The following is a 72,089-nucleotide window of genomic DNA, read 5'->3' as shown; positions in this document are numbered from 1 at the left end:
AATGTCACACGATTTCATGTCGCGTTTGCAGACGTCTTTATAACGGAGACATGGACGGCCGGTGGGTCTGATACCAGTGGCGAGCTCGCTGTACAATGTGTCTTTGGGGATCCTGCCATCTTCCATGCGGCTCACATGGCCAAGCCATCTCAAGCGCCGCTGACTCAGTAGTGTGTATAAGCTGGGGGTGTTGGCCGCTTCAAGGACCTCTGTGTTGGAGATATAGTCCTGCCACCTGATGCCAAGTATTCTCCGAAGGCAGCGAAGATGGAATGAATTGAGACGTCGCTCTTGGCTGGCATACGTTGTCCAGGCCTCGCTGCCGTAGAGCAAGGTACTGAGGACACAGGCCTGATACACTCGGACTTTTGTGTTCCGTGTCAGTGCGCCATTTTCCCACACTCTCTTGGCCAGTCTGGACATAGCAGTGGAAGCCTTACCCATGCGCTTGTTGATTTCTGCATCTAGAGACAGGTTACTGGTGATAGTTGAGCCTAGGTAGGTGAACTCTTGAACCACTTCCAGAGCGTGGTCGCCAATATTGATGGATGGAGCATTTCTGACATCCTGCCCCATGATGTTCGTTTTCTTGAGGCTGATGGTTAGGCCAAATTCATTGCAGGCAGACGCAAACCTGTCGATGAGACTCTGCAGGCACTCTTCAGTGTGAGATGTTAGAGCAGCATCGTCAGCAAAGAGGAGTTCTCTGATGAGGACTTTCCGTACTTTGGACTTCGCTCTTAGACGGGCAAGGTTGAACAACCTGCCCCCTGATCTTGTGTGGAGGAAAATTCCTTCTTCAGAGGATTTGAACGCATGTGAAAGCAGCAGGGAGAAGAAAATCCCAAAAAGTGTGGGTGCGAGAACACAGCCCTGTTTCACACCACTCAGGATAGGAAAGGGCTCTGATGAGGAGCCACCATGTTGAATTGTGCCTTTCATATTGTCATGGAATGAGGTGATGATACTTAGTAGCTTTGGTGGACATCCGATCTTTTCTAGTAGTCTGAAGAGACCACGTCTGCTGACGAGGTCAAAGGCTTTGGTGAGATCAATGAAAGCAATGTAGAGGGGCATCTGTTGTTCACGGCATTTCTCCTGTATCTGACGAAGGGAGAACAGCATGTCAATAGTCGATCTCTCTGCACGAAAGCCACACTGTGCCTCAGGGTAGACGCGCTCGGCCAGCTTCTGGAGCCTGTTCAGAGCGACTCGAGCAAAGACTTTCCCCACTATGCTGAGCAGGGAGATTCCACGGTAGTTGTTGCAGTCACCGCGGTCACCTTTGTTTTTATAGAGGGTGATGATATTGGCATCGCGCATGTCCTGGGGTACTGCTCCCTCGTCCCAGCACAGGCACAGCAGTTCATGTAGTGCTGAGAGTATAGCAGGCTTGGCACTCTTGATTATTTCAAGGGTAATGCTGTCCTTCCCAGGGGCTTTTCCGCTGGCTAGAGAATCAATGGCATCACTGAGTTCCGATTTGGTTGGCTGTATGTCCAGCTCATCCATGACTGGTAGAGGCTGGGCTGCATTGAGGGCAGTCTCAGTGACAGCATTCTCCCTGGAGTACAGTTCTAGGTAGTGCTCAACCCAGCGGTCCATTTGTTTGCGTTGGTCAGTGATTATGTCCCCCGATTTAGATTTGAGGGGGGTGATCTTCTTGATGGTTGGCCCAAGAGCTCTCTTCATGCCATCATACATTCCTCTGATGTTTCCGGTGTCTGAGGCCAGCTGAATATGACTGCATAGGTGTTGCCAGTAGTCGTTTGCGCAACGCCTAGCTGTTCTTTGTGCAGTACTTCTGGCTGCTTTAAGTGCTGCGGATGTTAAATCGCTGGGGGCTTTCTTGTAGTTCAAAAGTGCAATGCGCTTAGCGGCTATGACAGGTTCCAGCTCTTCACTTTGAGATTGAAACCAGTCTGCATTTCTCTTCGCACTTTTGCCGTAGGTGGTCAAAGCTGACTCATAGATGGCGTCTCTGATGTGGGCCCACTTGGTCTCAGCATCCCCTGTGGGAGTGTTTTGAAGGGCTGTTACAAGTGAATTTAGAAATTTTTGTAACAGCTGTGGGTGAGAAATTCTGCTCGTGTTGATGCGCGGGTGGCCCTTCTGCTTGGAATGATGCAACTTCTTTGGTCTGAGTCTAACCTTGCTGCACACCAGGGAGTGGTCGGTATCGCAGTCCGCACTGTGGAAGCTGCGTGTGATTTGAACACTGTTTAAGGTGGCTCGCCTTGTGACAATGAGGTCTAGCTGGTGCCAACGACGTGATCTTGGGTGCCTCCATGAAACCTGGTGACAGGGTTTAGTGTGAAAGAACGAGTTGGTGATGCAGAGGTTATGATAGGTACACAACTCAAGCAGTCTCTGCCCGTTCTCATTCATCCTTCCAACGCCATAGCGCCCAAGGCAGGAGGGCCATGAGTCATGGTCGGCCCCAACCCTGGCATTAAAGTCCCCCAGCAGGAATAGGTGTTCGGTGTTGGGGATGCTGCTAATGATGTTATGGAGTTGTTCATAGAACTGGTCTTTAGCTTCAGGTGCGGAGCAGAGTGTTGGAGCATAGATGCTGAGTAGGTGTACTGGACCAGAGGTGGTGAGCAGTCGGATGGACAGTATGCGTTCCGAGCCATTTGAGGGAGGCTCTATCATGCTGAGCAAGGAGTTTCTGATGGCGAAGCCCACTCCATGCTGTCTTGGTACACACATATGGTGGTCCATGAAGACAATTGGTTGGACATTCCTGATTTAGGACATCTGCTGTCATGGAATGACAGTTGCACACTGATAATATGTACATAATTTGAATGGGAAATCTGATTTCAAACAAAATAACAGGCTATAATTCCTATGGTCCTGAAAAATGAGACAAACACCTATATTTGTTCGAAAGGAATGGACTACTAATCAAACACACAATTGAAACGTATAGTGAAAAAAATAATTGTAATGCACCTGAACTGCTGATTCTTTGTTCCTTAGCAGATAATAGTCATTTAACCAGTAAACTGGCAGAAGATTCATTGTCCAGCTGTGAAGCATGCAATTATTGTGCAGAATTTCCCAATGACAATTGAGAAAATCTTGTTTCGGTGATTAGCTATTGCAATTTTTTGGGTAGATTTTTGTCTGCACCATCTGCAATCTTGCAAAGCCCTTTAACAGAATGAAAATTGAATGGGTCCTTGAAAGGATGAGCAATCCATTCCAGCGGATTAGTGCCCAGGTGCTGAAGATGAAAATTTACTCAGCTATGGACTCCCCCTCCCCTTCGCCCCCCTCCCCCCAACCCCTTCTCCCCCAACCACCGCACAGAGACGACCCTGGAAGCTGAACCAGCCACCTGCCTTGAGTTGGCGAGTAGCCTCCAGGCCATGTGGTTTTCTGTCATCTTCCCACCCAGAACAGGCAGCAAGTTGGTCAATGTGATTTAATTGAGGCCGATTCACCTTGCTACCAACCAAAACAGCCCAGAGTTCAAATCGGAGCCTCAGATTCAAAAATATTTGACTGTCCTGCATTTGAGTGAACAAAGCACACTAGTCCATGTTTGTTTAAAGCCAGTTTGAATCAAGTAGGAGCAACATATCTATTGAATTCAGCTGGAATACAGATCTGTTTTTAAGCTCCAGCTGGACTTAAACTCCTTGGCGCTGATTTATCTCATTAGAATGCCTCATTAGCATCTGTTTCAGGGTGATCAGAGCATGAAAAAGGGGCAGGGACCAGTTATACCAGGTCAGCACTCTGTTTACACATGATGTGCATTTCCAGGATCAGGACAGATGGCAGTGGGATGTGCATGCCTGAAAAAGACACAGACACTTACATTTATTACAATGATACAGAAACTGCAGTGCCTTCCATGCTCTTTCCCTTCATTAACATTGCTCATTAGGGAGGCAAGAAAATGCTAACAAAACTCTTTGGTTGGCAGTTGCTAGGCTGCACCTGAGGTGCATAGCTTATTAGAGGAGGTAGCTATTCTTGTGTATATTATTGAAAGGTAGTCTTTATATCGGGCTGCACTGTGGGACCAGAAAATTTGAAAGGCTGTTTTTATTTTTCTCAGCTGTTACCATTTCACTTTCACAACGGGTATTTCCCTCAAAGCCCTATTTTGATGGGTGAGGAAGAACTTACGGATGCTGCAGATGTGAGGCAACATAGTAGATGGAGGGTTGGTCCCTGCCATTATTCTGGCAACAGATTAAATCAGCACCAGCACAACTGTCTGGAGCTGACTGAGAAACTCTGCATTTGGAGGCTAAGGGTGGAATTTTATGCTCTCCCCCATGGCGGGACTCCACCACCATCTCACCTCTGCTGAAATTTGGTCCAGAGCGGGAAGGCCTGTGAACGGCCTTCCTGCCCCGCCACCGATTTAGGCCCTTAACTGGGTAATTAATCCCTAATTAAGGGCATCTTCCCGCTGCAGCCACAGTTACCCATGCGGCAGGCAGCCCTGTCGTTGCACGGGAAGCAGGGCACAATAAATCGTGCGGGCTGCTTCCTGGCTCGGTGGAGGGGGGGGGAAAGGGAGCCCCTCGTTCAAAGGCACAGTGCCTGAATGAGGGACCCGGCATCGGGAAGGGGGTCCCTGCTGAAGGTCACGCCCCTGCCCTTGCTGTTGACCCCCTCTCCCAGCCTCCCACGACCCCACCCCATGAGACCCCTCCCGCCCTGACCGACCTTGAAATAAAAGCAAGAAATGCTGGATATACTCAGCAGATCTGGCAGCATCTTTGGAGAGAGAAGCAGAGATAACGTTTCAGGTCAGTGACCCTACATCAGAACCGAACTGACAGACCTTGAGCCTGGTTCCAGTGCTGCTCCTCAGTGTCTGGTGGCTGCAGCTATAGCAGCAGCCACTGCCTTCCCAGTGGCGCTGCAGCTGCCAGTCTCTGATTGGCCAACAGCTCTGCAAGGCCGTGACTTCCAGCAGTGGGGTCCTAAACAGTACAGAAGGCTCGCCGCTGTCCAGTTAAGTGCCTGATTGACCATCCGTACAAGAGCAGACTCGGGGATCTTGGTGTCGGTTTTCCCCGCCACCAGCACAAAATTCCACCCAAGAGTCAGAAGAGAAGTGGTAACAGAATTGTGCAACATTCTTTTGGAGGATCTGCAGACAGTATCATGACACTAATGGTGGCGGTGAAGGTGACGACCATCTTGAAATTCTTTTTCCTCTGACTCAGTAATAAAGGTCAGACCACAGTGTATCAGTGTACAATGCAAGAGCAAACCATGCAATCGAGAGCACCTTAACATTTTATCAAATAACGTATTCCCAAAAGTTCAGGGAGGCATTGATGGTATCGACATAGCTGTGTATGCTGTGACACAGAGGAGCACCTCTTAACTGAGTCAGCAAGTTTTATTTTTATTTTTATCCTAACTCACACCAGGTCTCATTTACTCATCACTCCTGTACATTGGCTGCATGTTTGGCAATGCCTCGATTTTAAAATTCTCATCCCTGTTTTCAAATTCGTCCATGGCCTCGACCCTCCATATCTCTGTAACTTCCTTCAGCCCTACAACCCTCTGAAATCTCTGTACTCCTCCAATTCTAGCCTCTTGCGCATCCCTGATTTTAGTTGCTCCAGCACTGGCAGCCATGCCTTCAACTACCTACGCCCTAAGCTTTGGAATTCCTTCCCTAAACCTCTCCATCTCTCTCTCTCCTCCTTTAAGACACTCCTTAAAACCTACCTCTTTGACCAGGCTTTGGTCATCTGTACTAATATTGCTGTGTGTCGCTCAGTGCCAAATGTTGACTGATGACTCTCCTGTGAAGTGCCTAGGGACCTTTTATCAAACCAAATAAATGCAAGTTGTTGTTGTTTACTGCACCTATGTTCAGCTTGTGTGTGATAGGATACTACAAGTGAATTCCTGATTTTCCAGGCAGTAGTTGTAATGCATTCATTTTACATCAGTGCCATAATTTTGTGCAATACCCAACACATGAAAGGTTCGATCCTGGGAGAGCAAACATTTGTGCTGCTGCCTTGGCACCAGCGGAGAACAAATACAACAAAGTGCATTCCACTACGAGATCCATCACTGAACGCAGCACAAGCATGCTGAAGCATGAATTCTGGTGCCTTGAAAGTTCAGGGGGCATCCTTCAGTATAAACCAGCTAAAGCAGCTGACATTTCCAGGATATTTGTAGCATACTGTATTCTCCATGACCTGGCAATTGAAAGTGGCATCTAAATGGAGCAGCTGCAGTGAAGGTCCTCTGAGGATCGGCTGAAGGATGATGCTGAGGCACCTGAGGAACCAGGTAGCAGACAGTTGCAAGTGCTATTTGGCAGACATTGATATGGTACACCTTATCCTAATGTCCCTGTGGACCCTTTGCAGTTCGAGCCCTCCTTGCAGCTTCCCCATCCCCTGCAATAATTCACAGACAGCACCTGTACTGCCATCCTATATGTCTAACAGGCAGTACACACCTTTTCACAGCGCACATCATTTCCCCAGCTACACTTTGCAACTCCTGTGCCAACGTGCTTCATTTTCCAAACTGTGATGAGTCTGCTGTCAGACATCATCTGTTTTTTGTACTTGACTACCTCGTCCATTGCTTTTTCTCAGTGCAGTCCTCATGTTTGGTATCTGAGATGACTAGTGACTGAGTATCTGTGAAAGGCTCTGGTATTGCAATGGTACTGCTTCAGGCTGCAGCGATTCCTTAGATATGGGAAAAGCCTGGCTTTGTCCACTTTCTGGCATGTGTGAAGTAATTAGGGGGTTGGCTGATTGTGGAATGACATTCAAGACAGAATGATACTAAATTCTTCTTACTGAAATTGTTGTGAGGGGAGATAACATCACATTGCTAGGTTTAGCCTATCTTTGCTATTGGCCTCCATATTACCATGCCCATCAATCTGTGGATGAGCGGAATCCATAACAGCAATGATATTGCAGATCTCCCGATCAAGTAGCACCTCTTCATGCTGCAAAGCTGATCATGTAAACTGCCGAAGCAGGCAGCCAAAGGCTTGTCTGGCAGCAGTCATAGCATTCAAGAGAGATGCAAAGAATCAAATGATGTCCTCTGATGCAATGGGCTGTGCCGGAGATGTCCTTGGAGGAGCTACTTGCTCCATAGTTGAGTGCATTGTTTCTATATTGTACGCGAACACCCAAAATATGTAGGCTGTGGAATCTTATACAATAGTCACCATGTGTTGAAAGCACCTAGGCAAGTCCTGAATGTGCAGAACAATACTTTGTGCTTGGAAAGCATTGAGCCTCAGAGAGCAGGATTCCTGCCCCATTAGCGATCAAAGATAAGAAGTGACCATTTGGCCGGGTGCTTCCTGCTGCTCCTGTGCCACCTTCACCTACTCAGTAGTTTATCAATTACACTGCCCTTAAAATAACCAGCTGAACTCCCTGGGGTTGCTAGACCTTTGCTGCTGTTTGAGAGAGTGACATTGAGTGACTGGGTACATCAAATTCAGAAGGTCCTGCCACAACCATACCTGCAGAAAGTAGAGAAGTGCCGTCAATGATAATGGCCCGGGTTTTGCAGTCAGCGGTGAAGTGACTAGCGTAGCATGAATTTCGCCCTGGCATTAATTTCATTCTGTTGCCAGATATAGGGGATTTCTGGCATCTGACAACAGTGGTGTCACCAAGCAGGCTAAGCAGCTAATCACATTGAATAATTCTCACAGACAGCAAACCAGGAAGTAATAAGCAGGTTTTATTATTCATTTTTTATCATTTTACAGAAAGCATGATTGGGACACACATGGGATTAAGGCAGAAACTGAAATAGCATAAATAAACATTTAAAAGAATTATTATTTAAAAAGTACATGGAATGTTTATCATGGAATGGAGAAACTTGACATTCCCAAATATAAAATTAGTTTTTTTAGGGCTAGAGATGCTGTTCAGCAGTAATTATGACTTTGTGTGCCATTAAATAAATAGCTAAACTAAACTAAACTAAAAACCCTGTTTTGTCTCATTCAACAAGGCATAACTTTTTCAAGGGTTTTTACAGTGAAAATAATAGTGTAAAATGTGGAATTTTACATCAATTCCGTGATTTTTATTGATTTCCATCTGCTAGGATTTCAACAGTGCACCTTGTGGAGCAATGGGGTATCACTGACAGAGTCTTCTGTATTTTCACATTTTAAATACGCAAGAGTGGATGCCAGATGTTGCTGTCAGTTTCAACTGCTGACTGTTGCCATTATCGCAACCATAAAATCTGGGCCAATGTGACTGAAAGACTGGGGAGTGAAGGCAGCTAATTGTTGGTCAATTCCTGCACTGCCTCTTGCTTCTTTGTCCATGTCTTGACCTTGTATTTCAAATGACTGCTCCTTAACAGGAGAAAGAAGACGTAGCTTGGCCAGGTCTCCTCACGTCATCATCCTCCTCCTCCATCTGGTTATATGCTACCTTCCCCTACAAAGACAGAGAAATGCATTAAGCATTGTATGTACTGTTGTGCTATTTGCAGGCAGTAGAAAGACATTAACATGTAATGTGCAGGTGCTATACATGGAAGGAATTGTCAAATATAGGAAGCTGGATGTGTGTTTGAGCCAAGACATGTTTGGGGGTTTCAGTGGCTGTGGAGGGTAACGGCAGACTGTTCTGAGCAGCCGAAAGTAAGCAGCATTGATGTCAGGTCAAATGTGAGGTTAGGGTAAGTGGGACACCAAGCGTGTGCATTGTTGTGTTAGACATTACTGAAGAGTTGGGAAAAGAGATGCAAAGGGAGATGCAAGCATGAAAATATCCAATTAAAGGGAGGCTGCTTTAATTAGCAATCAATATCTATGATAAAAGAATGAATTCAGTGCTAGCCTGCACATACAATTATCCACGCTACCCTTCTGTCAGTGTCAGGCACCCTAACTCACAAAACTTACCTCCAGGTTCAATAAGCAAACACTGAACATCTGCCTATGAGACATAAAGTGCCTTATGACCAGCTCATGTCACCCTCTTCAGTTCCTCCTGGGAATATAAGGAGCTGAGAGAGGCTCTTGCATAGATTACCTCTCTAGAAACCACAGGCTGCCTGGTTGTGAAATTGCGACAAATCTTTTCAAGTCCCACTGTTGTTTTCTTTATGCCAATTCAGAACATTTTATACTTCAGCTAAATTTGGCTTTCCTGTATAAAGCTGTTAAGTAAATCAGTGAAAATTGTAACCTTCAAACTGTAGGGGTTTAATGTCCCTTTTCTGATCTCAGCAACCTTTTTCTGATCTCAGCAACAAATATACTGATTTCAGCAAAGCTAGTAAACCATATGGTTGAAATTTCCCACATGAGCATCTTTTGCACATTATTGTTTTGAATTGATCTATTTCAGCACTGCTACAAATTTGTGAGTGAAAGTACAGTGGACAGTGTGTTCCGACCGAGGCGGGAGCAAAGCACTGTCAATTTAGTCCCATCACTCCACAGATCGCAGCATATTATTCAAGTTTTCCCACCTAACCGGAAAACAGCCAAATTAAACACTTTATTAACCCCCAGAGTAAATAAAATACACCAAACCAGGTATCTTTAGATAACAACAAATTAACCATTCATTAATAAACTAAATCTTGACACTATTAAGATAAATTTACGTCTAAAGACCTTATAACTTCTTATTTAAACTAACCCATATGCTCACATGCATACATTCAAAAGCTAACGGTTAACCGTTTTATTTTGAAATGATGTTTTGAAAAAAATTAGCTGTTTCTTAAGAATAAATAAATAACTGGGTTGTAAGTCTTTGTGGGTTACGTTCCTGGGTGAGGTATCCTGGTGTAAAAAATAATTAGATGCCACTCGAAGTCTGCACGTGAATTTGATGAACAGTCTTTACTTGATAGGCATTCAAAGCACTTCAGCTGCAGCAGGCGTCACACAGTTCTTGCAACATGGAGTACAACGACAGGTCTATATTTGGATTTTAAAATTGGTAGGCTTTCAGTCGAAACTTTACTGTGAATTCCAGAAAACACAGTCAGTCAAGAGAGAGTCAGTCTTGAAGCAAAGACCTCTTAGATTGGCAGTAAAGAAAAGGAATTTTGCTACCTCCAGCATTACAAATGTTCTGTTCAAAGGGGCTGTTTTTTCTCCTTAGGCAATTAACACAGCCTATAGCTCATTGTAGAATTTCTGCTGAGAGAAATAGACAGCTCCTTCCTCCAAATAGCATGCTTCGCTGGTGTCTAATTCAAACTGATTTTAGCTGGTTTTTACACACTGTTAAAAGTTACAGAACACCATTTGACCTCTCTCTGCTGCTGTTGCCTAGATAACAGGTGCAGCTGCTGCACAGACTGTTCTCAGTCTTAAAGCTTCTCATTCTGTCTTAAAGGTACACTGTTTTAAACAGAGGAGAAAAAAAAAGTTCTGCAACAAGTGTACCAGTAACATAAGCTAGGCTGTGCTACCTAATTTGTAGGAACTCTGCGAAAAGGTCATAGAATCATAGGTTTCAGCACAGAGGAGGCCATTTGGCCCATCATGTCTGTGCCATCTCTCTGCAAGAGCACCTCTATCAAATCTCTTACTTTTCTCTTCTCCAAGACGAACATCCCCAGCTTCTCCAACCTATCCACGGAACTGAAGTTCCTCATCCCTGGAACCATTCTCATGAATCTTTTCTGCACCCTCCCTAACGCCTTCAAATCCTTCCTAAAGTGTGGCGCTCAGAACTGGACACATTACTCCAGTTGAGGTGGAACCAGTGATTTATACAGGTTTCTCATAACTTCCTTGCTTTGATACTCTATTCCCCAATTCTCCAATTTATTAAGCCCAGGATCCCATATGCTTTAGTAACCGCTTTCTTAACCTGCCCTGCAACCTTCAGTGATTTGTGCACATATATTCCCAGATCCCTCTGCTCCTGCACCCACTTTAGAATTGTACCATTTAATTTATAATGACTCTCCTCGTTCTTCCTACCAAAATGAATCATTTCACACTTCTCTGCATTAAATTCTTTCTGCCACTGCTTCAACAATTCCACCAGCATGTCTTTGTCCTCTTGAGATTTATCACTATCCTCCTCACAGTTCACAATACTTCCAAGTTTTGTGTCATCTGCAAATTTTGAAATTGTGCCCTGTGCACCCAAGTCTAAATATATATCAAGAAAAGCAGGGGTCCTAACACCTATCCCTGGGGAACCCCAGTCCAAAAAACAAATTTTCACGGCTACGCTCTGTTTCCTGTCACTCAGCCAATTTTGTATCCATGCTGCTACTGCCCCTTTTATTCCACAAGCTCTAACTTTGCTGATAAGCCTGTTATGTGGCACTTTATCAAATGCCTTTTGGAAGTCTATTAAATGTGTTTTGGGCTTATATGAGATCTGGTACTGTGCAATGAGACAGGATTAATTAATGACCTCATAGTGAAGGCACCCCTAGGTAGCAGTGATCATAGTATGATCCAATTGCACATTCTGTTTGAGGGAGAGAAGGGTGAATCTAAGACTCGTGTTTTAAACTTTAATAAGGGCAGTTATGAGGGCATGAAGGCAGAGCTGGCTAAAGTAGTCTGGAAAGTTAGATTAAGGGATAGGCCAGTAGAGATGCAGTAGCAAACATTTAAGGAGATATTTCAGAATACTCAGAAAAGATACATTCCAGTGCGAAAGAAAGACTCTAAGGGAAGGATGCTCTATCCGTGGCTAACTAAGGAAGTTAAAGATAGTATCAAATTGAAAGAAAAAGCATATAATTCCGCAAATATGAGTGGCAGGTCAGAAGATTGGGCAGAATATAAAGGACAGCAAAGAATGACTAAAAGCTTAATAAGGAGGGAGAATTTAGAGTACGAGAGAAAGGAAAAAAGTTAGTAAAGTGAGCATTAGTCCTCTAGAGAGTGAGTCTAGGAATTGATAATGGAAAATAAGGAGATGGTGGATGAATTGAACAAATATTTTGCATCCGAATCCACTGGAGAGGATACAAATAAGATCCCAGAAATAATGGTGACTCAAGAGATGAAAGGGAGGGAGGAACTTAAAACAATTACAATCACCAGGGAAAGGGTACTAAAAAGATTATTGGAACTAAAAGCTGACAAGTCTCCAGGTCCTGATAGGGTCTTAAAAGAAGTGACTGCTGAGATAGTAGATGCATTGGTTTGAATTTTCCAAAATTCCCTAGATTCTGGAAAGGTCCCATCAGTTTGAAAAATAGCAAATTAGGGGCGGCGCAGTGGTTAGCACCACAGCCTCACAGCTCCAGGGACCCGGGTTCGATTCTGGGTACTACCTGTGCGGAGTTTGCAAGTTCTCCCTGTGTCTGCGTGGGTTTCCTCCGGGTGCTCCGGTTTCCTCCCACATGCCAAAGACTTGCAGGTTGATAGGTTAATTGGCCATTATAATTTGCCCCTAGTATAGGTAGGTGGTAGGGAAATATATAGGGACAGGTGGGGATGTGGTAGGAATATGGGATTCATGTAGGATTAGTATAAATGGGTGGTTGATGGTCGGCACAGACTCGGTGGGCCGAAGGGCCTGTTTCAGTGCTGTATCTCTAAACTAAACTAAACAAATGTGACTCCTCCATTCAATAAAGGAGGGAGACAGAAAGCAGGAAACCATAGACCAGTCAGCTTAACATCTGTCAAAGGGAAAATGCTGGAATCTATTATTAAGGAGGTTATACCAGGGCACTTAGAAAATCTCAATGTAATCAGGCAGAATCAGCATGATTTTATGAAAGGGAAATCATGTTTGACTATTGGAGTTCTTTGAGGAAGTAACAAACAACGTGGATAAAGGAGAACCTGTGGGTGTGCTATATTTAGATGTCCAGAAGGCATTTGACAAGGTGCCACATCAAAGGTTACTAAGCAAAATAAGAGCTGATGGTGTTAGCGGTACCATATTATCATGATGGAGGATTGGTTAGCTAACAGGAAACAGAGAGTAGGCATAAATGGGTCATTTTCGGGTTGGCATGATGTGATGCGTGGAGCGCCACAGGGATCAGTGCTGCAACCTTAACTATTTACAATTTATATCAATGACTTGGATGAAGGGACCAAGTGTATAGTTGCTAAATTTGCTGATGACACAAAGCTAGGTGGGAAAGTAAGTTGTTAGGAAGACATAAGGAGTCTGCAAAGGGATATAGGCAGGTTAAGTGAGTGGGCAAAAATTGGGAAAATGTGAACTTATCCACTTTGGCAGGAAGAATAATAAAGCAGCATATTATTTAAATGGAGAGAGATTGCAGAACCCTGAGGTACAGAGGGGTCTGAGTGTCCTGGTACATGAATCACAAAAGGTTGGTATGCAGATACAGCAAGTGATTAGGAAGGCAAATGGAATGTTGTCGTTTATTGCAAGGGGAATGGAATATAAAAGTAGCGATGTTTTGCTACAGTTGTATAGGGTATTGGTGAGACCACATCTGGAGTACTGTGTACAGTTTTGGTCTCCTTATTTAAGAAGGGATATAAATGCGTTAAAGGCAGTTCAGAGAAGGTTCACTCAACTGATATCTGGGATGGGGTGGGGTTATTTTATGAAGAAAGGTTGGGTTTGTATCTATTGGAGTTTAGAAGAATGAGAGGTGATCTTATTGAAACATATAAGGTCCTGAGGGGACTTGATAGGGTGGATGCTCAAAGGATGTTTCCCCTTGTGGGAGAGACTAGAACTGGGGGACACGGTTTAGATGGAGATGAGGAGAAATGTTTTCTCTCAGTGGGTTGTGAGTCTTTGAAACTCGCTTCCCCAGAGAGCGGTGGAGGCAGGGTCATCGAATATTTTTACGGCAGAGGTAGATAAATTCTTGATTAACAAGGGAGTCAAAAGGTATTGAGGGTAGGCAGGAAAGTGGAGTTGAGGCCATAATCAGGTCAGCCATGATCTTATTAAATGGTGGAGCAGGCTGGAAAGGGCCGAAGAGCCTACTCCTGCTCCTAATTCATATGATCGTATGTAAGTCCACGTACACCACATCTACCCCTTTACCTTCATCAATCCTCTCTGTTACCTCATCAAAAACTCAAGCAAGTTAGTTAAACATGATTTGCCCTTAACAAAATCCATGCTAACTTTCCTTAATTAATCCACATTTGTCCAAGTGACTGTTAATTTAGTCCCAAAATATTGTTTCTAAAAGCTTTCACACCACTTGAGGTTAAACTGACTGGCCTGCATTTGCTGGGCTTACACCATTTTTTGAACAAGGGTGTAACATTTGCAGTTCTCCAGTCCTCTGGCACCAGCCCTGTATCTCAGGAGGATTGGAAGATTATGGCCAGTGCCTCCACAATTTCCACCCTTCCTTCCCTCTGGATCCTAGGATGCATCTCATCTGGTCCTCGTGACTTAGGCTGGCTGTACTTAAAGTTGCTACCTAATACCACTCCTCTATTAATTTTTAGCCCTTCCAGTGTCTCAACAACCTCCTCTTTATGATTGGACAGCATCTTCTTCCTTGGTAAAGACAGATGCAAAGTACTCATTTAATACTTCAGCTATGCCTCCATGCGTAAATCCCCTTTTAGGGCCCCACTCCTTCTTTCACCACCTTTTTATTCTTTATATGCCCACGGAAGACTTTTGGTTTCCCTTTTATGTTAGCTACCAGTGTCTTCTCATGCTCTGTCTTTTCTTCTCTTATTTGTTTTTTCACTTCCCCTCTGAACCTTTTATATTCAGCCTGGTTCTCAATTGTATTATCCACCTAATGTGTTTATTTAACCTCTGTGTTAGTGGCTACTACACACAAGGCACTGACCACTCAAGATGGGGTCAGTAACACAATAATGTGGGTTCTTTATTTAAGGATGGTTCTGCATACAAACACACATCTTCACTGTCCAGTTACTTTCTTCAGACTGCCCTCACACCAGAAGTCATGTGGTGTGTTACATCACTGCTCTTACACTGCTGTGCATTATAACACAACCACACCTCTTAAAGGTGTACCACATGTCCTGACATCTGTCATATGTCATTTTTCTGCTTCATCTTGCTCTCTAGCTCTTCCATCATCCAGGGAGTTCTGGATTTGTTTGCCCTACCTTTCCCCCTTGTGGGAATGTACCTTGACTGTACCTGAACTATCTCCTTTTTAGAAGTAATCAGTGATCCTTTACAGCTTTGCCTGTCAATCTTTGACTCAAATTTACCTGGGACAGATCTGTTCTCATTCCATTGAAGTTGGCTCGCCCCCAATTCACTATTTTTACTCTGGATTGCTCCTTGTCCATTTTCATAGCCAAACTAGACCTTATGATGCTATGATCATTGTCCCCTAAATGTTCCCTGACTGACACTTGATCCAATTGACCCACCTGATTCCCCAGAACTAGATCCAGCAATGCCACCTTCTTCATTGGACTGGAAACATACTCATGTAGACAATTCTCCTGAACACACTTGAGAAGCTTTTGCCACTCTTTGCCCTTTACACTATTACTATCCCAGTCCATATTACAATAATTAAAGTCCCCCATTATAACTATAATTCTTCCACCTCTCTGTAATTTCATTGCAAGTTTGTTCCTTTATATCTTACCCACTAGTTGGTGGTCTATAGAATACACCCATCAATGTAATGGTACCTCTATTTTTTCTTAGCTCTAACCAAATAGATTCTGTCCTTGACTGCTCGAGGACATCCTTTCTCCCCAGCACTGTAATGTTCTCCTTAATCAATACTGTTGCCCCTCCAAAAGTCATAACGGGTCAGAAGGAGGCCATTTGGCCCATTGAGTCTGTGCCAGCTTTCTGTAGAGCAATCCAATCATTCCCATTCTCCCTGCCTATCCCTGTAGCCTTGCAAGTTTATTTCCTTTGAGTGGACATCCAATTTCCTTTTAAAATTATTCATTGTTTCTGCTTGCACCACCCTTGTAGGCAGCAAGTTCCAGGTCATTCGAACTCACTGCACAAAAAAGTTCTTCCTAACATCCCCCCTGCATCTCTTGCTCAAAACTTAAATCTGTGTCCCCTAGTCCTTGTACCATCAGCTACTGGGAACCAGCTATTCTGTGTCTACCTTATCTAAACCTGTAATAATCTTCTTCACCTCAAATCTCCGCTCAATCTCCTTTGCTCCAAGGAGAACAACCACAGTTTCTCCAACCTAACTTTGTAATTAAAATCCCTCATCTCTGGAACGATACTGGTAAATCTCCCCTATACCCTCTCAAGGACCCTCACATCCTTCCTTAAGTGTGGCAACAAGAACTGGATACAATACTCTAGTTGGGGCCTAACCACAGCTTTATAAAGGTTCAGTATACTCCTTGCTTTTGTATGAAGCCGAAGATCCCATCTGCTTTGCTTACCACACTCGCAATATGACCTGCCACCTTCAAATATCTATGCACCTGAAACCCCAGGGTCCCTGTGTCCCTGTAACTGCTTTAGAACTGTGCCATTTAGTCTGTATTGCCTTTCCCTATCCCATTTGCCAAAATGCTTCACCGCACACTTTTCTGTATTAAATTCCATTTGCCACTGGTCTGACCGTTCTGCTAGCCTAACTATGTCCTGTTGCAGGCGGTTCGTATCATCCTCACTGTTTGCAACTCCTCCAAGTTTGGTCTCGTCGGCAAAATTTCAAATTTTACTCTGTATTCCAATATCCAAATCATTTATTTGTATCAAAAAAGCAGTGGTCCTTCCACTGACCCTTGGAAAACACCACTGTCTACCATGGTCCAGTCTGAAAAACAACCATTTACTCGCTGTTTTCTGTTGTTAAGCCAATTTGTTTTCCAATCTGACAGTGATCTTCCTATTCCATGAGCTTCAATTTTGTTAACTAACGTTTATGTGGTACGTTGACAAACACTTTCTTAAAATCCATATATCCATTGCTTTCCCTTCATCAACCAACTCTGTTACTTCATCAAAAAGAATCAATTGGATTTTAGTCAAGCATAGTCTGCCTTTTACAAATCTTTGCTCGCTCACCCTAATTAACTCAAACCTCTTCAAGTGCCTGTTGATTTTCTTCCTGATTATTGTTTCTAAACCCTTACCCACCACTGGTGTTAAACTAACTGATCTTTAGTTGCTAGGAATGTCCATACACCCTTTCTTGAATAAGGGTGTCACATTGACACTGTTCAATCCTCTGACACCTCCTCCATATCTCAGGAAGATTGGAAGATTATGGCAAGCCCATCTGCTATCTCCACTCCCACTTCCTTTAGCAAACTGGGATGCAAGCCATCAGACCAGGCAACTTATGCCCCTTTTCAGTACATCCTTCCTATCAATTTTCATCTCATCCAATACCCCTATAATCTCTGTTTCTACCAATATTTTTGTCAGTATCCTCTTCCTTAGTAAACACTGATACAAAATGCTCCTTAAGTATTCTAGCCTTGCCCTGTGTTGTGTTTTCTTCTCGTGTCAGTGTGGACTATACGCAAGTATTAACCACACATAAGGGATCGGTTCACACATAACATAGGTTTTTTATTTATGATTATTTTGCACATGTACAACTCGCAGTTATCTTACATGGTCCTGGTCTGGACAACTACTGTCTACAGAATCACTCACAGAGTAGAAGTCATGTGGTATATTATATTGTTTCCTTTACACTGTTGTATATCAAAAACATAACACGCCTTCTTGAAGGTGTACCACAACATCTCCCTTTTTTCAAAAGATTATCCCCTGAATAGGTAAACCATAACTATATACAATTCAGAAAAGAGTTGCAAATGACAAATATACATCATACAAGGCTGTAAATACAAAACTCATAGACTCATAAGTGCAGTGGTGGTTTAATCGCACACCCAGACTTGGTAACTGTATATCTGCTCTCAGATTGCTGAACAGTTTCACACGGTCTCATCTCCTTGGAAGTAGTGTGTATAGACTTTGCCTGAGACATGGTTTTAGATCTCGTCCTGTTCACAATGGAATCATGCAGTGATCCAGGATCATGGACTTCTCTGATCTGACCTTTGTTTCGACCCACTGTCATACCATTGGGTGTAATAGCTTCATATGAACATGGTTCTGGACATATCTTGGAAACTTCTTCTGGACTCCATTTTCCATTTGTAGTATGTTGCATTCTTACTTGCTGTCTTACTGACAAACTGGGTAACTCTCCATCTGCATGGCTGTCATGTATGACCTTCATCCTCCCCTGTTTGTCCAAAAGTGCTTCTCGGACTTCCGAATTGGTAGAATGATGGTAGCTGTGTAGATCTGTGTGTACCTGTCTTCCAACCATCAATTCTGCTGGAGACAGACTGGTGGAACTTAGAGGAGTTGCTCTAAGCAATAGCTATATGTAGGTCTTGATTAGTCTGCCTGCACTTAAGAATGAGAGACTTTACTATAGGGATCATATGTTCTGCTAAGCAGTTAGATCTTGGGTAATGAGGTGAAGAAGTAGTGTGGTCTATGCTCCATTTCTTACACATATTGTGGAATGGCATTCTGGTATATTGATGGATGGAAACTTGGTAGTTGTCCTTGCAAGTTTTCTGGGAATATCAGCTTTCTCCGCAGTTAGACAAAACTTCCATGTTGTCAGGAAAAAAATGATTGTGGCAGTAATTGCCTGTAGTTCCACAAGTTGCCATAGCCCAGAAGAACAGTATTGTAAGGGTTGGAGTGCGTGGTGCTGTCACAAGGTTTGCACGCTTTCTGGTGGCCCTGCCCATGAAGGGTCGTTTTGGCATGAAACAGCTCAACGACCAAAAAGACAGTAATGGCATTATATTTTCTATTGCCCTTGGAGCTCACCTGATTCCCTCCACTAATCACCTATGAAAGGTATGGCTTGCTCTGTCCAGCTGTCAATCTGGTAGCCTGATATAGCTACTCAGTGTCTCTGCCCAAGAACCAGTATGTCGATACATTTCTCGACACGATGTGTAGAAGATCTGCCCTAACTTACAGATTCCTCTGTAGGTCCAGAATTACCTTGATATACTCCTATATATGAGTGGTGTCTGAGAACTCCTCTCACTGTTGGAACTGAGGCCTCTACACGGGTCTGTGATAGTCCAATTTCGCAGCTAAAGTGCAAACAACCTTACCGTACATGAATGCAGATCTGCCTACATAGGCTACCGTAGTGTTGCAAATGATGCAGTCAAAAGTCAGGTCCCCTTCTGATGTCTGTGAACTGGCACCACATTGGAGAAGGTGGAGTTTAAAAATGAAAAATCTCCACTGCTGCCACCATATTGTGTTTTCTTCTCCTTGTGGTTAGTGTGGACTATACAGAAGTACCAACTGCGCATTAAGGACTGGTTAACACATAATGTAGGTTCTTTACTTAAAACTCTTCTGCATGTGTACAACTAGCAGATATCTTACCTGGGTCTAGTCTAGACAACTACTCTCTGCAGATTCACTCACAAAGTAGAAGTCACATGGTGTATTATATAATTTGCTTTACACAGTTGTACATCGAAAACATAACCACACCTTTGTAAAGGTGTACCACAACACCCTGCACCTTTAAACATATATCACCCTCCTTGTCCCTAATAGATCCCACCCCACCTCTTCCTACCCACTTACTATTTACATGCCGGTAAAAGATTTTTTGGTTCCTTTTATGTTAACTGCTATTCTATTCTCATTTTCTCTCTTTGCCAGTGGTATTTTTCTCTTCACTTCCCCTCTCAACTTATTGCATTTGGCCTGGCACTTGCTTGAGGAAGTCACGTGACATGCTTCATACACCCTCTGTTTTTGTTTCATCATATTCTGTATCTCCCTCATCATCCAAGGATTGGTTCCCTTACTTTTCACCCTTGTTGGAAAGTACTTAGTTTGTACCTGAAACATCTCCTCCTTAAAGATCACCCATTGTTCTTTTACCATTTTTCCTGTCAGTCTTTTGTTCCATTTTACCCTGGTTAGATTCTCTCTCATCCCATTGAAGTTAGCCCTCTTCTAATTTCGAAGTTCTGCTTTAGATTGTTTATTCTTCCTGTTTGATTCCTCGTTTCTTTCCTTCCCTATCTTTCTTGAAAGCTTTGAATCCAGGCATATTTAGCACCCAGTCCTGCTTTTTTTTGAGCCAGGTCTCCATTATCACATTGACATCATATTTCCATGTGGCTATCTGCGCCTCGTGCTCACCAACCTGATATATCACACTCCGTGCATTCGTGTACGTGCACAGTCAACCTTATTTATTACAGTCACTCTTACTCTGATTCCACTTAATATCTTACTATTTCCTAATTTATCAATCTCTCTCTCCCAATTCTCTGTGCATCTTGGTTTTCCTCTCAAAAATTAGTTTAAACCCTCCCCAATAACACTAGCAAATTGCCTTGCAAGGACATTGGTCCCGGCTCTGTTCAGGTGCAAACTGTCTGGCCTCTACAGGTCCCATCTCCCCCAGAACAGGACCTAATGGCCTAGGAATCTAAAGGCCTCCCTCCTGCACCATCTCTCCAGCCATGCATTCATCTTCTTTATCCCATTTTTATACCCATTTGCATATGGTACTGGGAGTAATCCAGAGATTACTACCTTTGAGGTCCTGCTTTGTAGTTTCTTACCTCGCTCTCTAAACTCTGCCTGAAGGACTACATCCCTCTATCCCTCTTCCTACCTATGTCATTGGTACCGATGTGGGTCATGACTGCTGGTTGTTCACCCTCCCTCCTCAGGGTTCTTTGCAGCTGCTCAGTGACATCCTTGACCTTGGCATTAGGGAGGCAACACACCATCCTGGATTCTTGTCTGCGGCCGCAGAAGCACCTGTCTGTTCCCCTAACTATCAAATCCCCTATCACAATTGCTATTCCAATCTTCTTCCTGCTGCGCTTTACATCTGAGCCAGCTAATGTGCTGTGGTCTTTGCTCTAGCTACACTTCTCAGAGGAACCAACGTTCTCACCAGTATTCAGAACTGAACACTGCTTGGAGAGTGAGAAGCACTCAGGGGACACCTGCACTACCTGCCTGGTCCTTCTTGACTGCTTAATGATCACCCATTCCCTTTTTGCCTGTATATGCTAAGCTGAGGGCTGACCACATTGACAAAGGTGCTATCCATTGAAACACTCAGCCTCACGGATGAATTGCAGTGATGCCAGCTGCTGCTCATGCTTCGAAACCCAGAGCTCGAGCTGCTCCAGCTGATGACACTTCCTATACATATGGTTGTCCTGGACACGAGATGCGTCCTGGAGTTTCTACACAGAACAGGATGCGCACTCCACATGACTGAGCTGCCGTGCTATGCCTATGTTTATTCAACAATTAAAATTACTATTTAATTAAATGAAGACTCAGTAGCTACTCGCCAGTCAGCTGTTTTTCCTGTGCTGACGTCCCTTTATTTTATAGAGAATTAAATTAAATGTTTTCACTTAACTCTTATTAGCAATATTCCTCAGATTTAAATTTACTGAAAAATTCAGAAACTTTTACTGTAACTACCCCTGTTATTTAATTTTAACTTTATCCTCTAGATTTGATTAATTAATTGAACATTGTTTGTAATTATATGATAAATTATCAAATTGACTTGAATTTTTATACTAATTAATTGATCAAATCTTACTTTATAGCTGTTTAATTTAGATTAAATTAAAAGCTTACCAGTATACTTGTGTCACATGACTCCCTGACCTGTGACATCACCGTGATTTTGTTTCCCTCCCATTCGGTTCAGTCTCACAAGCTCGATCACAGATACTTAAGCTATATACTTGCTATAAAAGCCTCGGGTTCTGCTGCTGCTCCCTTTGAGCTGGATCTGATGTCACTCTGATGTCATTTTTTGATTTTTGTTTTGCCACTGCCTGGGTTTCCTATTGCCTTCAATTAGCTGCTGCTGTCTGCCGCCACTCCTTTTCAATCCCTGGTGCCTGGGGTTCCCGCACTCTTCAATTAGCTGCTGCTGTCTGCCGCCACTCCTTTTCAATCCCTGGTGCCTGGGGTTCCCGCACTCTTCAATTAGCTGCTTCTGTCTGCCGCCACTCCTTTTCAATCCCTGGTGCCTGGGGTTCCTGCACTCTTCAATTAGCTGCTTCTGTCTGCCGCCACTCCTTTTCAGTCCCTGGTGCCTGGGGTTCCCACATTCTTCAATTAGCTGCTGCTGTCTGCTGCCACTCCTTTTCAATCCCTGGTGCCTGGGGTTCCCGCACTCTTCAATTAGCTGCTTCTGTCTGCCGCCACTCCTTTTCAACGCCTGGTGCCTGGGGTTCCCGCACTCTTCAATTAGCTGCTTCTGTCTGCCGTCACTCTTTTTCAATCCCTGGTATCTGGGGCTCCTGCACTCTCCAATCAGCTGCTGCTGTCTGTCGCTGTTCCTTTACAATTCCTGGTGTCTGGATCAAATTGTTGTTGAGATGTTTGGGAAACTCTTTATGGAGGAATATTTTGTGTGTGGGGGAAGGGAATTATTTTGCGTGTGTGTGTGTTGGAGAGGATTTTCTCGCCGGGGTGCCGTAGGGCACTTTTGATAGCGATGCACTGCTGATTACACATAATACAAGCTACATTATCTGATCAGTCTTCATTGTAGGTGATCATTTGGACCATCCAGTGGTGAATCAGATGGACGTGCTCATTTATTATGTTATAGAAATGAGCTACTTAGCCTTTGCTAATTTAGCCTAGTTGTTGTTGGCAATAGATCCTGTAAAATAACAAGCAGAAATTAATTTGTCAGGGAAACCAAATTGAAGTTTAGGGCCTATCGTGCCTATGCCAGCTCTTTGAAAGAACTGTCAATTAGTCCACTTCCCTTCCCCTTCTACATAGCCTAGCAAATTTCTCCTTTCCAAGTATATATCGAGTTCCTTTTGAAAGTTACTATTAAATTTGTTTTCACCACCCTTTCAGGCAGTGCATTCCAGATCATAATAACTTATCATAAATAAGCTTCGCAGTTAACTGTCAGTCACTGGGTGGCACAGTGGCGCAGTGGTTAGCACTGCAGCTTCATAGTTCCAGCAACCCAGGTTCAGTTCTGGGTACTGCTTGTGTGGAGTTTGCAAGTTCTCCCTGTGACTGCGTGGGTTTTCTCCGGGTGCTCTGGTTTCCTCCCACAGCCAAAGACTTGCAGGTTGATAGGTAAATTGGCCATTATAAATTGCACCTAGTGTAGGTAGTGGTAGGAGAATTGTGGGGATGTGGTAGGGAATATGGGATTAATATAGGATTAGTATAAATGGGTGGCCAATGGTCGGGACAGACTCGGTGGGCCGAAGGGCCTGTTTCAGTGCTGTATCACTCTATGACCATAAACTGGTGCATTTTCCATGGCAACGCCTCTACCGATCAGAGTCCATTACCAACCAATCAGCACTCTCTTCTCAAACAGTATAAATTTGTTGCTTTCTCTTACATTGGTATTATCAACTTACATCATCCTGATGAGTGCAAGATGAAAAGCTTCGACGAAATGTCTCTGTTTTCAGCAATATTCAAGTTCTGTATTACCAAATGACAATTTAAAATAAGCGGATTAATGACTGCATTAAAATAATGGATAGAGGAATATTGTAAGATTGTGCCCTTTATTTTTGCCAGCCCGAATTTCTAGACTATGAAGAGAGGAAAACACGAATCAAATACTATGCAGGAACCTGCACAAATCCATCTTTGTAAGTCAAGCAAAGATTGATCTGGATGGAAAAAAGGGACATAACAGTAACGGACATCATGGTTTGAACTCTCAGCCAAGTCATGCCACACCCAGAACGGTCAGGACTAGGCATTGCCCAAGGTCAGGGCATTAGATGTGCCAGTGTTGCTTTGCAGAAGCCTCACATTTTGCTTTCTAGCATTTGGATCACTACTAATACGTCACCATCACAATGTGCATTGAGGCTGCATCCAACTGATCAAACTGATTGGCAAGTATATATGTTCATAACAGTAGTGCACAACTGGCAACTCTCCATGTATGATCTGTGGGAGTGTTCAGGAGCGAAGTTAAACAGAGAAGCTTTATACAAAGCAGAAGAATAGGGGCCAAATTGAGAGAATTCAAAAAAACACCAAAAAGGAAAACAAAAAAAAGACAGAGAGTATGAAAAAAAACTTGCAGATAGTACCAAGGGGAATCGCAATGGCTTCTTAATTGTATCAAAGGAAAGAGTGAGAAAGGAGCAGATGGGCTTGTTATAAATATATGCAGGAACATAGTAACAGGAGGAGGCCATTTAGCCCCTCGAACCTGTCTGCCATTTAATGAGATCGTGGCTGATCTGTGATCCAGTTCCATATACTTGCTTTTGCCACATATCCCTGAATACCTTTGGCTAACAATAATCTATCAATTTTAAAATTAAAATTAACAATTGATTTGACATTAATTACACTTTGTGGATGAGTGCCAAACTTCTATTATCCTTTGTGTGTAACTTCACTCTTGAAATATCTGGCTCTAAATTTTAGACTATGAGCTCTAGTCCTAGACTCCCCAACCAGCAGAAATAGTTTCTTTCTATGTACTCTATCAGTTCCCCTTAATATCTTGAAAACTGCAATTCAGATAATCCTATAATTTTCTAAATTCAGACAATACAACTTTAGTTTGTGTAATTTCTCCACCTAATTTAACCCTCGGAGCCCAGTTATCATTCTGGAAATTCTACACAGCACTTCCACCAAGACCATGCTACCTCAGGCGTGGTACCCAGAACTGAATGCAGTACTCCAGGTGTGGTGTAACTAGGGCTTTGTATAGCTGTAGCATGACTTTCTACCCCCATGTGTTCTAGATATAAAGGCCAGCATTCCATTCAACGTTTTGATTATTTTCTGTACCTGTCAATGACATTTTAATGATCTATATACGTGGCACCCTTAGGGCTGAATATTACGCTGCCCCAGTGGGTCGGCTGATGTCGTGGGGGAGGATGGGGGCAGCGTAAAATTGAGCGGGAGGCTCCGGGAGGCCTACCCGCCACGCTTCCGCCTCCAGTCAACTTTACGACAGTCGGGAGGGGGTGGGGGTGTGGGGAAACGGCCCGCCTGCCCAAGGCCAATCAAGGCGCTTAAGTGGCTAATTAAGGGCCCTTTCCCGCCTCCACGGGTATTTTACGCATGGCAAGTGGGCGTGCTGGGGATGTGAAAGGCCGCCCAACGATAGCGTGCCGGGGACGGTGGGGTGTTGGGGGGGGGGCCATGGCAGTCGGGCACAAAGTGCCCGATTGAGGGCTGCCCCCGCCTAACAACCCACCCCCGGGAGCCAAGACGCACCCCCTCCCCCCAAACGACCAATCTAGCCTCACCAAGGCACGACCGATCTCACTGATGAGGCATGCCCAACTTCCCTTCCCTCCTGGCTCCATGGCGTTGGCTGAGCTGCAGTCCCAGCAGTGGCCACCGCTCCCGGTGGTGCTGCTGGGACTAAGAGCAGCCGGCCCGCTGATTAGCCAGCAGCTCACATCGGCGGGACTTCCTCCCTCAAGCGGGTGGAAGTCCCGCCTTGGGACAAGTTAAGCTCAGGGACCCGTAAAATGATGGATGGATCCCTGGGCTAGGCGGAAACGGGTTCATCACCGACCTTTACGTCGGTGGCGAATTCCTGGACGCCTAAAGTAAAATCCAGCCCTTAGTCTCTTTAGACCTCCATTATTTCCAGTTTTTCACCATTTAGAAAGAATTCTTTTCTTTCCTTCTTACATTCAAAGTGGATGACCTCATTTTTGCCCACATTCAAATATATTTGACTCAAATATATTAATATCTCTTAGTAGTTTTCTGCTTCTAATTACACTGCTTACAATGCTGACTATCTTTGTGTTGTCTGCAAATTGGGATTATGATAGCAGGAAACAGCTAAAGGCACTGGATACTGCAAAGGCTATGGGTCCTGACAACATCTTGGCCGTAGTATTGAAGACTTGTGCTCCAGAACTAGCCGAACCCTTAGCCAAGCTGTTCCAATATAGCTACAACAGTGGCATATATCCGGCAATGTGGAAAATTGCCCGGGTATGTCCTGTCCACAAAAAGCAGGACCAATCTAATCTGGCCAATTACCGCCCCATCAGTTTATTCACGATCATCAGCAAAGTGATGGAAGGTGTCATCGACAGTGCTATCAAGCGCCACTTAAACAGAAACAACCTGCTCACTGATGCTCAGTTTGAGTTCCGCCAGGGCCATTCAGCTCCTGACCTTATTACAGCCTTGGTCCAAACATGGACAAAAAATTGATTAAAGAGGTGAGGTGAGAGTGATTGTCCTTAATATCAAGGCAGCTTTTGACCGAGTGTGGCATCAAGGAGCCCTAGCCAAATTGAAGTCAACAGGAATCAGGGGGGAAATTCTCCACTGGTTGGAGTCATGCCTAGCACAAAGGAAGATGGTTGTGCTTGTTGAAGGCTAATTATCTCAGCCCCAGGACATCACTGCAGGAGTTCCTCAGGGTAGTGTCCTAGGGCCAACCATCTTCAGCTGCTTCATCAATGACCTTCCCTCCATCATAGTTTCAGAAATCGCTGATGATTGAACAATGTTCAGTACCATTCGCGACTCCTCAGATACTGTAGCAGCCCCTGTCCAGATGCAGCAAGACCTGAACAATATCCAGGCTTGGGCTGATAAGTGGCAAGTAACATTCGCGCCACACAAGTGCCAGGCAATGACCATCTCCAACAAGAGAGAATCTAACCTTCTCCTCTTGACATTCGATGGCATTACCATTGCTGAATCCCCCACTATCAACATTCTGGGGGTTACCATTGACCAGAAACTGAACTGGAGCAGCCACATAAATACAGCGGCAACAAGAGCAGGTCAGAGGCTAGGAATTCTGTGGTGAGTAACTCACCTCCTGACTCCCCAAAGCCTGTCCACCATCTACAAGGCACAAGTCAGGAGTGTGATGGAATACTCTCCACTTGCCTGGATGAGTGCGGCTCCAACACTCAGGAAGCTCGACACCATCCAGGACAAAGCAGCTCGATTGATCAACACCCCGTCCACAACCTTCAACATTCACTTCCTCCACCACCATCTCACAGTGGCAGCAGTGTGTACCGTCTACAAGATGCACTGCAGCAATGTGCCAAGGCTCCTTAGACAACACCTTCCAAACCCGCGACTTCTACCACCCAGAAGGACAAGGGCAGCAACTGCATGGGAACACCACCACCTGCAAGTTCTTCTCCAAGCCACACAGCATCCTGACTTGGAAATATATTGCTGTTCCTTCACTGTCGCTGGGTCAAAATCCTGGAACGCCCTTCCTAACAGCACTGTTGGTGTACCTACACCCCAATAGGGATGGACAATAAATGCTGGCTGAGTCAGTGAACGAATTTAAAAAAAACAGTCTCAGAATAAAGAGCAGGCCATTTAAGACTGAGATGAGGAGGAATTTCTTCATTCGGAGGGTGGTGAATCTTTGGAATTCTCTACCCCAGAGGGCTGTGGAAGCTCAATCACTGAGCATGTTCAAGACAGAAATAGATAGATTTCTGGATACTAATGACATCAAGGGGATAGTGGAGGAAAATGGCATAGTCAGCCATGATCCGTTTGAATGGTGGAGCGGGTTCAACGGGCTGAATGGCCTACTCCTGCTCCTTTTAGTTTAGTTTAGAAATACAGCACTGAAACAGGCCCTTCGGCCCACCGAGTCTGTGCCGACCATCAACCACCCATTTATACTAATCCTACACTAATCCCATATTCCTACCACATCCCCACCTGTCTCTATATTTTCCCTACCACCTACCTATACTAGGGGCAATTTCTAATGGCCAATTTACCTATCAACCTGCAAGTCTTTGGCATGTGGGAGGAAACCGGAGCACCCGAAGGAAACCCACGCAGACACAGGGAGAACTTGCAAACTCCACACAGGCAGTACCTGGAATTGAACCCGGGTCACTGGAGCTGTGAGGCTGCGGTGCTAACCACTGTGCCACTGTGCCGCCTATTTCCTATGTTCTTATGTTTCTAGTACCTCATTTTCCGAGTAGCCAAATTACAACCTTCTGGACTCAGCACTGAGTTCAACAATTTTAGGTCATAATCTCTGCCTCCATTTATTTCAGACGCCAGCTGTTGGGACTGATTCTGCTATTCTCATTTACACCACCTCCAGACACATTGGGCTGAACTTTGCAGCTAAGCTGTAAGTCCTGACATCGAGACTGGAAGCGGGTGCCGCTGCTGTTAGAGCGTTGAACAGCCAGGCCGCATGCAATCCTCTGGCAGCCGGCCAGTTAAAACTGGGGAGTTGTGGGGGCTGTCCACTTACACTGCAGAGGTTGGAAGTGAGGCGGTGGAGGTGGTGCGAGCTGACGCCGCGGCAGGTGCTGCGCCATTTTTAAAGGGCTGCCAACTCTCCATTCACTGCTGCTTTCCAGCCAGGAACTACAGCCTGTATTCCAGCCAGGAACTACAGTCTGCCTTCCAGCCAGGAGCTACAGCCTGTATTCCAGCCAGGAGCTACAGCCTGTATTCCAGCCAGGAGCTACAGTCTGCCTTCCAGCCAGGAACTACAGTCTGCCTTCCAGCCAGGAACTACAGCCTGTATTCCAGCCAGGAGCTACAGTCTGCCTTCCAGCCAGGAACTACAGCCTGTATTCCAGCCAGGAGCTACAGCCTGTATTCCAGCCAGGCGTGACAGTCTGCCTTCCAGCCAGGAGTGACAGTCTGCCTTCTAGCCAGGAGCTACAGCCTGCATTCCAGCCAGGCGTGACAGTCTGCCTTCCAGCCAGGAGCTACAGCCTGCATTCCAGCCAGGAGCTACAGTCTGTATTCCAGCCAGGAGCTATAGCCTGCCTTCCAGGTGATCAGATTACTGAATGGAAGCCTGTAGCCACAATGGCAAATGGAAGATCCAGGGTCACCCCATGGTTCAGCAATGTCTCCCTGCAGGCTCTTCTCCACACTGTCAGGGCAAAGCATGAGTTACTCTTCCCCAGGGATGGGAAATCAGCCCTCCTGACCAAGCAAGCCTGGACGGAGATTGCAAAGGAGGTCAGCAGCCGTGGGGTCACTCAAAGAATCTGGATCCATTGCTGCAAATGCATCAGTGATGTCATTCAGTCTGCCTAGGTGAGCATACCATACCGCTTTTGCATTTTGTGCTTTCATGTGGCAACGTGAGAGGATGCGTTTTGGTGGAGAGGGAGTGACCGCCCGGTCAGTGGCAATGAGGGTCAGGCACTAGCATATGCTGCCAGAGGCATGGGTGCATCTCGGTGAGAGGCACCTGTCTGTCATTTGTGACCCCTACAGGGTCCCTCGAGAGCTGCTGCATGCAGGAGGCATTTGTGTGCCCCCATCATGGATTGCTGGGCTGCCACCAGCATAAGTGTTGTGTTTGTCTCCATGAGGAAACTAACAGTGTTCATCTTTGTGCTTGCAGGAGAAGACAGCACATAACATAAAGGAAAGGGCAAAGACAGGTGGAGAGAGTGCTGTATCTACACATCCTGTCCCCCGTGGAGGAGGAAGCCTTAGTACTGGCAGGGCAGCAGGGCAGCCACTCTATCGCTGATGGCGAAGTAGGAGTGTCAACCCAAGAGAGTGAGTGAACGAGTGCAGGGGCACAAAGGTGCATCTGGCACACAGAAGGCACAGTGCTCGTGTGTCCACCGCTGGACACATTGTTCTACATTAGGGATAGTTGGAAGGACGTGATGGGAAGCCTGTAACCCTTTAATATGTCTGTTCTCTCATGCAGGTCAGGGTCATGCTGAGGAGCAGAGAGCTGGAGAGACTGGGAAACAGCGGCCGCTTCTGAGGAATCGGGAGCCTCACAGGGTGCACCGTCTCCCGATTCCCCGCACCCTCCACCAGCACAGATACTCTCACGTCAGTGGGTATCCATTTGCACTTAGACTTGGGTACAGAACCTGGTGAGCGCATCACAGACATGACCAAGGAGCTGACGGAGACTGTGGCAGCCGAGACCACTGTGGGAGGCCAGGCCAATGCAGAGCCCTAGGTTGATGATATGCCTCTGGAGTTGTCAGCAAAACGGCAACTGCTGCAGATGCAGCGAGAGGTAAGGGAACATTTGGCGGAGCTTCCAGAGGCTATGCACACCCATGCACAGAAAATGGAGGAATCCATCCAGGCCATGGCTGCTGCCATGTCTCTGGCATGTGTGTGCATGGATTCCTCCATGGAGATATTGGTGACCCTCATGGAGAGCCTGACCCAGAAGACCGCACAGTGGATGCTGGGCATGCATGAGACCTGCATGCCATTGCCTTGTCCATGAGCTCTATGCAGCAGAGGTAAGGGAAAAGAGGGACGAGGTGCCTGGAGTCTGCGCCAGGTCCTCGAACTTCTCAGATCAGCAGGGAGGTACAAGTGTGCCTTGCAAGGCAGGAGGAGCAGCTGCCTTCTTCTGGGGGCTCCTGTCAGGGCACTTCTGGTATGGACAGCAGCTCCTCACTCTCTCTGCCAGTGACACCAGGGCCTCCAGTAGCCGCGATGATAGAATGGGGTTCTTCCAGGCCTCAGGCAGCCAGAGAATGGCCGCCAAGGTCACCCCAAGCCATGGAACAACAAGGTCAGCAGCCTGCCTCCACCTCAGCTGACAGTGCAGGGGAGCTCCATATAGGAGCACATGGAAGAGAGTTAAGAAGAGCACTTAACTGCACTTGAGGTTCATGGGTGAAAAGAGTATGTAGATGTTAAGCCTTGCATTTGCCGTGCGGCATAATAAGGGGTTAATGTATTGTTGCTACATCGCCTTCCAATTCTTGCTGCCCTTTGGGACTTCATTTACATCCCGGTTCCCTCAATGGGCTGGAGGTGAGGGATTACGCCCCGTGCGGTCAATGCCTCAGCCTTGCCTCTGTGTGATGTGCACCTGGGTGCTGGGCGATGGAGTCAAAATGAAGAGATGGCAGCAGGGATGCATAAAGGTACTGCTTTATTGGAATGTTTCTGAAAGGTAGTAAGGGTCATAAGAAACATCTATGTATAAGCGCATCCTAAGCCTCTCTTGTGTGAATCTCATTGTGCCTTGCCTGTGGTCCTTTATCATGCATCGCCTGGTCTGCATCCTCCTGCACATGCTCATCTTCGGAGGAGTCATGGCGCTGCACGAGATCATCATTGTTCAATGCCTTCCACCCCCTCTGCAGCACCAGGTTGTGCCGTGCACAGCAGATACTTGAGACCATTGCTGGGGCATACCGAAGGGCATCACTGGATCGATCGAGACACTTTAATTTCATCTTCAGTAGACCAATGGCCTGCTCAATGCTCGCTCAGGTTGCCCGTGGCGGGTGTTGTACCTCTCCTGTGCATCCGTGCGTGGGTTCCTCACAGGCCTAAGGTGCTATGTCCTCAGTGGGTAGCCCTCATCCATCCCTGAAGGTGTGAAGTGGGCTGGAAAAGCTGTGCACCAATCGTGGCTGCTTCCCGGAACCATACACAGACCTGAAAGATCTGTTTGGGGTGGTTGCAGACCAGTTGTATGTTGAGTGAGTGAAAGCCCTTCCTGTTGATGAAGACCATTGGCTGGTCTGTGGGAGCCTTGATGGCCACATGCACACAGTTGATGGCCCCAAACCCTTGACTCCCTGGATTGGTGCGGTAGTGCATGTAGTCACCAGCCCTCTTGAACAGGACATCGGTCACCTCCTTGATGCACTGATGCGCCGCAGATTGCGAGATCCCACACATATCTCCAGTGTATCCCTGGAAGGATCCGGAGGCGGAGAATTTCGGAGCCACAGTGATCTTCAGTACCACTGGCATTAGGTGTCCATCCACCCCCATGGGTCTCAGCTTATCCTGCAGCATGGTGCACAGATCAGTGACTGCCACCCTAGCGAGGTACAGTCTTTACTGACACTGCGGCTCTGACATCTATAGGTAGTTGAGCCTTGGACGGTAGATCCTCATGAGGGTAGCCTCCTGTGCGCACATGACTCAATTCGCATGCTTCTCTGCATCCTTCTCCTGCCTCCCCACCCCAAGGCTGGAGATCTTGTTGGCCCTGAGGTTGTTGATGTGCCCCCACCAGTGCCTGGCCTCCCTCCCTCTCTGCTGCTCCTCCTACTCAACAGGGGTCCCGAAGCATGGGTGGATGAGGCCCATGGCAGGTGGCCTCTCTCCTTGTACATGGCCTTCTATCCAGAGAACTAACCCCCCACCCACCCACCGCCACTGTCTGGCTTTGCCTCATTCCTTTCCTTGGATAAAGGTCACTGCTCCAATGGCACCTTGGCAGCACGCCCCTGTAGTGCTGGCACTTTTTCCACCTCCTGCCTTTGGTTTCTAGTGCCTGTGCTGCTGCACCTTCCCTGGCACAGCACGTTATCTCTCTCGATGACTGCCAGAGAGAGCCAGCATGGAACCGCTGTTAGCATGTCGCCTCTTCCTTTAACCAGGCGAGGCTCTGAAGCACCGAGGTTCCCGTAGTTCCATGTCAACTGCCATTGCTATATGGGGAAACAACATAAGAACATAAGAATGAGGAGCTGGAGTAGGCAATTCAGCCCCTCAAGCCTGCTCCGCCATTCAATACGATCATGGACGATCTCATCTCGGACAACTCCACTTTCCTGCCCGTTTTCTATAACCCTTCAACCCTTTGCTAATTAAAAATCTATCTCCTCCTTAAATTTACTCAATGTCCCAGCATCCACTGCACTCTGGGGTAGTGAATTCCGCAGACTCACGCCCCTTTGAGTGAAGTAATTTCTCCTCTGTTTTAAATCTGCTAACACTTATCCTAAAACTATGACCTCTCGTTCTAGATTGCCCCACCAGATAAGCATCCTCTCTACGTCTACTTTGTCAATCCCCTTAATCATCTTATGTACCTCAATTAGATCTCCTCTCAGTCTTCTAAACTCGAGAGAGTAAAGGCCTAAACTGCTCAATCTCTCTTCATAAGACAAACCCTCATCTCTGGAATCAATCTAGTGAACCTCCTCTGAACTGCCTCCAATGCAACTAGTAACTCAAGTAAAGGGACCAAAACTATATGCAGTACTCCAGGTGCAGTCTCACTAATGCCTTGTACAGTTGCAGCAACCCTTCCCTACTTTTATACTCTATACCTTGAGCAATAAATGCCAAAATTCAATTTGCCTTCCTTATTACCTGCTGCACCTACAGACCAGTTTTCTGTGATTCATGCAGGAGGACACCCAGATCCCTCTGCACCAAAGCTCTCTGAAGTTTCTCTCCATTTAGATAATAATTTGCTTTTCTGTTCTTCCAACCAAAATGGATAACCTCACACTTATCCACGTTAAACTCCATCTGCCAAATTTTGGCCCATTCACCTAACCTATCCATATCCATTTGTAAATTTCTTATTTCTTTATTGCAACTTACTATCCCACTTATTTTAGTGTCATCTGCAAATTTGGCTATAGTACCTTCTATCCCTGCATCCAAGTCATTGATATAGATTGTAAATAGTTGGGGCCCGAGGACCGAACCATGTGGCACCCCACTAATTACATCCTGCCAACCAGAAAAGGACCCATTTATCCCGGCTCTGTTTTCTGTTGGTTAGCCAATCCTCTATCTAAGCTAATAAATTGCCCCTAACCCCATGTGATCTTAGCTTGTGTATTAACCTTTTGTGCGGCACCTTATCAAATGCCTTCTGGAAGTCCAGATATACTACATCTACAGGATCCCCATTATTCACTTTTCTTGTTACATCTTTGAAGAACTCTAGCAAGTTAGTCAAACACGATTTACCCTTCATAAAATCATGCTGACTCTGATGGATTGTGTTTTGACTTTCTAAATGTCCTGTTATTACTTCCTTCATAATGGATTCTAACAATTTCCCAACGACAAATGTTAAACTACCTAGTCTATAGTTTCCTACTTTCTGCCTCCCTCCTTTTTTGAATAAGGGTGTTATATTAGCATTTTTCCAATCCACTGGAACCTTTCCCTCATCCAGGGAATTTTGGAATATTATAACCAATGGATCCACTATCTCCACTGCTACTTCCTTTAAGACCCTAGGATGTAGGCCATCAGGCCCTGGGGACTTGTCTGCCTACAACCCGAATAGTTTGCTCAGTACTTTTTCCATAGTGATGATGATTGTTCTAAGCTCCTCCCTTTCTATAACCTCTGCATTACCTGGTACTATTGGGATGGTGCTAGTGTCCTCCACCGTGAAAACTGAGGCAAAATACTGATTTAGTGTCTCCACCATTTCTGTGTTCCCTACCATTAACTCCCTAGTCTCATCCTCTAATGGACCAACATTCACTTTAGCTACTCTCTTTCCTTTTATATACTGATAGAAGCTTTTGGTATCTGTTTTTATATTTTGCGCTAGTTTTCTTTCATAATTTACCTTTGCTCTTTTTATTACTTTTTTAGTAACCCTTTGTTGATCTTTAAAAGTTTTCCAATCCTCCAGCCTGCCACTGGCCTTTGCAAAATTGTATGCCTTAGTTTTTGTCTTTATGTTATCCTTAACTTCCTTGCTTAGCCAAGGATGTTTTTTCCCCCTCTTACAATCTTTCTTCCTCTCTGGGATATATTTTAGTTGGGAGGATTTGAATATCTCCTTAAACATCTTCCACTGCTCATCAACTGTCCTACCTTTTAGTCTTCCTGCCCAGTCCACTAGGGCCAAATCTGTTCTCATACCGATGTAATTACCTTTGTTTAAGTCCAGAACACTAGTGTGGGACTCCAGTTTCTCGCCCTCAAACTGAATTTGAAATTCTAGCATGCTATGATCACTCTTCCCTAGAAGATCCTTAACTATGAGATCATTAATTAATCCCACCTCATTACACAATACGAAATCTAGAATAGCCTGCTCCCTGGTTGGTTCCACAACATATTGCTCCAAAAAACAATCTCTAATACATTCAATGAACTCTCCCTCGAGGCTCCCTTTGACAAAATGGTTAATCCAGTCTACATGCATATTAAAATCACCCATGATTATTGCCGTACCTTTCTTACAAGCCCCCATTATTTCCTGGTTTATACTGTGCCCCATTGCGGAACTACTGTTTGGGGACCTATAGATTACTCCCACCAGGGTCTTCTTTCCCTTGCTATTTCTTATTTCTACCCAGACTGATTCTATGTCTTGATCTCCAGTGCCGATACAGCACTGATCTCTTACTTTACTAACAAAGCTACATCACCTCCTTTTCCTTCCTGCCTATCCTTCCGAAATACTGAGTACCGTTGTATATTCAATTCCCAAACCTGGTTTCCCTGTAACCACGTCTTAGTAATCGCCACTAAATCATATCCATTCGTCTCTATTTGCACTGTTAACTCATTAATTTTATTCTGAATGCTTCGTGCATTCAGAAACAAAGCCTTTAAGTTTGTTCTATTATCAAACTTCCCTACTCTTCTACGATTCCTTGGTGCAATATGATGTTTCCACGTTTTGTCCCTACCGTTTATATTCTGGTAACAATCAGCCTCATCACTAACCTGCACTCCTACCTTCTCCTTTAGCTTTGACTTCATAATTTTCCATGCAACTGAACCCTCCCCCCCCACTATTTAGTTTAAAGCCCTATCTACAGTCCTAGTTATGCGATTTGGCAGGACTCTGGTCCCAGCATGATTCAGGTGGAGCACATCCCATTGGAACAGCTCCCGCCTTCCCCAGTCCTGGTGCCAATGTCCCACAAATTCAAACCCATTCCTCCCACACCAATCTTTGAGCCATGCATTTACCTCTTTAATCTTATTGATCCTGTGCCAATTAGCTCGTGGCTCAGGTAGTAATCCTGAGATTATTACCTTTTTGGTTCTGCTTTTTAATTTAGCCCCTCGCTGCTCATATTCATATCTTCAGGAGCGGAGAACAGTCAGACCTGTGTGAGAGCAGTCGGATCTATTCAAGCGTGCCAGAGTTTTGGAGAAAAAAAAAGAAAAAAAAGCCAACAGTGACATCACAGGAAAGCTGCAAGGTGATTGGTTGGTGAGTCACTGCTGTTAGGGAATAGCTCTAAATAGCTGGATAAGTAAGGTTAGAAAGGTTTACAGTTTATTTCATATATAGTAAGTAGTGTTTTATTTTGGAAGTTCTGTAGTAACAAGGACCAGGGAAGAAGGGCCCGAGAGTAACTGATATTATTTGACATTAAGATCTTCCAAAAGGTTAATTTAAAGGGTTAAGTCATGGCAAGAGAGCTCAAAGCCATGGTGTGCTCCTCGTGCTCCATGTCGGAAGCCGGAACATTTCCAGTGCCTGGGACCAGCATGTGTGCAGGAAGTGTCTCCAGCTGCAGCTCCTGGAAGTCCGGGTTTCGGAGCTGGAGCGGCAGCTGGGGACACTGTGGAGCGTCCTCGAAGCGGACAGTATCATGGATAGCATGTATCGAGAGGTGGTCACATTACAGGCTCAGACACTACAGGCAGGAAGGGAATGGGTGATCACCAGGCAGAGCAAGAGGACTAGGCAGGCAGTGCAGGAATCGCCTGTGGCTATTCCGTGCAAAACAGATACACTGCTTTGGATACTGTTGGGTGGAATGGCCTCTCAGGGAAAAGCAGCAACAGCCCAAATCGTTGCACCACGGTTGGCTCTGCTGCACAGGGGAGAAGTAAAATGTGTGGGAATGCAATAGTTATCGGGGATTCAATTGTAAGGGGAATAGAAAGGCGTTTCTGTGGCCGCAAAAGAGACTCCAGCATGGTATGTTGCCTCCCTGGTGCTCGGGTCAAGGATGTCTCAGAGCGGTTACAAGACATTCTGAAGGAGGAGGGTGAACAGCCAGTGGTCGTGGTACACATTGGTACAAACAGCATAGGTAAAAAAAAAAGGATGAGGTTCTAAAAGCAGAATATATGGAGCGAGGAAGTAAGTTGAAAAGTAGGACCTCAAAGGTAGTGATCTCAGGATTACTACCAGTGCTACGTGCTAGTCAGAGTAGAAATAGCAGGATATATCAGATGAATACATGGCTGAAGAGATGGTGTGAAGGGAAGGGTTTTAGATTCCTGGGACATTGGGACCGGTTCTGGGGGAGGTGGGACCAGTACAAATTGGATGGGTTACACCTGGGCAGGACCGGGACTGATCTCCGAGGGGGAGTATTTGCTGGAGTGGTTGGGGAGGGTTTAAACTAAAATGGCAGGGGGATGGGAACCTTTGTAAGGAGTCAGAGGACGGGGGATCAAAGACAAGAACAAAAGACAGTAAGGGGAATAAGAAAAGTGATAGGCAGAGAAATCAAGGGCCAGAATCAAACAGGGCCACCGTGAAAAATAGTGGGAAGAGGACAAGTAATGTTAAAAAGACAAGCCTTAAGGCTTTGTGCCTGAACGCATGGAGTATCCACAATAAAGTGGATGAATTAATCACACAGATAGATGTAAACGGGTATGATATAGTTGGGATTACGGAGACATGGCTGCAAGGTGACCAGGGATGGGAAATGAACATGCAGGAGTATTCAGTATTTAGGAAGGACAGACAAAAAGCAAATGGCGATGGAGTTGCATTGCTGGTTAAAGGGGAAATTAACGCAATAGTGAGGAACGATATTAGCTCTGACGATGTGGAATCTGTATGGGTAGAGCTGAGAAACACTAAGGGGCAAAAAACCTTAGTGGGGGTTGTATTTAGACCCCCAAACTGTAGTGGTGATGTTGGGAATGGCATTAAACAGGAAATTAGAGAAGCATGCAATAAAGGAACATCTGTAATTATGGGTAACTTTAATCTGCATATAGATTGGACAAATCAAATGAGTCACAATACCGTAGAGGACGAATTCTTGGCGTGTATACGGGATGGTTTTCTGGACCAATACGTTGAGAAACCAACTAGAGAACAGGCCATCCTAGACTGGGTATTGTGTAATGAGAGAGGACTAATTGACAATCTAGTGGTGCGAGACCCCTTGGGGATGAGTGACCATAAAATGATAGAATTCTTCATCAAGATGGAGAGTGACATAGTTGATTCTGAGACAAGGGTCCTGAATCTTCGTAAAGGAAACTATGAAGGTATGAGGCGCGAGTTGGCTATGACGCATTGGGAAACATTACTTCGAGGGATGACGGTAGATAGGCAATGGCAAACATTGAAAAAGTGCATGGATGAACTGCAACAATTGTTTATCCCTGTCTGGCACAAAAGTAAAATGGGAAAGGTAGCCAAACCATGGCTTACAAGGGAAATTAGAGATAGTATTAGATCCAAGGAAGAGGCATATAAATTTGCCAGAAAAAACAACAAACCTGAGGATTGGGAGCAGTTTAGAATTCAGCAAAGGAGGACCAAGGGATTGATTAAGAAGGGGAAAATAGAGTACGAGAGCAAGCTTGCGGGGAACATAAAAAACTGACTGTAAAAGTTTCGAGAGGTATGTGAAGAGAAAAAGATTGGTGAAGACAAATGTAGGTCCCTTACAGTCAGAAACAGGGGAATTTATTATGGGAAACAAAGAAATGGCTGACCGACTAAATGCATACTTTGGTTCCGTCTTCACAAAGGAGGACACAAATATTATATCAGAAAGGTTGGGGAACACAGGGCTTAGTGAGAGAGAGAAACTGAAAGAAATCAGTATTCGTAGAGAAATGGTGTTGGGGAAATTGATGGGATTGAAGGCCGATAAATCCCCAGGGCCTGATGATATGATCCCGGAGTACTTAAGGAAGTGGCCCTAGAAATAGTGGATGCATTGGTGGTCATCTTCCAAGATTCTGTAGACTCTGGAACAGTTCCTACAGATTGGAGGGTAGCTAATGTAACCCCACTATTTAAAAAGGGAAGTAGAGAGAAAGCAGGGAATTATAGACCAGTCAGCCTGACGTCCATTATCAAAGATTTTATAGCAGAGCACTTGGAGAACAGTGGTAGAATCGGGCAGAGTCAGCATGGATTTATGAAAGGGAAATCATGCTTGACAAATCTACTAGAACTCTTCGAGGATGTAACTAGTAGAGTTGATGAGGGGGAGCCAGTGGATGTGGTTTATTTGGACTTTCAGAAGGCTTTCGACAAAGTCCCACATAAAAGATTAGCATGTAAAATTAAAGCGCATGGGATTGGGGGTAGTGTATTGCAATGGATAGAAAATTGGTTGGCAGACAGGAAACAAAGAGTAGGATAAATGGGTCTTTTTCCGAATGGCAGGCAGTGACTAGTGGGGTACCACAGGGATCGGTGCTAGGACCCCAGCTATTCACAATATATATTAATGATTTAGATGAGGGAACTAAATGTAATATCTCCAAATTTACAGATGACACAAAACTGGGTGGGAGGGTGAGTTGTGAGGAGGATGCAGAGAGGCTTCAGGGTGATTTGGACAAGTCGAGTGAGTGGGCTAATGCATGGCAGATGCAATATAATGTGGATAAATGTGAGGTTATCCACTTTGGTAGCAAAAACAGGAAGTCAGATTATTTTCTGAACGGCTATAAACTGAGAGAGGGGAATATGCAGCGTGACCTGGGTGTTCTCGTACACCAGTCGATGAAGGTAAGCATGCAGGTGCAACTGGTGGTAAAAAAGGCAAATGGTATGTTGGCCTTCATAGCGAGAGGATTCGAGTACAGGAGCAGGGATGACTTGCTGCAATTATACAGGCCCTTGGTGAGGAAATATTGTGTGCAGTTTTGGTCTTATCTGAGGAAGGATGTTCTTGCTATAGAGAGAGTGCAGCGAAGGTTTACCAGACTGATTCCAGGGATGGCGAGATTGACATATGAGGAGAGATTGAGTCGGTTAGGATTATATTCGCTGGAGTTCAGAAGAGTGAGGGGGGACCTCATAGAAACCTATAAAATTATAACAGAACTTGACAGGATAGATGCAGGAAGGATGTTCCCGATGATGGGGGAGTCCAGAATCAGGGGTCATAGTCTAAGGATACGGGTAAACCTTTCAGGACTGAGATGAGGAGAAATTTCTTCACCCAGGTGATCCTGTGGAATTTGCTACCGCAGAAAGCAGTTGAAGCCAAAACATTGTATGTTTTCAAGAAGGAGTTAGATATAGCTCTTGGGTCTAAAGGGATCAAAGGGTATGGGGCGAAAGTGGGAACAGGTTACTGAGTTGGATGATCAGCCATGATCATAATGAATGGCAGAGCAGGCTCGAAGGGCCAAATGGCCTACTCCTGCTCCTATTTTCTATGTTTATCTTCCCTCAGCAGAACCTCTATCCTCGTTCTACCTATATTGTTTGCGGACCACGACAACTGGATCTTTCCCCTCCCACTCCAAGTTCCTCTGCAGCCCAGATGAGATATCCTGAGCCCTGGCACCAGGTAGTCAACAAAACCTTCGGGACTCTCGATCCTGGCCACAAACAGTGTCTATGCCCCTAACTATACTATCCCCAATTACGACTACATTTCTCTTCTCTGCTCCCACTTGAATGGCTCTCTGTTCCACAGTGTTATGGTCAGTTTGTTCATCGTCCCTACAGTCTTTTTTCTCGTCCACGTAGGGAACAAGAATGTCGAACCTGTTGGACAAAGACAAGGGCTGATGCTCCTGCAGCACTACCTACTGGATCCCTCTACCTGCCTCACTCATAGTCACACCCTCCTGTCCTTGACCACTGGCCGAATGCAAGGTAGTTAATCGAAGGGGTGTGACTGTCTCCTGAAACACAGTGTCCAGGTAACTCTCCCCCTCCCTGATGTGTCGCAGTGTCCAAAGCTCAGACTCCAGCTCATCAACTCTGAGCCGGAGTTCCTCGAGCAGCCAACACTTGCTACTGATGTGGTCACTAGGAACCACAATGGGGTCCACCAGCTCCCACATCATGCAGGTACAACACATCGCCTGGCCCTGCATCTCTATTTAATTTAATTAGATTTTAATTTGTTTTTAAAATTTCCGCCTAGTCTTTAGTTTTTAATCTGTAAAATATTTCTCCTATTCACCTTTAATCTGAAACCAACTTATAATAGGTCATTCAAATTAGCAGTTACTTACCAAGCAATGAACTTACGGTTTTCCTGTGATGTCACTGTTGACTTTTTTTTCAAAACTCCGGCGTGCCTGGACTGCTCTTCGCTCCCTGTGCCGGTCTCGCTCAGTCTCGCTCCTTCCCGCCGCCTCTGCTCTTATAAGCTGTGCTGGTCTCACAGCGTGAAGACACCTGACTTCTGGTCTGACATCTTCCATCCCGATTTTACAGCCCCCTGTCTCTGTGCCCATTCCAAACAGCCCTGGAAAACCCAGCCCATTTTTTCTTTCTTTGCTTGTACCATTACCATCTCCTTTTGCCTTGCACCATCATCCCTTATGACATTTAATCTCTCCTTCCCTGTCTCTGCACTTGCTTAAAACCTGTTACATTTCTAATTTTTTCCAGTTCTGACAAAAGATCAGCGACCTGGAACGTTGGCTCTGTTTCTATTTCCACAGATGCTGCATGATCTGCTGCGTATTTCCAGTGTTTTCTGATTTTATTTCAGATTTCCAGCATCCACAGTATTTTGCTTTTGTGTTTTTATCTCCCAGTATGGAAACTATCTGGTCCTGGGGATTTGTCCCTCTTTAGCATCCTTATTTTCTTCTTTGTTGTTATTTTGCTTGCATTAATTTTGGTGAGTCCTGATCCCTAATTCAGTATTAGTTTCCTTGGGAATTCCGGCATGCTTTTCCTCTACTGTAAATACTGACACAGAGTAATTATTCAACAGGTCCGTTGTTCCCTTATTTTCATTTACAATATCACCATTATCAGTTTTCAGGGAGCACACATTGCTCCTGACCAATCTCTTTTTCCTAATATAGTTGTAAAAAATGTTTGCATTGATATCCTTTGCAAGTTTCTTTTCATACTCCCTTTTTGTAGCTCTTACTGCTAAATTGTGGCGAGTCGAAGAGACTTAGTAGTTGGCAGGAAAAAAGACAGAGGCGCAAGGGGAGAGCCAACTGTGCAACAGCCCCGACAAACAAATTTCTCTGCAGCACCTGTGGAAGAGCCTGTCACTCCAGAATTGGCCTTTATAGCCACTCCAGGCGCTGCTTCACAAACCACTGACCACCTCCAGGCGCATATCCATTGTCTCTCGAGATAAGGAGGCCCAAAAGAAAGAAGAAAAAGCTGTTTTGTGACCTTTTGTTCTTCGTATTTCTCCCAGTCGCAGGATTGTGCTATCACTTGCATTTTTGTATGCTTTTTCATTTAGCTTTATGTTGCCCCTTACATCTTTTCTCATCCATGCCTGTTTTTTTGCAAGTAGAGCTTTTGCCCCTTAAGGGTATAACCTGGTTCTGTATCATATTAAATTCTTTTTTGATCACATTCCCCTGATGTTTTGTTGATTTGCCCATTAGCGGATTTTCCCATTTTACTTTGGACAGCCTCTGTCTCATTCACTAGCCTTACCCAAATCTAGAATCTCATTAAGCATGGGTTTTACATTCCCAGTGTGCTGGAAGCAGGAGTCCGATAGTGCGGCAGAAACCCAGAAATAAGTGCATCTGTCAGTGACTTTTCAAGCCAGCCACTGCATTACCATGTTATTTCTGGGTTTCCCAACCAATTAAATTGAACAGGGGTGATGATGACCCCCATGAATCGATTTCAACTGCCAAATTTAAAGGGACACAGCAAACATGAAATTTGATGGACTTTCAAGTTGGGAGCCGTACAGAACAAATTGACAGAATGAGGTGCACATGTTCTAAGGCTGTGCCTTGCTTTAGTGACAACACCCTGGATCTGATGCTGGGGTCTGTTAGGGCCTGCAGGGAGATACTATTCCTGAGTGACAGGAGGAAGAAGCCTTTGGTGAAACAAAGAGGAAGCGGCTGGAGGTTGCCCATGAGGTCACGAGTGGGAGCACGGTTCCACACTCGTAGATTCAATGCTGAAAGTGATTTAATGACCTAAGCAGGACTGGAAAGGTGAGTACAGTGGCACATTCATCTATATCCTGATTTGTGTATGATTCCAATCCTCCGTCACTGTGCCTACTCAAGCCTACTCCAGCACATCATTCCTCACACGACCTTAGCTTGCTGCTATACCCATCCCTCTATGTCTGTGCACTTCCTCATCTGTCCCCATCTGTCCATCCACCATTGACACTCACCCTTAGCTTAATGCAATATCACGCCTCTCCTTCATAGTCACACTCAACAAAAGCTCTCCAGCCACTGATTCAACTCATTCCTACATCTCTTCTTTCCCTCCATGCAGGAGAAGAGAGCAGAGAACACGAGGGTGAGGCAGAGAACCAGAGGTGGCCCTCCAAACATCTAGCAACTGACTTCTGCAGAGGAGGCAGCACAGGACATCAATTGTGTCACGGTGTGTTTGGCCATCAGAGATGGGAAGATTGGGGCCGCTCAGCTACCTGGTGACAGGGGTAAATATCACAGAGTCTCATGGCATACAACACCTACTCATGTTGACTTGATATCAGCAGCCAGTGAAATATGATCATGTGGACAATGACCCCTTAAAACATTCTTACCCTACGGGAGGTGGTGTATGAGGATGATGACAACTCCTCAGAGAAGATCACTCACCTCTGAGGGCGCACTATCACAGAACTCACGCAGACCATGTAGGAGCTCCGATACTTACACCTCGGTGGGCTGGTGAGGCAGGTAGTTGAGTTTTCAACTGGTGACTTACAAATCAGGGCGGCACAGTGGCGCAGTGGTTAGCACCGCAGCCTCACAGCTCCAGCGACCCGGGTTCAATTCTGGGTACTGCCTGTGTGGAGTTTGCAAGTTCTCCCTGTGTCTGCGTGGGTTTTCTCCGGGTGCTCCGGTTTCCTCCCACAAGCCAAAAGACTTGCAGGTTGGTAGGTAAATTGGCCATTACAAATTGTCCCTAGTATAGGTAAGTGGTAGGGAAATATAGGGACAGGTGGGGATGTGGTAGGAATATGGGATTAGTGTAGGATTAGTATAAATGGGTGGTTGATGGTCGGCACAGACTCGGTGGGCCGAAGGGCCTGTTTCAGTGCTGTATCTCTAAACTAAACTAAACAAATCACAAGTGAACAAGTGTAGTTGGTGGAGACAGGGACAGCAGTGGAGAGTCCACGTCAGAGGCCGCAGGAGGCTGCAAGCTCAGATCAGCTGGACACAAGTGCTGCACCTAAGGGGCTGCAAGCTTGGGTGGCATGATGTTGCAGGCCTTTGCGATGATGACGTCGTCCATGAAAAGAATGACCCCCTGCTAGAAATATCAAATGCGGTACTCCAGTGAATACATGCGGATACTCAACAGTGTCTTGCGCACACTGAATGCCATCTTGAATAAGATGAATGATACCCTGTCTTGATACCCATTCATCGCCCCACTGATCTGCAGCAAAGTGCTCTCCAGCTCATTGCTAGTAGGGAAGTGCACATGGGTCATGAGAGGGATGATAGTGAAAAGGAACACTCAAAGCACTTCCACTCCTCACACATTGCCCCCGACCTCAGTCAGTACCCCACATACTGCCTCATGTCCTGATGACTGAGTCTTGCCCTGCACTGGTAGAGGTGGAGCAGTCTTTGTAGAGCCCTCACAGGTTCCCAAACCTAGAGGACATCAGCTAAAAGCATCTCAGCAGTCACAGCAGGGATCTGAGCAGCCTGCTTCTACCTGTGCTGAAGCCACAAGGGTTGTCCCATGTAGAAGTGCTGGGAAGAGGAAGAGTAAAGGTTTGTTGTTGCACAAAAATACGCAGATGAGCGTGTAATATAAAATTAGTTTGTTAAGATTCTGTTATATTTTTGATCCACGCAAATATTATTTGTTTCCACCACTTTCCTGTGTTGCCCATTTTATGTTGCCATCTGGCTAGTGGCCATTTCACTTGTGATAAATGGTAAAACTTGAGTTACTGCTGAGCAATAGTGGGCTGTGAAAGGGATGTTCAGTTGTTTGCAGACTGCTTTGTGTTGAGGGAATGGTGGTGGTAATGGGCAAAGTGGCTTTTGCCTGTGGTTGTCAGATGGGTGGACTGGTGAAACCTAAGTGAACCTCGCAATAATGAGGGCATCCCAGGCAACAATGTTTGCCACTGTTGGTGCATTGGATTCATCATGTTCCACCTCCTTCTTCTCCTCCTCCTCCTCCTGCTCTTCAAAATTGTCTGAAGACACTCTGTGTTCTGCACCTTGCTCCTCCTGCAAGGCCAATTCTTGCTGCTGTGCAATATTATACATAGCACACCACTTGGCCATTCTGCATACTGAAGGGCACCTCCAGCTCAGTCCCGGCATCTGAAATGCATCTTCAGCACGATGATGGTTTACTCAATGATACATCTGGTTGTCATATGGCTTTCATTGTATCGCTCCTGGGCTTCAATGGTTGGGTGCCTTACAGGTGTCATTGGCCACGTTTTATTTGGGTATCTGTTGCCTCCTAGCAGACAGCCAGAGGTCAGGAAGCACGAATTGACTCAGACCGAAAACATCATGGCAACTACCTGGCAATTTTGTACCTAAACATCTTTTTGTGGTTGCACATCAGCTGTGCATTGATGAAGTGGAAGTCCTTGTGGTTGATGAATACTCCTGGGGTGATCTGGGCGGTCTAATTAGCACATGTGTGCAGTCGATGACTTCCTGCACATGTGAGAAATCAACCAGAGCTGCAAAGGAGATGCCTGCTCTTTCTAACTGGCATCATCAGTGCAAAGTGTACATAATTGCTGGCCCTAGGAAACAAGCCAGCAGCCACCTGTATTATGCATTTGGAACCGTGGAAGCATCCAGGGGCAAAGGAGTTGAGGGCAGTGGTAACTTTGACAGCCACTGGTAAAACGTGGCCACCAGGTCCACTTGGCAGCAGATCTTGTTCCAGCAGGCTGCAGATGTCTGTCACCATCTGACACGAGGCCCTGAGCCTCCTGAGACACTGATGTTCTGACATGTCGACAAAGCTAATGTTCTGCCTGTAGACGCTGTGTGGCAGGAATGGCTTCCTGGGAGCTGAACCTGTCTCTCCTGTGGAGCAGCAAGTCTGTGCGGAGCAGGCTGCTGCTGCTCTTCCTGTTGCTCCTGCTCCTGCTCATCACCTTGGTCCTTATTTGAGGTCCAAAGTGAAACAGCAAAAGCAGTATCCATGCTGATATGATAGCTTCGAGCTTCAAAGTGAAAATCAGACATACAAACCTCCAAAGCTGTCAAAGTTACATTTCACACATGAGCTGTGAACAAAGCCTTTCAGACAAGCAGGCATGAAGGTATCTCTGAGGTTTCAGTACTTACTGGCATATTTCCCAGTCATGTCTTCAGCCCCCTAAATAAATGCTTTGTTCTTGCTTTATTTTTACTGGCGCGTTCCAGGAAGCCAGAAAACCTGTGGACTCACAGTTAAATTGCAAAAGCCATGTTAATATCTCTGTAACTGAGCGATTAAAATATTAAAATTGACATTCCGCCTCTCTCTCTCTCGAGGGGGTTGCGTGCAGAAGCCAGTGGATTGGAGCCAGCTTCTCCATGCACTGTCAATTTTCCTGGATTTAACCACTGACCACCCCATCCTCCCCCACCCACCCCCCACCCCCCGCAACATCCGCTCCTGCCCATCAAAATCCAGCGCTTAGCTGCTGCTTTATGTTTCTCCCTTTCAAACACAACATTGTACTTGATCATATCATGATCGCTCTTAGATAAATGTCCTAGTTAGGACAATGGCAGAGGATAAGATCATGGGCAAGTGCTAAATGAATAAAATGATAAAATACTGGAATTACAGGGAAACTAGATATTAATGAAGAAACTCACAGGGATAATTGAAAGTAGAAATATAGTAATGGATAAAATAATGAAATTGAAGCTGGAAAATCTCTCCACGAAGTTGGCTTTCACTATTCAGTATATTGAAGGAATATGCAAACAAATCGAAATGCATTAGTAATAAGGGCTGATTATGCAGTTCTGGTACAGCAGCATTAGGACCACATGGATTCTCAGAGATTGCACACACCAGAAGCGCAGACGACTAGTCTCTTCAGATAACAAGAGATTAGGTTATTTACATTACTCAGCTTTCAGTTCAGGTGAGGGTCAAGGAAAAAGTTTCTTGAGTAACAGCTTTTAAAGCTATCTTGCCGCATAAAAGAGGCTGAAATAATACAGGGGTGGGGAGGGGTGGTCATTTTCAACTTCGCACGGGCAGACAACTGATGGTAATATGTAGTGTTACGACCAAGGCAGGAGGAGTGCACTGTTAATTCAGTCCCACTTCTCCATGCGTCACAGTATATCAATAAATTTTCTCACTTACTGAAAACCAGCCAATTCCATACTCTATTTGTCCCCAGAATAAAGCACACCAAGCAGGTTTCTTTAATCAACAACAAAATCAACTATTTATTAATAAACTAAATCTTAACCAATAATGAGATAAATCTATATCCTAAAAGCAGCTCCTTATTTCCCTAGGCCTCATGCACACACATATACATTAAAATAAACGTTAACCAGGGAAAAAGGATTTTTTGGTTTACAGATGTTTCTTAGGAATAGAAGGAATAATAAAATAAATCAGTTTGTCACGTTCTGGTAGGAAATTCTTCGGTTTGGTGAGGTGTCTCAGAGTCGAATAGTCGGATGTCAGTCGAAGTCTCTCCAGGCGAGGTTGATGAACAGTTTGTGATGGGGAGGCGTTCAAGGCAATTCAACTGCAGCAGGTTTCACATAGGTATTTCAGCAGGGGTGTAGCAACAGGTCTGCTTAGTCTTACAGCAGCCGTATAGCAGTAAAAGATTTCTTCAGATTTCAGGGTGTCTTTAAACACAGGAGGCAAAAGGAACCACACTTGATGCAGGGATTCTTCAGAGACAGGAGGCAATAGGAATCTGCTACTTCTGACATATAGGGGTTTCTTCTCAAGAGATGCAGGCTTCTTTTATAGAAAGAGGTAACACTTTTTCTGGGTCTTCCTCTCTGATCGCCAGGTAGGTCAAAACTAAATTTCAAATGCCTGCTCTTTGTTTTTTTAAAGGGTCCAAGTGAAAGCAAAACCTTCCTGAGCAGATAACATGTCCAGACATAGAATCTCCCTTGTCATTCAAAGTTGCTCTGAGGAGTTCAAACCCCTTGCTGGTTTCCTTGAAATTGCTTGCTTTCCTGTCCTTGTATACAATTTCAGCTTCCTTTCAAACCACCCATAAAGTTCAGCTTCTGTTTTGAACTTCCTTTCAAAACATCGCAAAATTTTCAGCTACTTGCAGGTGTCAATGTCCACTGAAAAATCCTTTTCCAGTTTTTTTTAAAACACCGAATTCTAAGTTTTTAGTACGAAAATAAAAACCTTGTAACAGTAGTATAATGTACATAAACTGTTGCTGGGTAGATTATGTATATTGACCTTAAGCATCATCACAGGATGTGATGTCACGAGTCTGAACCTTGTGTTGCTCAATGTTAAAGTAGATGCCTTAGAGATAAGATCCCTGTAAATAAACTCCTGTTACTTTGACCCAACGTCTACTATCCTCATTTAATATTAACAGCACACTTGTTCCACACCCTGTCTGATCCTCCTTGCAACTGAAATCATTCTGCTGCTGTTGCAAGAGAAGGTTGGGTGCTAGTTTTGTACAAAGAGACTTTGGAGTTTGAGATGGCCCTCATCTAATGACAGTTGAGTCATGCAAAAGACTCAGAGTCAATTACATTTTTTATTCCACTGTTTGGGCAACCTGGCAGTGCCCCTACATGCTCTTCGAAGAGACCTCTTGAGAGATTAATCCAGAGGCGATGCCTGGTCTGTAATCATAAGAAACACGAGCCTAATGTCAGTTAACATCAGCCATGTTATTTGTGTTGGGTCCAGGTTCAAAATGGCCACTAAACACTGGTGTAATAGATCTAATGGTTCCTCCAGATCCTCTCCTCTCCAGGCAAACTGCCCCACCAATCCTCATAGAAATGGGAAAGTTGGATATGGGCAAATGTTCACTACTTACTCATTCAAATGCGAATTTCCTCAAAAGGCCGTTTTCTGGCATATCCACTAGGTTTTTCAGCCTCATAATTCCCTCCAATTTATCCTCATCTTATTCAAATATTAAATGTAGACCGAGAGCAATGAACTACCGGATTAAAGGATCCAGTAGCGTTAGTCCTTAACAGTTAGCACAAGTCTACGTGCAGGTCCAAAAAACTTGAAAAGTTGACTGGTTGTAGTTAATTATTTTTGGTGAGCTCCTGACCCCTGCTGCTAGAGGCTCCCCAAAGAGAGATAGGCTGCAGCAAAATACTGAGGGCTGTGGTCATTATAGGGAAGTGAAAACATAGAGGGCAGAATTTCTTTCCACTGCTAAAGAGGCTGGAAATAATTCAAAAGCATATTTCACCTCTTCTAAAAGCTGTTGTTTGGCAAGAAAAAGGTGTTTTTCAAAAGAAACAGTGGCTAGTAAAAATAAATATGGAGGCAATGGAGTCTGTGGGCAAGTGGCAGAGCAGTGCAGCTTGGCCACTGTAGGGGGAAAATAGTTCTAACTTCCTCTTTATTCTAATGGCCTTTTGATGTCTGGTGAAATGCAGGTGGTACTAAATGAGGTGGGGGTATGGAGAGTTCTCCAGTTTGCCATTCAGGGTTCCTTCCCCACAGGATGGTAGTGCAGCATACTTGGTACTAAGTATGATAGGGTTATATGAAATAGGGTGGGAAGAGGTTTGTGTAGAGTATAAAAACCAGATTAGGCCAGTCGGGCTGAATGGCCTATTTCTGTGCTGTACATTCTTATGCAATTCTACGTAAAGTGATGCCCAGACTGAACACTGTGTACCCTATTCACAGGAGCTGAAGAAGATGGCAAATCCTAAGAATCTGTCAGGGTAAGATATCCCAATAGTACCATTTATCAGGTGGATAATTCTAGTATGCTTTGCCATAAAGTGTTGGTTGTCAATGTATTTCCATAATTTTTTCATTGCTTATCAGGCGTCCCCACTGGAACCCATAAAAGGTCTGAAGAGGGGGCACTTAAAGGCTTTCCCGAAGCTCAAGGCTAGTATTTTTTTTATTAACTTATTTCCTCCCTTTGCTTCATTCAAAAAAATCTGGTCATTATCTCATTGCTGTTTGTGGGGGCTTGCGGTTCTTAAATTGGTTGCCATGTCTCCTACATTACAACTGTGACTACAGGCTGAATTTTACTCGCCCCTCGATGCCTGCCTTGACCCCCTACATCCAGAAGGGCCCGCCGCATATTACTGGCGGCGGGGTGACCTCAGTGCGGCCCCCCCCGCTGTTCAGGGGCGGCAGCCCAATTAGAATATTCAAAATGGTACTTGCCTCGGCAGATTATGCAGACCGCCGCCTCTCGATGCACATTTACGGATTTTATGTTGAACCGGCGGCCGTCACGTGTCATCCCGTTCCCGAACAGAGATGCCGACGGGTCGGTCATCAGAGGCAGAAGTTTCCTCTACCAAAGGCAAGTTCAAATATTCAGGGGTCTCACTCTGCATACTGGAAGGGAGGAGGAAGGGGGGATCACCAGGGTCTCAGCTCTGCACTCTTAAAGGGAGGAGGGAGGGGTCTGGATTACTGGAGGGAAAGCTCTGCAGGCACGAAGGGAGGTACTGTGTACCCTCCCTCTGTAAACAGTGTACGCTCTGTGTTTCTTTGTGTGTGTGAAGGAGCAATGGCACTCTAGTCACCTTGTGTGTGGCGAGGATGCCAGAAAGGGTAGGAGCGTTAAGGTTATATGGATGGTGGGGGCAATCGATGCAGCAGGACGGATCTTGATGCTGTGCCACTCTGAGTGTTGGCCAAGATGGGCAGTACCATGCCACTCCACATAATTGATCCATGAAAGCACCGGATGCACCCGTCAACACCAATCCCTGCTCTGCTCGGAGCCTTCGAATAAATGAAGGGTGCAACTTTATTTATCACATGGAAATGGATATAGTTCATCCTGCATTGTGTAATCCTCTGCTCCTGCGGATCCGTATGCGCCGGAGCCAAAATCAACAGGCAGGTGCGGTCCACATATATGCCCCCGGTCGTGAGCAGCAGCCCCCAAGGGGGGCTCGCCATTACGGTCGCTGTGCATCTACGGGCTGCATGTGACATGCCATCGGATATCAGAGCACCAGTGTCAGAGGCGATTGCGCATGTAGAGAGGGTGGTGACACGTTTCTGTGCCCTGCTCAAAGATGACCTGCAGCCCATGGGCTTTGATGGACAACCTATGCCTTTGTTCCTCATAGTGGCAGCAGTTCTCAAGCTTGACGTCTATGCAGCTTTTCAAGGGCCCACCAGAGACCTTTGTGGGGTCACACAGTCAGCGGTGCACCACTGCATCAGGAAGGTCACCGATGCCCTGCACCGGAGGGCCAGGGAGTATGTCCGCTTCAGGATAGACTCTCACAGCCAGACTCAGAGGGTTATCAGTTTCATTGCCAGAGAACCATAGGTTTTAATGTGGCCATTAGGCCTCCCGCCAGGCTTACCTGCAGACGTTACTGTGAAAGGAATCCTCTCAATCTAGGTGAAGCTGGTATGTGATCACCGCAGATGCTTCATGCAAATCTGTGCCCGCTTCTCAGGCAGCTGCCATGACGCCTGGGTCTTGCGCCTGTCCCAGCTGCCATCGCTGTTCACTGAACTGGCTCAGATGGAGAGGTGGCTTTTTGGAGATGAGGGCTATCCCTTGCAGAAATGGCTGCCGACACCAGTGAGAAACCGCACCACTGCTGCAGAGGAGAGATATAACACCAGCCAATGAGCTACAAGAGCCACCTTTGAGCAGGCGACCGGCATGCTGAAAGAGCGCTTCCAATGCCTGTATGGATAGGGTATTACGGACCGAAAAGGCCAGCTCCTTTCTTTGCTGCTCTGCACAGCTACGCACCCAATAGGGGCCAGGCCTGGCATGATGAGGAGAGACGTCAACAGGATTTCTCCTTGGACTATGAGGACGCTGAGGGCCTACAACATGAAAGACGCATGGGAGGGCAGATGGTACCCAGGCTCTGCACGTAGGGCTAGCAGTGAGCTGGGGATGTATGGCAGTGGCTTGTCAGACAAAGGCTGTCTGCTCCATAGGAACCAACATGAGTTCTGCAAGCCATACATCACCCTCGCTCACCTGCTGTGCACCAGTCCACATCTGCAGCATCCCTGTGTAAACCATTAGAGGCAGCAGCTGACTGAGCCAATGTCCATGTCAGTGCATCCATGGAGGCGCTCATGAGTAATGGTGGCATGGCAATGATGTTATTGCGTACGTTGGCTCTCCTGAAGGGCCAGCGGTGCAAAGGAATGTGACATTGATGCTACATTATTCACACAGAGAAAAGGACACACATGTTGGTGAGGAATGTTTAGTGAAAGACGAATTTACATTGCTGTGACACCCGTGCATTCCCATTTGTGTCGGTGTGTTCTCTGTAAACACTTGCGAGTGCCCTTTCTCGGTGCAACCTCTGAGCTAGCAGCCTGACAGGATGAAGGCTGCTGATCTGATTGCCCTTTGGCTATGGATGACTTTGACAGTTGTATCCTGTGCGCATGAGGCCTGGAGGGCCCCAGCTGGCTGGGGAAGTGCTCATTCATCCTCTTCCAGCATTGGACCCTTTGACGCCGGATGGCCCCACGGCTACTCACCTCCTCTACCATCTCCAGCCATTTTGCCTTGTTCAGGCGGGAGGGCCTCTTCTTACCATCGCTGGTGAAAAGGATCTCCCGCCTTGCCTGCACAGCCTGGAGGAGAGTGAGCAGGGAGGCTTCGCTGCTCTATGGGGCCACCCTAGAGCACCCCTCTGCCCTCCTCGGCTCTTGGTGTGGTCCTTTAAATGAAAAGGTGATACCACCGCTTAACTGCTCCAACTTCTGGCTGCAAGGTTTGTCTTGCACATGTGTTTGAAAACCAATGCAGGACTAGTGAGGAAATCTGTGCTGTTGTCATGGTTTTTCAACTATTACACATCGACGCATGTTCACGAACACTTTGCTTCTGCAGCAGCTGATCTTATTTATTGGTGTAATATTTCTAGTTGGCAATGCAGCTAGAATAGGAACATATTTTCCTGTTTTTTAACAAAGATCGTTTAATAGCAGTTACATGTATTTTCACATAACAGCAGAGAAATGAATACAGATTCCAAATGCATATTAATCTGTGGCATTTCACAGTCAGATGATTAGAAGCCTATAGTATGTAGAGATACTTCAATTATGGTTTTATTTCTGTTGTGTAATTGCCTTTTATGGTGCATTTATATCTCACGTCCTGGAATGTGCAAAATTAAGATTATTCACCCAGGTGCGGCACGCTTACAAGAAGCAGTGTAACACTTGAGTGGAAGAAGAGGATCACAACTTCATAGGACACTGGGACACAGCAGGGTAAGTATGTGGCAGCAAAGCAGAAAGTGTTGGAGGAACTCAGCAGGTCAGGCAGCAGCTGTGGAGAGAGAAGCAGAGTTAGCTTTCAGGTCTGTGAACTTGGTCAAGTTAACTCTGCTTCTCTCTCCACAGATGCTGCCTGACCTGCTGAGTTTCTCCAGCACTTTCTGCTTTGCTGCCAGATTGACAGCAGCCCCACTCTTCAACAGTCAGGTCAATATTCTTTGGCAGCTGTCAGGCTGCAGGTGCTGGGGCGCTTAAAATAGTGTTCTGGCAGCTGCTACACAGCTGTCAAATGGTTCCTCAGTGCGCCGGATGTCCCGCCTCTCCCCACGTAATATGGCGGTGGGGGGGGGGGGGGGTGGTGGCGTCTCGCAGTGATGCTAATGAGCCCCCGCATGTAATATCACGGGGGCTCAGCGGCGGCCACTGTATGCAGGCACGCCGCCGAGTTCAAGGGGCGCCGTCGCGGAGCATAGCACCCGAATAAAATTCAGGCCTACACTTCAAACACACTTCATTGGCTTTAAAGCACTTTGGGATGGTCTGAGGCCCCGACAGATGCAATATAAATGCAAGTCTTTCTTTTGTTTCATGCTTACTTGCTCAGTAAAACACAGGTATATATTGCACAACAGCAGCATGGCAGTAAGTGTAGAATGTCATCTCTGTTTGAAAGGACTCCTCACTGTCACCATTCTAACAGACATTGCTGTAGGGGTCTGTTAAGATGATGATTTAAAATCTGGTGATAATGAGTAGCTGGCACCTAGCATCATCCGTTCCGGGGGATTTAGGATCAGGAAGGAGTATTGGCTGAAGCACCGAGCAGGAATGAGGAGGAGCAGGTGAAAGTGCAGGTGGCAGCAGAGGACCAGGAATCAGATGGCTGAGGACCAACTCATGGATCTTCCTTAGCTTTGAAATCTGGGGATTGTACCTCTGGGAGGTCACCTCCTAATTGGCCTGTATGGAGCAAGGCTGCTATTCGAGCACCACTGCTTTATGAGTCATTTAAGAATATGCAAAGTACCCTGTAAGATACAGCAGTGATTATAAACGCGTTCATGTGGCTGCTGCTGTAACTGCAGCAACCAGACACTGAGGAGTGATGCTGGTACCAGGCTTAAGGTAGGTCAGGGCGGGAGGGGTCTCGTGGGGTAGAGGTCACGGGGGAGTGGGGCGGTCGGCAGCAAGGACCAGGGTGTGGTCCTCAGGAACGCCCCCTTCCTGATGCTGGGTCCCTTTTTCTGTGCCTTTGAACCAGGGAGCCCCTCCCACCCCTCGACAACCCCAGAGCCTGGAAGCAGCCCACACAGTTTTTCGCACTGTAATTGTGGCTGTGGCAAGAAGAGGCCCTTAATTGGGGATTAATTACCCAGTTAAGGGCCTCAATCGGTGGCGGGGAATGGAAAGCAGTTCACAGGCCTTCCCATCCCGGACTAAATTTCGGTGGAGGCGGGATGGTGGTGGGTTCCTCTCCACCACCATCTCACCCGATTTTATGCTCTCCCCACCTTCAAACCCGTCGCGGGGGAGAGCATAAAATTCCACCTGTAAACACTGTTCCTTTCTCCACAGACGGGCCAGACCTGCTGAGTATTTCCAGCATTTTCTGTTTGTATTTCAAATTTCCAGCATCTGCAGTGTTTTGCTCCAGTAGAGTGCGATTGCCCCTCACAACCTGATTGCTGATTAGCAATTTAGCTTCCTAGCTGCAAGTGCGCTCTTCTCTCAGGAACTTGTCAATTCCCATTTTAAAGGTCTGTAGTCACTCAATAGTTACCACACATCTCAGCAGTTTGTTTCAGAGGGCATTCCTTCTTTGAACTTGGAGCACTTCAGCTGTGAAGTCATGCATTTGCAAGAGTTCGGAAAAGATTTTGATAGCGCTCAGGGCATCTGCTGGGTACGAACAATTTATTGGTAGCTTTTGCAGTTTTTCAAATGTGATATTTCTTGCATGATGGATCGTTATGCCAAAAGAGATTAACCCATTATTATCTTTTCAGTTAAAGAAGGGAGAAAACTGATGGCTAGAATTATAAAAATTATAATACAGAAGGAGGACATTCACAGTGCCTGTGTTCTTCAATTGCAGCTATCAGAGCATATTTCCCTATTGCTCCCATTGCCTCCAAACCTACAACTAGATAGGAATAGTGCATCCAAAGTGCACCCCCTCCTTTCTGGGCCAAGAATGTATAAACAATTCTTGCTGGGGAATCCTTGCCACAAGCCTGCTCACCTAGGAAGGCCAAGCAGTGCGTGTAGGCCCATATCTGCCTCCAACTCCTAGGAAGCCCTGGAGAAATGCAAGATGGGGCAGAGACCAATGGAAATGGGCATCAGCCCCCTTTTCCTGACTTTCACGCATGGGCAAATGCCCATTCCCTACAGGCAAAGGTGAAGAAAATAGATCTTATCTACTCCATTTCCCTGCCTTTTACCTTTTATATTCTTCCTTTTCAAGTACTAATGCAATTCCCTTTTTTTAAATAATTCTACCTTCTCTGCTTCAATAGTCACATGTGGCAATGAATTCAATGTACTATTGAACCTTGGTAGAAAAAATGTCTATTTTTCCCTTTCTGTCTACTAGTGTTAATATTGAGTCAATGCCTATTTTATTACTGATTTGCCAGCAAGTGGAAGCAAACAATCATTCACTATTCTTCCTCTCAAGACCTTTTGTAAATTTGAAAACCTCTATTAGATTCCCCCTTTAGCATTTCCATACACTGAATCCATATTGCAACACCAAATCTCAGTGAAATCGAGATGTAAGATTGACAGGCTATCTTTAAGAATGAGCTTTGCATTTTGATCTGTGCAGTAGAAATTGCTGGATGGTTAGATTGTTGTTTTGCAATGTGCAAGGTTATCATCTCCTGTTTTCTTTATCTGATCCCCTGCAGAGACAGGATCCATCATCACTTGGCAGAAACAGGAACTGCTAAACAATACCGTAGCCTACTTTTTGAAGGATGATGGCAAGGTGAGAATCCAGGGCAAGAAAACTGGTACAGCCTGCAGTAAACACACCACAAAACAGCGAGACTATGGATTGGAGCAAACAAAAGTTACTGTCTGAAAATAATCCTCACATTGTACAGTTGAGCTAGCTGTGTTAGCAGGATGAGCTAAATATAGTTACCAGAAATATAAGATGAGTGCCATATCTTGCAGGGGAACGATTGCGAAATCTGCAATGTGACGGCCACATCTCCCTCTGTAATGTGCTATTATTTGTTGAGGAGTATGCAGGTGTTTAGTGTGAATTTGTGAATTTGCTCTCTGTGCAACATTCCTGCTGCCAGCTGTAGCCACCAAACGGCAGCAGTACTGCCCATTGGCGAACATCCAATCAGGACACAGCTGTAATGACAAACTCATCCAAAGATTGGAAACAGCTGCAGAACTCGTTTAAACATTGCAGAACTCGTTCATGCTGCTGGTAGGCCGAGGAAAGTCAACTTTTAGCACAATGGTTCAGTGTCACAGACAGGAAGTCGCTTTCACTGATGGAGATTCTGAAACCTTACAGCCACTCAAAATGCAAGCAGCTGGTCAGGGTTAGGGGAAGCCAAACAAGCAATAAAAGAAAAGTTTTTGCATGGTAATTGATTAGTGAACGTATCTACAACAAATCCAGCACAAGAACTTGGGAAGAAATGAGGGAAAAGTTCCATAAGAGGATGGTTGTAAAGACATTCTGAACGAGTTAACAGATGAAGAGCTGCTCGTCTTCGTATATATATGGTAAATACATGTACATGGAACTTAAAGGTGAGTATTAATTAGAGCTAGCAATTTAATTCACATAAAAGGAAAAAAAATCTATTTGTTATAGCATCATTCACAACCTTAGGGCATTCCAAAGTGCTTTACAGCCAATGAAGTATATCGACCTAAGTGATGAAGTATGTAACAAGGAAGATGCAGCAAATATAAGTGTTACACTCATGTTCATTGCTTTACATATGGAATGATAGTACATGGTAGCCAGTGAGTGATGGGATTTACTTAGGTGAAATTACCCTGTCTCAAAGTACATTACTGTTATTGTTACAAGTAAAAATAGCCCATAATCATTGTGTACACTTGCCACTGATACCTAGAAGCCACTGCCATCATTTCAGTAGAAGAAGACAACATTTATTACATCTGACAGTAGCTGAAATACAGGCTACCTGTAGAATATACAGAAAATAAATAAATGCAGCTGGTAGGCTGCATAGAAAGTAAATGCTTTTCATAAAGCACAACATTTCAGTAATGACATTGAACCACAGAGGTGCCTTTGTGTGCTCATGAATGATTCCTCTGCTCTTAGATGCAGCATCAGACAGTGAGAGATAGTAAGGCCCTGAAGAGTAACCAGCAGCCCAAACATATTAGGATTGTCAGATGATAAAGGGATGAGACACAACTGGTTGATGCACAGTGTTGCCGTTCTGTTTGGGGGTTGGGGGGTGCGTTGGTGGAGAGCAGAGAGATGTTGCTTCATGAGGTGCAGAGCAGAAGCATAGCTTGGTGATTGTCCCTAATGAATTAGCTACAAATGCACTGCGTGATCCTGTAGCATTGAATAAGGATGATGAAAGACTTGGATTCTATGGAAAGATTATTTGCCTTTCTATCTGTGGTAAAAGTAGCCTGGTTAATGCAGATTTGTAACTGCAGTGAACACTACTGTAATGTGGGGCTTAGAATCTACTAGGGAACAGCAGAAGACAGATTCTAAGAAATTATGTCAAAACCTCAAAGGTACAGTGTCCTGTGCTTGCTGGATCAGTGGCCAAACAGAGAAAGGGCAATAGCAGCATGATAAATGCGGAACCACAGTTTCATACCTCTGAATTCACAAACACAAGTGTAATTAATACAAAGGATATTCCTGGCACTATGAATGCAAATCACGCTAGTTGCTTATACATCAGCAGACAATCACAAGAATCTAACCTTTGGCTCAGGAGCACCAGCCAGTCTTTGCACTCATCCAGAGAATCTCACTGTTCAGTACATTGTGCAGAAGCTTTAAAATTTCATCATATGAACAGAGTAGGAAGGATTGAAATAGTACATCATATGCATGGCGGGACCATATACATGAATAACAACACCAAAAACAGGAAAATAAAATACATTTGTCCAATATTTACTGGAACTTATTTTGCTGTTAGTACTTAACATACATGGCATTTAGGAAGGAGAGGAAGCTAGGAAAAGGTGGAGGGGTAGCTCTGTTAATTAATGATGGTATTAGCACAATAGAGAGGGATGACCTAAGTTCAGGAGACCAGGGTGTAGAAGCAGTTTGGGTAGAGATGAGAAATCATAAAGGCAAGAAGTCACTTGTGGGAGTGGTGTACAGGCCACCGAACATTAACCACACTGTAGGATGGGGTATAAAGGAAGAAATAATGGCAGCTTGTCAGAAAGGTACAGCGATAATTATGGGGGATTTTAACCTACATATAGACTGGAAAAATCAGATGGGCAGAGGTAGCCTAGATGAGGAGCACATAGAATGTTTTTGGGATAATTTCTTGGAACAATACTTTCTGGAGCCAATCAGAGAGCAGGCTATACTAGAACTGGTATTGTGCAATGAGATAGGATTAATTAATGACCTCATAGTTAAGGTGACCCTAGATAGCAGCGATCATAATATGATTGAATTTTACTTTCAGTTTGAGGGAGAGAAGAGTGTGTCCAAGACTAGTATTTTAAACTTAAATAAGGGCAATTATGAGGGCATGAAAGCAGAGCTAGCTAAAGTGAACTGGCAAATCAGGTTAAGGGATAGGTCAATAGAGATGCAGTGGCAGACATTTAAGGGAATATTTCAGAATATACAGAATAGATACATTTCAACGAGAAAGAAAAATTCCAAGGGTGGGACCCGCCATCCATGGTTAACTAAAACAGTTAAAGATAGTATCAAACTTAAAGAAAAAGCCTATAATTGCGCAAAGCTGGGAGGCAGGTCAGAAGATTGGATAGAATATAAAAAAAGCAAAGAATGACTAAAGATTGATAAGGAAGGTAAAAGTAGAGTACGAAAGAAAGCTAGCTAGAAGTATAAAGACAGATAGTAAGAGTTTCTAGAGATATTTAAAAAAGAAAAGAATTAACAAAGTGAGCGTTGGTCCTATAGAAACTGAGTCTGGGGAATTAATAATGGATAAAAAGGAGATGGCAGATGAATTGAACAGTTATCTTGCATCGGTCTTCACTATAGAGGATAAAAGTAACATCCCAGTATTAGCTGTAAGTCAGGAAATGGAAGGGAGGGAGGAACTCAAGAAAATTACAATCACCATGGAAGCGATACTAAACAAATTGTTGGAGCTGCGGGCTGACAAATCCCCAGGTCCTGATGGACTTCATCCTAGCATGTTAAAAGAAGGGGCTAGTGAGATAGTTGATGCGTTAGTTTTAATTTTCCAAAATTCCCTAGATTCGGGGAAGGTTCTGTTAGATTGGAAAATAGTGAATGTTACTCCTTTATTCAAAAAGGGAGGAAGGTAGAAAGCAGGAAACTACAGGCCAGTTAGCTTAACATCTGTCTTAGGGAAAATATTCGAAACTATTATTAAAGATGTTCTAGCAGGGCATTTAGAAAAATTCAAGGTAATCAGGCAAAGTCAACATGGTTTTGTGAAAGGGAAATCATGTTTAACCAATTTATTGGAGTTCTTTGAGGGAGTTACTGTGGATAAAGGGGAACCAGTGGATGTATTGTACTTAGATTTACAGAAGGCATTTGATAAGGTGTCACATCAAAGGTTATTGCAGAAAATAAAAGCTCATGGTATGGGGATACCATATTGGCAAGGATAGAAGATTGGCTAGCTAACAGGAAACAGAGAGTAGACATAAATGGGTCATTTTCTGGTTGGCAACATGTAACGAGTGGTGTGCCACAGGAATCTGTGCTGGGGCCTCAACTTTTTACAATTGATATAAATGACTTAGATGAAGGGTATGGTTGCTAAATTTGCTGATGACACAAAGATAGGTAGGAAAGTAAGTGGTGAAGAGGACATAAGGGGGTTACAAAGGGATATAGATAGGTTAAGTGAGTAGGCAAAGACCTGGCAAATGGTGTATAATGTGGGAAAGTGGGAAATTGTTCACTTTGGCAGGAAGAATAAAAAAGAAGCATATTATCTTAATGGTGAGAGATTGCAGAGCTCTGAAATGCAGAGGGATCTGGGTGTCCTAGTGCCTGAATCGCAAAAGGTTAGTATGCAGGTACAGCACGTAATTAGGAAAGCTAATAGAATGTTATCATTTGTCGCGAGGGGAATTGAATACAAAGGTAGGGAGGTTATGCTTCAAGCTATACAGGGCATTGGTGTGACCACATCTGGAGTACTGTGTACAGTACTGGTCTCCTTATTTAAAGAAGGATGTAAATGCATTGGAGGCAGTACAGAGAAGGTTTACTAGTCTAATGCTTGGAATGGACGGGCTGTCGTATGAGGAAAAATTAGACGGGCTAGGCTTGTATCCGCTGGAATTTAGAAGAGTAAGAGGCGACTTGATTGAAACATATAAGATCCTGAGAGGTCTTGACAGGGTGGATGTGGAAAGGATGTTTCCCCTTGTGGGAGAATCTAAAACTAGGGGTCACTGTTTAAAGATAAGGGGTCACCCATTTAAGACAGAGATGAGGAGAAATGTTTTCTCTCAGAGGGTCGTGAGTCTTTGGAATTCTCTTCCTCAAAAGGCAGTGGAAACAGAGTCTTTGAAGATTTTTAAGGCAGAGGTAGATAGATTCTTGATAAGCAAGGGGGTGGAAGGTTGTTGAGGGTAGGTGGGAATGTGGAGTACTCAGTTCAGCCATGAACTTTTTGAATGGCGGAGCAGGCTGAAAGGGTCGAGTGGCCTACTCCTGCTCCTAATCCATATGTTCGTATATAAGCAATCTGTTACGCAGAAAGGTTAAGGCATATCTATAGGTCATAAGTGTTCTGAAGATCAATGTTGTCCATTTACTCACCAATCAGTCAAGGAATCTGAATCATTCCTTTGACAAATAAATATTCGCTCAGTAAAAAATCTCATATTTAGATATGCTTCATTTTTTCTCAATGTGCTCCAATACAGGTATTCATCAGCGTGGTTGTCAACCTTGGCTTCACCATTCATTCCATATCACCTGAGGGTTCTTCAATTCTTCCTTCCTCATTAAACAGGTGTGTCATGTTGCATGAGCAAAAATGAAATAAAAAATGTATACTGCATGGAAACTTTACATGCATGCATTATTTTCCCATTGGCGTTCCATGCCATTTAGACTTTTAAAGAATAAAAGCTGTTTCCATTGACATGTATTTCTGGGAATTGTGACTAACTTGTCTTATGTGCAGTCTGTGATGCCCTACTTCAGGCAGTTTTGTCATTATAGCACTACAGCTGTTTCTGTCCCTTATGTTGGGATAGCTAATGAAATGGACTTCCATCTGAGTGGCAAAGCAGAGCTTAAGACAGATCTCTATTACAGAGAATGACTACATAGCAACTTTCTTCCTATGTGCCTCCTACTGGTACCTAGAATGTAATAGTGCCATAAACTATGTCAAAAAAACATGATATGCCAAAAGAGGGAATATTAATTAATCAGTTTGAAACTTACATTAAACTTATATTGGAAAAAATCCTGCTGTTAAGTTTTTAAAAACTATCAGCCAAGATGGCCACCGCAATTTGCATCTGAAATACCTTTTCACATTCCAACAACCCACCCAGAGACAGAGGTCTGAGCAACTTGGACCCAGAACAATGACTTGCTCTAAGTGATTGAATTACCTAAGATTGCTTCATTAGCATGGCATTCAAGGCAATCCTAACAACTTGGGCTGGATCTTATAGGCTCCCTGAAGTCAGGGGTCGTGGCGGGGGGTGGGGGTGGGGCGTAAGATGCCTCTGGGAGAGGCCCGGCCCGATATTGCCGGCAACAGCGAGGCCTCATGGCAGCCCAGCCCCACCGCTATACGATGGGACCAGATTTTGCATAAGCAAATTTATTTAAATACCTGTGTTAATGAGCATCTCGCTGCAGAAGTCCATGCTGCACCGATATTAGTGCTGGTGACCGGCACTCTCACGCCTTCGGATCTCCGTTCAGAGATCCGAGGAGTAACACTGGTGGGGAGGGAGAGCAGGTAAGTTTGTCTGTGCAGGAGGGGGGTTGCGGGGAGCGGGGTTAACCTATTCTGAATGGTCCAGTGGATGGTGGGAAGAGGTTGAAGGTAAAAGTTTATAAACTTTGGTGGGAGGGAAGGTCATGTAAACGAAATAAGTATTTTGTGGTGGGGGGGAGCGGGGCAAGAGGGCAAGGAATAAACTGTATAGTTATTGGGGGTGTGGGGGAGGGGCATTAATTACATTTTTCTAATTAAATTTAACATTGCTAAACCTTTAAATATTTAACCTAAGTTGAAGGGCTCGGAGCTCTTTAATAATGGCATTGGCGCCTGTGCAGTGGTGCCAGGCTAATGGCTGGGGATGGGCCGCCCGCCCCATCACGTCACTGGGGGGAGTGGGGGGGTGGTGGTCCACCCCGGCCATTTAAATGTGCGGACTGTTTAATATCGTGGCGGCTCCGCGACGAGCAGTCCGCGCAGCTGGACCGCCATCTTTGAAGCTCGCTGCCGAGAGGGCAAGGAATGATCTAGATGGTTATTGGGCGTGTGGGAGAGGGACATTAATTTAATTTTTCTAATTAAATTTAACATTGTTATATCTTTAAATATTTAAATTAAGTTGAAGGGCTTGCGGCCCTTTAAAAATGGCATCGGCGCCTGCGCAGTGGTACTGGACTCCTGAGCCGGGGGCCAGCCTCCCACCCCCTCCACATCATCAGGTGGGCAGTCCACCCCGGCCATTTAAATGAGCGGCCACGTTTAATATCGTGCCAAATCTGCATCAAGCGGTCCGCATGGCCAGACTGCCAGATCGGCAGTGAGCTTTTAAAGTCCAGCCCCTTGACTTTGAAAGAACAAGCCTCCTCCAAGTGTAAATATTGGCATCCTGGGGTCTGCGGAGTAAATTCCGAACCTTGAATATCGTTAGAAAGTTTCAGTGAATACACTGAGACTGTTTTGTGACCGTCTGTCCATCTTTGTGAAGGCTAAAAAGTTTCCTTGAACAAAGATAGACGGGCAGTCATTCAGACTGTGCAGCAGGAAAAAGGCTCTGTGCCTCCCTCCCTCTCCCTCTCTCTCTCCAGATAATACAAATATGAACCCCGTCTGCGACTGCGGACCTTGCAAACATACAGATTGCTACAGACAGAGACCAGGGGAAGAGAGCCACCTACACGGCTGCCTCCAAGAAAGCCTTAAGCCAAGCAGGCCAGCCACAAAGTGCATTTTGACCAGACAAGGACTTCAAGAATACAACTTCATCTGGAAGACCACCGAATCATCCAACTTCACAGACTGTGTATTTAATTTCCATTTATTCTGGACTCTAATCCAACCACAAAATCTACTTTTCCCTCTGTAATCTATTTGTGTGCGTGAGAGTCTCGTGTGAATGTGTGTGAGGATGTGCAGCGTGAATTTATTATTTTTTTCTAGAGCGGTTTTAGATTAAGTGTAGTAAACTCACCTATTTCTTGTTCAAACACAAGAAAACCTGTCCGTTTGGTTCCTTTAAGATCACATTAAAGGTAAAAGGTAAAACACTCACTGAGGTGGTAAGCACAACCGCTGTTTAAAAAAGGAATAAACCTGTTGCGGTCAAAAAAGCAGAAGGACAAGAGGGGAGCATGGGACCCCCTCCTCACCTGGTCGTAACAAGTATAAGAAGATCATGACATTCACCTCCACTGAAAGGGCAGTGCTGATACTTTATTGTGTCTGCAGGTCACTGTTAACCAAGTGACAGAGTATTTCACTACATTCATGCTAAACCTTAGCCTGGTGAGGCACTACTCTTTTATGAAGTCCACATATCTTCATCTTGGATGGCAGCGCCTTACCCTGTGATTTTTTGCAACAACTGATGTACCTCCTGCAATTTCTCACACCCTCTCTATTGTTTCCTTGATTTAGCACTCCACAACTTGATAATAAATTACATTTCCTGCAGTGTTTGCAGAAGTCAACAACTGTATGCAATATTACTTTGTGTTTATTTGTAGTTAGCTCTCCTTTCTCCTACTGAATGCCAGGTGTGAGTGTGCCATAACAGCATGTGCTTTTATGCTGTACCCAGAATATTTGCATACATTTTTCTTTGCAGTTGCCTCTAATGAGGTTTCCCAAGCAGTGAGAAGCCAGAAACAATAATTTTTTATTTCTCAATTGCCAATTAGTTATGCTCAAGCATTTGAAGACCTGATGATTCCAGTGAATAGCACCAGTAATGCCAGTTGCTATATATTTACTTCAACAAAAACAAGAAATGCTGGATTCACTCAGCAGGTCTGGCAGCATCTGTGGAAAGAGAAGCAGAGTTAACGTTTCGGGTCAGTGACCCTTCTTCGGTTCCGAAGAAGGGTCACTGACCCGAAACGTTAACTCTGCTTCTCTTTCCACAGATGCTGCCAGACCTGCTGAGTGAATCCAGCATTTCTTGTTTTTGTTTCAGATTTCCAGCATCCGCAGTATTTTGCTTTTATGCTATATATTTACTTGTAGTGCATGAACTTCTCAGCACTAGATGCACATCTAATGATTAAGTCATACCCAGAGCAAAATATCATTCTTCATCTCACTTATGCATTACTAAAGATTAGGAAAAGCTTCAAATCTGCTCCATTATGTGTGAGTTCTGCAATTTCTTTGAATAATCTACTCCCCCTTGTTTGATCTTTTTTTAAAATCTGCAACCAAAGGTGAAAAAGGCACATCGTTAATTAGGTACATTTTACATTAGCCCATTACTTTTGTGAAACTACATATTATTGGCTTGTTATTTTAGATATATTTCTAATTTTCTCATCCCACTATTTCACTATTCTTCTTCCTTGAAACCATGCAGTTTAACTCATTTATCTGCAGCATCTGTGGAAGAGTCTGTCGCTCTAGAATTGGCCTTTATAGCCACTCCAGGTGCTGCTCCACAAACCACTGACCATCTGCAGGCGCTTACCCATTGTCTCCCGAGACAAGGAGGCCAAAGAAGAAGAAGATTGAATATCACACCAACAGGAGGCAATTCAGTCCATTATGCTTCTAGTGTATCTTTGAAAGAACTATCTCATTAATCCCATTTCCCTGCTTTTTCCCCATAGCCCCACAAAGTTTTCCTTTTCAAATAAAAATCCAATTCCCTTTTGAAAGTTACTGTTGCAACTGCTTTCACAACCACCCTTTCAGGCAGTGCATTCCAGATCATAACTCCTGATCTATCCTGGTTCTTCTGATAATTATCTTAAATCTGTGTCCTATGACCTTCCTGCCAGTGGAAAAACGTTTCTCCTTATTCACTCTATCAAAACACTTCATAACATTGAACACTTCAATTAAATCTCCCCTTAACCTTCTCTGCTTTAAGAAGATTAATCCCAGCTTCTGTAGTGTCTCCACACAATTTAAGTCCCTTATCCCAGGTCTTCTTTGGCCTCCTTGTCTCGAGAGACAATGGGTAAGCGCCTGGAGGTGGTCAGTGGTTTGTGAAGCAGCGCCTGGAGTGACCAGGTACGATTCTAGTAAAACCCCACAGCACCCTCTCCAAGGCTTTGACATCCTTCCTAAAGTGTGGTGCCCAGAACTGGACACGATACTCCAGCCTAACCAATGATTTATAAAGATTTAGCAGAGCTTCCTTGCTTTTGTACTCTATTCCTCAACTTATAAAGTCAAGGATCCCATATGCTTGTGATTGTGCTTAACACCTCTGAGTGTTTTACCTCTTTCCTTTAATATGATTATGAAAGAACCAATCGGACAGGTTTTCTTGAGTTTAAACAAGGAAGAGGTAAGTTTGTTATACTTAACATTCAAACCCCGATTGAACATAATACTAAATAATATACGCTACATATTTACGCACACATTCACACGAGAGTGACAGACACACACAAATAGATTACAGAGGGAAAAATAGATTTGGTGGTTGAATTAAAGTCAAGAACAAATGGAACTTAAATACACAGTCTGTGAAGTATATGATCTGGTAGCCTTCGGCTGAAGTTGTATTTTTGAAGTCCTCGCTGGTCAAAGTGCACTTTGTGGTTGGCCTGCTTTGCTCACGGTTTTCTTGAAGACGGAATTGTAGTTGGCTCTTTTCCCCTGGTCGCTGGCTGTAGCAGTTTGTAGGCTTGGAGGGTCCACAGTCGCAGATGGTTTTCAAACTTGATATTTTCTGGGGGGAGAGAGAAAGGGAAGCATGCAGCTTTCTCTGCGGCTGCAATCTCGGTTACTCCTTGTCTTCTGTGAGTGTAACAAAACTCCTGTTTTTGCAGATGGACACACAGTTACATGGTTCTCTCAATCGCCTTTGTTTTTAATGAGATACAAGGTTCAGAATTGGTTCCACTGGTTCCTGGATGTCGATATTTACACTCGGAGGGGTTTGCTCTTTCAAAGTCAATGTGTCAGGATGGCCTTGACTGTCATGATAATGAAGCAATCCCAGGTAATTCAGTTACTTAGAACAAGCCATTGTTCTGGGTCCATGGCTTCTCAGACTTTAGTCTGCATTTGGGCCTTTGAACGTGCAAAGGTATTTTGGATGTAAATTGCAGTAGCCATCTTGGCTGCTAGTTTTTTTTAAGTTACAGTAGGATTTTTTTCAATTAAAAGTCTAATGTTAGTTTCCAAAATGATGAATTAATATTTCTCATTTGGTATATGGGGTTTTCTTGACACTGCTGCTTAAATCAGCTACCATTTCGTTCATTAATCTTTGGAATGTGGCTGGGACACTTTTAAAACCGAATGACATTACTTTGCACTGAAATAAGCCATCGGAGGTGACAAAACTGAGATTTCCTTTGCCTGCTGAGTTATTAGAACTTGCCAGCACCTTTTTAATAAATCTATTTTACTGATGTAGGTGGAATTTCTTTCTCTGTCTATGCAGTCTTCGATGCAAGGGATTGGATATGAGTTGGTTCTGGTAATTGCATTGACCTTGTTGCAATCAGTACAGAGTGTGGTTGAACCATCAGGTTTGGGAACTAATACCATAGGTGAGCTCCAGCTGTTCTCGCTGCATTCAACTAAATCATTTTCCTACATGTACTGTATTTCCTGGCAGACCTGAGCTAGCTTATTGGGGTTCAATTTTATTGATGGGTCTCTCCTATATCCACATCATGTGCTGTTAAGGGTGTGCAACCTAATTTGTCCCTACAGACTTCCTTGAACAATGTGGTTAGGTCCTATCTTTGCTGTTCAGAGAAATAGTCAAAGCTCCTTAGAATTTCAATGTTTTCCAATTTGGCAGTAGGGGGTTCACTTTTAGAATTTTTATTGCACTGAAACAAGCCCTTCGGCCCACCAAGTCTGTGCCAACCATCAACCACCCATTTATACTAATCCTACATCAATCCCATATTCCTACCACATCCCCACCTTCCCTCACCACCTACCTATACTAGCGGCAATTTATAATGGCCAATTTCCCTATCAACCTGCAAGTCTTTGGCTATGGGAGGAAACTGGAGCACCCGGCGAAAACCTACACAGTCACAGGAAGAACTTGCAAACTCCGCACAGGCAGTACCCAGAATTGAACCCGGGTTGCTGGAGCTGTGAGGCTGCGGTGCTCTTCTTCGCCCAGCTCATCCACACTGCTGCTCTGTTTTTACTGCCTCAGAATAGGCTGCCTGTGCTATCCTTCTAAATCATGGTCTGCTGCTGGGCTCCAATTAAGGAGGGTCTATGATATACCATTTTTTCATTCCCCTAAATCTCCAAACATTGTCTGAGTCAGACAGATCTCTGGGTCATCTGACTGATTTCCTGGCACAGCTCTCTCTGGGGGAACTTGCTTGGCCATGACCCTGGTTACTAGGCAGGAAAGATTCCAGGGGCTTCCTTCTGTATCTGTTCTGTCTCCCTGCCCTCATTTGGCTGGTCTAAGACCACTGGGGTTGCTACCACCTTACCTCCAGCCAAATCATTGCGGAGTAGCAAGTGTATTCCGGCCACAGGTAGACTAGGGACAATCCCTACAGTAACTGGTCCAGAAACAAGGTCACACTGTATGTGGGCCCGATACAGGGGTACAGACATGCATCCTCCCTCAATCCCTTTTATCAGAACCTTCACTTTTAGCGAGCTCTCTAGTGAAAAGGCAGTGGCCCTTGCATCTCAAAGTAGGACAATGAGTTTGGCTGTCTCTCTAGAGGAGTAGGGGGACACATTTCTTTTTAAAACGAAATCCTGATAACTTTCAGGAATTTTCTCTACTTCTGCCACACCTACACGGTATTCTTTTTGAGGTTTCATATTACATTTCGGGCCATAGGCAGGTCTGCCTTGCTTCCGCTTGGGCACCCTTTTCTTTGCCAACCTTGTGCACTCCTACAAAGTTAATTGGCTTTCCCTTTAACTTCTAGCTGTCAGCTCTCACATGCCCTGCTTTACTGCATTGGGAACACATTGGTCTGTGGTATACATTCCTGCCTTCTGTATTTTCTTTCCTTACTGGTTTTTTGCATTCTCATTTTTTTTATTTCCCTGTCGCTAACTCCCCATCTTTTATCACTTTCCCTTTTTCTGTCCTTTCCGAACTTCTGAGAATTATTTTGGAAAGACTTGCCCTATGAAAAGGGTTTTTGAGTAAGCTCATAGTTATCTGCCATGGTTGCAGCTTCTCTCATCCTTGTAATTCTCTTGTAATTCTCTGCTCCTCAATGTGGGTCCTTATATTAACTGGGATGCTATTTCTGAATTCTTCTCATAGAATCACCTCTCTCAAATTTCCATATGAGGGCTCTAACTTTAAAGATTGTATCCAGCAATTGAAAGCCGTATGTTTAATTCTTTCAAGTTCAATAAAAGTATGGGTAGGTCTTTTCCTATTGATTCTAAATGTCTGTTGATAGGCTTCAGGTACTAACTCATATTCATTTAGAATTGCTGTTTTAGTTCGTTTGTAGTCAGAAGAACTCTGTTCTGATAACAGAGAAAAAGCTTCACGAGCTGTACCCACTAATTTGCCTTGCAGGAGGATAGTCCAATGTTCTTTTGACCATTTTAGTCTATTAGCTATTTTTTCAAATGAGATAAAGCAAGACTCAACCTCCTCCTCATTAAATTTTGGCACTAATCTTGAGTGTTTTATAATGCCAAAGTTCTGTTCTGAATTGGGAATACAGTTTGAATTGCTGGCGGCATTCCCATCTTGTGTTTGCAGCCTTTCCAACTCAAACTTTGTTGCTGTTTCCTCTCTTCTCAACTGAAACTCTCTTACCCTCTTTCCTTTTGAATCTGAAACTCTCCCCTTTTTCTTTCTGCAATTGCAGTTCCTATTTTTTTAACTGCATCTGCATCTCTTCTCTGCAGCTGAATTCTAGCTAGGGCTCCTTTTTCAGACTCTTGATTCCATGCTTTCTTCTTCTGATTCACGGGTAATTTTAAAATAGCTAGCTAAACTCTTCACTATTTCAGGTTTCTTTGCCTTTTGCTTGAATGTGACTCATACCTGGATTGCTAGGGTTTTAAAATCTTCAATACTTAATTGTTTTAGTTTATCATGGGGATATATCTCCCTGCTATACAAACTCCTTAGCATTATATGAGGAGATGCCTTTTGATTCTAGCACTAGAGAAGAAAAGAAAAATACAAGAATATCTGTTTTTTAATTTTCCACAGTTTTACAGGTCAGTTTTCCTCCTGTTTCCAAATCTCTCATTTGATCTGATATTTCAAAATTCCGGCTTCAAGCCCCCAATTGTTATGTTCAGGTGGGTGATAGTGTGGCTCAGGATGTCCAACATACGGTCCAGGGCCAGGATCTGGCCCACCAAAGGTTTCCATCCGGCCCGCGGATGTATTTCAGAGATGAGAAATTTCCGATTGGCTTCTTCTTCTAGAACAGCTTTTAAAGAAGATCGCAAGTCAGTTTTACAGCTGACAGGTGCTGGGAGCAGGAACAGCGCTTTCCCAACTTCAAACAGGTTTGGGGGTTTCCGGCGAGAGAGGGGATAGAGTGAGAGGGAGGGGGGACAGAGAGATAGAGGCAGAGAGAGGGGGACAGAGAGAGAGGGGGATACAGAAGGGGGGACAGAGAGAGAAAGAGGAAAGGACAGAGAGAGAAAGAGGAGGACAGAGAGGGAAAGAGGGGGGACAGAGAGAGAAAGAGGAGGACAGAGAGAGAAAAAGGGGGGACAGACAGAAAGAGGAGAGATAGAAAGAGGTGACACAGAGCGAGGACGACACGGGACAGGAAACAACACAGAGGGAGTAACACGGTGGGGGGAGGGGAGAGAACACAGGGAGAGAGAGAAAGGAGGGAGAGGGAGCGATTAAGATCACTCCTGACAGATGGACATCTATCCGGAATACTCTGCATTGCTACAATACGTGTACAGGCAAACATTGACTACTTATGCAAGCAAAAAATTGCCAGGTGTCTCACTAAATCAGTGTCCAACATAGTGATGCGAAAGTAGGTCAATAAATTAATCTTCTCATTTAAAACTTCTTCACAAAAATGCACATTTGTTGCTGTTTTGACTAATAGTAAGATAAATTTTTAATGCCTTTATCTTTCTGAAATTCTCGCACTGGCCCACTGTGTAAGACAAAAATTGTAATATGGCCCTCCGTGTGAAAAGGTTGGACAACACTGATGCGGCTGGTTTCCACTTTTCACCTCCCAACTGACCACATACAGTGTTTTTGTTTAAATTAGTGTTTCAGCCCATGTTTTGTTTGCTAAATAAAGACAGTAACAGGTTTTCTCATAGGTTTAAAACAGAATATTAAATATTTATTAAATGATAATCACTCAAAATGTTTGCAACACCACCAACGCATGCATTCACTCTCATGCACACTCAAGAGAAGATAGATAGAAGGGAAAGGGTAAGAGGTGTTTAGAGATCAAGATGTAAAAGTCTGTTGTTTCAGAAAAACCTGTTGGATCCTCTCGAAAGGTTAAATTTGAAAGTTGCAGGGCTGTTTGCTGGTTGTCTTTTATTTGCTGTGTTACTGAAGACCTCTGGCGGTTCCCTTCAATTCGAAGATGATGCTGTTATTCTAAGTCTGTTTACACAGCTGGAGGAGTTGTTTCAAAGGCACTCTCTTTTCTCTGCTGCAGTTGGCTTTCAACTTGTCTCAGCAGGGTTCAAATGTTAGCTGGCACTGGTCTCTCTCTCTCTCTCTCTCTCTCTCACTCAGCCTTGTGCTGGAATTCAAGATGGCTTTCGATATTGGCCATGTGGTTGGAGAGATCAGACTGATGTTGATGACTGATGATGAACTGGAAAGACCCCTATGTTTTTCAAAATGATTATGTTTAAAAGTGATCTTATAAGTGTTAGTTTAACCCATGTGACTTTAGGTTGCAGTTTTTGATGGGCTAGTACAATAGCTTTGGATGGCCCCATTTTGATAATATGAGGGCTGGTTATACTTTATTGTGGTGATGCGTAGCTTGAGATGTAGAGTCTGGGCGTGCCTTGTGTTACAACTGAGACGGAAGGAGTGCACTGTCTTTTCTAGTTCCATTTTTCCACAGATCACAACATATATTTAAGTATTTACCTGGTTACCGATACAGCCAATCATATAACCTATTTTTTATATCCCAGAATAAAATACCCAACCAGGTTTCTTTAATAAGCAACAAAACTGTCAGTTTATTATAAAACAAGACTTAACCAGTAATGAAGGAAAGCATTAACACACAGATTGAAATATAAAAGTTCCCTTTTTAAATTCCCAATTGCACT

Source organism: Heterodontus francisci, chromosome 27 (assembly GCF_036365525.1).
Source record: "Heterodontus francisci isolate sHetFra1 chromosome 27, sHetFra1.hap1, whole genome shotgun sequence".
NCBI classification, from domain to species: Eukaryota; Metazoa; Chordata; class Chondrichthyes; order Heterodontiformes; family Heterodontidae; genus Heterodontus; species Heterodontus francisci.
Note: the sequence above shows the minus strand (reverse complement) of the source record.